This window comes from Sorghum bicolor, chromosome 1 (genome assembly GCF_000003195.3).
Source record: "Sorghum bicolor cultivar BTx623 chromosome 1, Sorghum_bicolor_NCBIv3, whole genome shotgun sequence".
Taxonomy (NCBI): domain Eukaryota; kingdom Viridiplantae; phylum Streptophyta; class Magnoliopsida; order Poales; family Poaceae; genus Sorghum; species Sorghum bicolor.
Genome location: NC_012870.2, coordinates 55,204,256 through 55,275,262, shown reverse-complemented (window position 1 = coordinate 55,275,262; position 71,007 = coordinate 55,204,256). Strand labels below are relative to the sequence as shown.

The 71,007-nt window shown below is 47.2% G+C and overlaps 3 protein-coding genes across 3 annotated transcripts; 1 reads left to right on the top strand and 2 right to left on the bottom strand.

Annotated features, from left to right (window-relative positions):
• Positions 46,802-51,011, bottom strand: LOC8086278 (cyclin-dependent kinase E-1). The gene is made up of 15 exons (XM_002464811.2): positions 50,685-51,011; positions 50,452-50,562; positions 50,272-50,375; positions 50,132-50,174; positions 49,943-50,041; positions 49,701-49,770; positions 49,514-49,608; positions 49,218-49,251; positions 49,052-49,136; positions 48,884-48,961; positions 48,733-48,780; positions 47,802-47,834; positions 47,548-47,656; positions 47,198-47,410; positions 46,802-47,113 (listed from the first exon to the last, which is right to left on the bottom strand). Exons 1-15 carry the CDS (start codon positions 50,904-50,906, stop codon positions 47,042-47,044), a joined length of 1,416 nt encoding a protein of 471 aa, XP_002464856.1. The 5' UTR covers positions 50,907-51,011; the 3' UTR covers positions 46,802-47,041.
• Positions 51,170-54,397, top strand: LOC8055115 (ATP-dependent Clp protease proteolytic subunit 4, chloroplastic). Its single transcript, XM_002467371.2, has 2 exons — positions 51,170-51,663; positions 53,725-54,397. The coding sequence occupies exons 1-2, from the start codon at positions 51,278-51,280 to the stop codon at positions 54,206-54,208; spliced, it is 870 nt and encodes a 289-aa protein (XP_002467416.1). The 5' UTR covers positions 51,170-51,277; the 3' UTR covers positions 54,209-54,397.
• Positions 54,920-57,484, bottom strand: LOC8086277. The gene is made up of 4 exons (XM_002464810.2): positions 57,289-57,484; positions 56,376-56,545; positions 55,988-56,266; positions 54,920-55,728 (listed from the first exon to the last, which is right to left on the bottom strand). Exons 2-4 carry the CDS (start codon positions 56,520-56,522, stop codon positions 55,090-55,092), a joined length of 1,065 nt encoding a protein of 354 aa, XP_002464855.1. The 5' UTR covers positions 56,523-56,545; positions 57,289-57,484; the 3' UTR covers positions 54,920-55,089.

Below are 71,007 nucleotides of genomic sequence, written 5' to 3'. Positions count from 1 at the left end.
CAAGACCGTGGAACCTGTCCTCGAGTCGACGGACCTCCTTGCAGTACGCTTCCATTTTTGGGTCGTGGCAGCTCGAGGTTTTCATTACTTGGTCGATGACGAGTTGGGAGTCACCTCGGACGTCGAGGCGTCGGACTCCTAACTCGATAGCGATTTTGAGACCGTTGACGAGGGCCTCATATTCTGCGACATTGTTAGATGCGGCAAAATGAATCCTGATTACGTACCTCATGTGGACGCCCAAGGGTGAGATGAACAGCAGGCCGGCTCCGGCTCCAGTTTTCATGAGTGACCCATCGAAATACATCGTCCATAGTTCCGCCTGGACCTGGGTCGGGGGGAGCTGGGTGTCCGTCCATTCTGCGATGAAGTCTACCAGGGCCTGCGATTTGATGGCCTTGTGAGGCGCATAAGTGAGAGTCTCACTCATGAGCTCGACCGACCATTTTGCTATTCTTCCCGTGGCTTCTTTGCTCTGGATTATTTCGCCTAAAGGAAAAGACGAGACCACCGTGATGGGGTGGCCAAGGAAGTAATGCTGCAGCTTGCGACGGGCAAGGATTACGGCATAAATCAGCTTCTGGATTTGGGGATAACGTGCTTTGGTCTCCGAAAGCACCTCGCTGACGAAATACACTGGCCTCTGAACCGGTAGCGCATGTCCCTCCTCCTGCCTCTCGACCACCACCGCCGCGCTGACGACCTGGGTCGTCGACGCGACGTAGAGGAGCAGCGGCTCTGCAGGTTGAGGTGGAACCAGGACTGGTGCCGAGGTTAGCGTCTTCTTCAGCCTTTCGAGTGCTTCCTCGGCCTCGGGGGTCCAAGAAAAGCGCTCGACCTTCTTTAGGAGTCGATATAATGGTAATGCCTTTTCTCCTAGTCTCGAGATGAAACGGCTCAGAGCCGCCAGGCACCCCGTGACTCTCTGTACACCCTTGATGTCTCGGATCGGGCCCATTTTCGTGATAGCCGAGACTTTCTCGGGGTTGGCCTCGATGTCGCGCTGCGAAACGATGTATCCTAGGAGCATGCCTCGAGGCACACCGAAAACGCACTTCTCGGGATTGAGCTTGATCCGGCTGGTGCGTAGGCAGCTAAAGGCAATCTCGAGGTCCTAGATCAGGTCTCCTCGTCGCTTTGACTTGACGACAATGTCGTCGACGTAGGCCTCGACCGTTGACCCTATATGTTCGCCAAATACGTGGAGCATGCAACGTTGATACGTGGCTCCCGCGTTTCGAAGCCCAAATGGCATGGTCACGTAGCAATACATCCCAAAAGGCGTGATGAAAGAGGTCGCGAGCTGGTCGGACTCCTTCATTTTTATTTGGTGGTAACCAGAATATGCATCAAGGAAAGAAAGGGTTTCACATCCCGCGGTAGAATCGACAATCTGATCAATGCGTGGCAATGGAAAGGGAACTTTTGGACATGCTTTATTCAGGCTAGTATAATCGACACACATCCTCATTTTCCCATTCTTTTTCTTAACTAATACAGGGTTTGCTAACCAATCAGGATGATGAACCTCCTTGATGAATCCGGCCGTCAAAAGCTTGTGGACTTCCTCGCCAATGATCTTGCGCTTCTCCTCATCGAATCGGCGCAACCGCTGCTTCACTGGCTTGGAACCGGCTCGAATCTCCAAGGAGTGCTCGGCCACTTCCCTCGGTATGCCTGGCATGTCCGAGGGACTCCATGCAAACATATCAGCATTTGCACGGAGAAAGTCGACGAGCACGGCTTCCTATTTGGGGTCGAGGTCGGCGCTGATCGTCAGCACTTTGCCGTCGGAGTTGTTGGGGTCGAGCGGGATCTTCTTGGTTCCTTCCGCCGCCTCGAAGCTGCCCGCATGACGCTTAGGTTCTGGAGCCTCAGCGGCCATGGCCTCGAGCTTTGCAACGAGCTCGGTGGAGCTCTCGACCGCCTCCCCGTACTCGACGCACTCGACGTCGCACTCGTACGCGTGCTCGAAGGAGGAACTGACAGTGATGACGCCTTTGGGACCAGGCATCTTCAGCTTCAAGTAGGTGTAGTTGGGTATAGCCATGAACTTGGCGTAGCCCGGGCGCCCGATGATGGCGTGGTACGTGCCTCGGAACCCAACCACCTCAAAGGTGAGGGTCTCCTTCCTGAAGTTGGCCGCCGTGCCGAAGCAGACCGGTAGGTCAATTCGACCTACTGGCAGTGCCTTTTTCCCTGGCACGACGCCATGGAAACCGCCGGCGCTTGGCTGGAGGCGTCCTCTATCGATGCCGAGGAGGTCGAGGGTCTCGAGGTAGATGATGTTGAGGCTGCTGCCACCATCCATCAGCACTTTCGAGAGTCGGGTGTTGACGATGATGGGGTCGACGACGAGCGGGTAGACGCCTGGGGCGACTACCTTGTCGGGGTGGTCCTCTTAGTCGAAAGTGATAGGAGTGCTTGACCAGCTAAGGTATTGGGGCACCGCCATTCTTGCCGCGAAGACTTCGCGACGCTCCCTTTTGCGCTGCCTCATGGTTAATTGAGTCGAGGGCCCGCCATAGATCATGTAGCAGTCGTGGACGGCGGGGAAGCCGTCGTCATCTTTGTTGTCCTCCTTGCTGCCAGCCTTCTCTTTCTTGGAGTCATCACGCGTATCTTTTTTGAACCCCAGACCGTCGAAATGCTTTCTCAGCATACGACAGTCCTTGAGCTTGTGGTTGGCGCCTCCCTTATGGTAAGGGCACGGCTCCTCCAACATCTTGTCAAAGATGCCTCCATCCGGAGGGCCTCGAGGCTTCTTTCGATCCATGGCGGCAACAAGGTTGTCATCGGAATCTTCCCGGTGGAACTGCCGCACTTTCTGCTTCTTTTTATTCTTCTTGAGGCCTCGACTAGGGGTCCCATCTTCTTCGACGGGCTGCTTGCCTTTTCTTCCTTCTGAGCTGAAGAAGGCGCCGACTGCCTCCTCCCCTGCCGCGTAGTTGGCTACTACGTCCATCAGCTCGTCGACGGTCTGAGGTCGATTGCGACCTAATTCCCGCACCAAGTCTCAACTGGTGGTGCCCGAGACAAACGCCAAGATGACGTCGTGGTCAGGGATGTGCGGCAGCTCAGTGCGCTGCTTCGAGAAGCGTCGAGCATACTCCCGAAGAGTTTCTCCTGACTTCTGCTTGCACTTGCTGAGGTCCCACGAGTTCCCTGGCCGTATGTAGGTCCCTTTGAAGTTACCCTCGAAGACTCTGACCAGATCAACCCAGTTGTGGATCTGATTGGCAGGGAGTTCCTCGAGCCATCGACGGGCGGTGTCGGAGAGGAAAAGGGGTAGCTGTCTGATGATGGCTCGATCATCACCTCGAGCGCCACCTAGCTGATAGGCCAGCCTGAAGTCGGCCAGCCACAACTCTGGTTTGGTCTCTCCATTGTACTTCGCGATGCTGGTCGGAGGTCGAAATGGATTGGGCAGGGGCGTGCTGCGGATCGCCCTGCTGAACACCCGTGGGCCTGGTGGCTCGGGGGCCGCCCGGTCCTCGTCGCTGTCGTATCTCCCACCGCGATGCGCGCTATAACCGCGCTCTTCCGCGTCTCCGTGCCGGCGGCGTCGATTTTCTTTGATGTCGTGCCGCGCGTCGTGTCGACGTTGATTGTCGACGGGGAGGATGAGAGCGGTCTTTCTACCTCGAGGGGGAGGTTGTTGATGGACTGACACCTCCTCTTCGTTTAGAGGCTGTTCGTCGCGCTTCTCTGTGGCGGCTCCTCGTCGTCGAGATGCCGAACTTTCGGCTTGTTGAACCGCCGCCACCTGGAGCAATGTCTGTACCTCATCTCGAATGCGTCGGGCCTGGGAATTCGACGGCTCTGCATGTTACGTAGCAGCATCGTCGCTGCCACTACATTCTGGCCTGCTCGAGGGAAACGGCTGACAGGTTGCTCTGGCTCTGCGTCGCCGACGATCTGTCGATGTACCTCTCGAGCGCGTCTGCGGACACTTCCGCCCGGCGGGTAGGGCAGGTCTTGCTCGAGGATTTGCTCGAGCAGGACGAGGCGCTCGCGGTCTTCGTCGAGCTTCATCTTGAGCTCCCGCAGCTGCGCGAGCTGTGCGGTTCTGTCTTCCTGAGGAGGGGGGTCGACCTGTCCGTCGTTCCCAGGCGTCCTGGGGTCTTCTCGCGCCGCGGGGGCTCGACCACCCGCAGCAGCATCCCGTGTCTCGTCAGTAGTTTCTACCGCCTCGTCGATGTGATAGCATTCCCTCGTAGGGTCATAGCTATCTGTCTCGGAGTCGGAGTCCGGTTCGGCGGCGTAGAAACACCCACGTCCTTCCTCCAGCAATCGTTGCCTGAGGGAGGTGATCGAGTATCGTCCGGGGCCTAGACGACGGAGGCCTTGTACTCGGGAAAGGTCCGGCAGCTCGGACGCCGGCCGCCGCGCTTCAGAGCTACGTGGGAGGACCATCGCTCTTTCTACGTACGTCTGGGCGTTTGGGCATATCGCCCTGGCGAGCGACGCCGCGGCGTTGTCCAATCCGAACGGCAGTGCCGCTCTTGGAGAGAACGACCCGTGTGGAAGCAGCCTAGCTGCGGTGGGGGAGAGCGCGCGAGACGCGTCCCCTCCCGTCGTCGCGCGGTGCTGAGTCGTCGCGCTTGTTGCTCCGTCACACGGTGCTGCCGACTTGTGGCCTACGTCCTGCCTCGCACGAGTTGTTGGTCGTGCTGAAGCAGAGGGGCCGCGGTGGTGCTGTCCGCGCCTCTTCTTAGGCGGGGAGGCGTGGTGGTGAGGGCGTCTCGGGGCCTTCAACCGTGCTGGCGTAACGCGGGCTCCTCCTGGTCCTTTGACTGAGAGCAAGATCATGTCGTAGCCGGAGCCCGTAGACATGAACTCGAGGCTCCCAAACCAAATCACCGTGGAGCGCGGAAACGGCGAGGCGAGAGTAGCCATCCGGAAAGGAGTGGGAAATCGATGAAAAACACGCAGGACCCCTACCTGACGCGCCAACTGTCGGTGTTTTCCCCCGGGGGGTCACACCAACGAGTAAATTTGTATGCGTGCTCCCTTTCCCGGATGGTGATGCAAGAAGACAGAGAGATTTATCCTGGTTCGGGCAAGAGAAGGCCCTACGTCCAGCGGGGGGAGAGAGTTTGTATTATCTTGCACCAAAGTGCTTGTACAGGGGCGAATACAAGCGTGGTATGAAGTGTGGAGCTCTACTACGTATGAGCGTGGTCTTGTGTCGTGATCCTCCCCTGATCTATTCCTGAGTCTCTCCTTTTATAGCTTCAAGGAGAGACCTAGGGTACATGCGTAGATGTTAGAGTAGGGGTCGATAGCCGCATGGAGCGCTGACCTGCTCGAGGCTTCCGTACGACATGGCCTCGAGCCGTCCCATCTTGATAGCCCGGTGATGATTACGCGTGCTCCTGCGTTTTGCCCTGCCCGCCGCCTCGCGCTGGTTCTGAGGTCGCACGCTTGTACGGTATGGCGGCAGATCCGGCGGGGTAGTTGTGGTGTTGTCAGTCGACGCCCAACTTGTCCCTAGGAAGGGACCCTGTTCGGTCGAGGGTCGGACGCCGTGTAATGTGCTGATATCTGGAGCGCTGACCTTGGAGGTCTCGAGGGGGTCCCGATTAGACGTTCCATCCTTGTTTCCCGCGTCCTGACACGCCCTGGGTCGTTCGGTGGGAAGGCTGCAAAAAGAACGATGGGACAGAAGCCTGTTCCCTATCACGCCTTCCGTGACCCGTGTGTTAGGTGGGAAAGCGTCAGGTGCATTAAATGCCCTGGCTCTCGTGCGCGCGTCAGGCGGCGGACAGTGTCCTTGCGCTCGACGCCTCTCGGTTCGCTCGAGCCCGCTTCCGTATTCGACGGCAGCTGTCGCTCGAGCCCTGACCGATTCGCTCGACGCTATTTCCGTCTTCGAGGTTGTGGACGTCGAAGGCGGCGTATACGCATGGCCGTCGATGGCCGCGCGTGCGTACGGATGGCCTCGTTATACGCATTGGGGAGGGTACCCCTTGTTGATACCCTCGACACGTCGGCTGCGGACGGCGATAAGCGATCTTTCAACCTCTTGGGAGGTCGAGCCTATGGACGAATCGAGGGAGGAAGCTCGAGGCGACACACTGGTCGATCAGCTATGCTATCTAGGCGCGACACTGAGGGATCGAGTGCGGGACGCTCTTCATGTCGGCATGAAGCGGGCGATGGCGGTAGTCTGCTCGGGCTTTTCATACGACATGGAGGTGGTGTCCCACGGCTTCGTCACCGACATCTCCAAGACTGACATGGAGAATGAGGAGAGGCTCCACGCCTTGATCGACAACGCAGAGGTTCCTGGGGAGAGGCTGGCTAAGTTGTTCGAGCCAGAAGTACTTCCTCCTGAGATTAGCTCAGGCGCGGGCGAGGATGGTGCGGGTCGAGACGCGGACTGAGGCCTGCGAGCCTACTCTGGGTGCTGAGGCCCTCTGTATAGTACTTTGCCATTCTGTCTTGTGTAATATAGTGCTTTTAAGTGAGTTATAATATTCGTGAATGTTTGTCTGTCTTTCCGCTCGAGGCTCTTTTGTTTCTTTTTGCGCCTACGTTCGTATTCCTTGCTTAGTCATTTGTTTAAAGCGGTCTCGATCGCCTCAAGGGTGAGGAAGCGAGTAGAGTTTCCATAGCCCGGGGGCGTAGGAGTTCTCAGGCTCGTTGTCTCTCGGCCCTTAAGGGGCTCGAGGTGCCTCAACTACTCGACCGTGCAAGGTTTACTAAGTAGGGACGGAAAAATTGCTTAGTTTTTCGGTGCTTGGGGGGGATCCCCCTGCTAGCCCCCGAGGGAGTGTCGACTATGATGTGTCATAGTTGGTACTCCCTTGTAACGTCTAGGCTTTGACCCGTAAAAAAGTAAGTTACTCGAGGGAAAGATCTTATTTAAGCATTCATTCATAATTTTTTGATACAGAATGTACATGGGAACATAAAGCCTTGGAATTCTAGGGGTAGAATCGACGTAGCTGTTCGATGTTCCATGCGTTGCTGAAGATCGCGCCTTTTTCGTCCGCCAGCTTGTATGTTCCTGGCTTCAGGACCTCGGCCACCACGTATGGGCCTTCCCAGGGTGGAGTCAACTTGTGGCGTCCTTGATTGCTCTGCCGCCGTCGTAGGACAAGGTCGCCCACGTTTAGATCTCTCTTGTGCACGTGCTTGTTGTGGTAGCGTCGAAGCTTCTGCTGGTATCTGGCGGAGTTGAGGAGGGCCATGTCTCGAGCTTTCTCGAGTTGGTCGACCGCGTTCTCTTGAGTCTCTTTATTTGATTGCTCGTTGTATGCTTTGAGTCGAGGGGATCCATACTCGAGGTCCGTTGGGAGCACAGCCTCAGAGCCATAGACCATGAAGAATGGGGTATATTTTGTGGCTCTGCTCGGCGTCGTCCTCAAGCTCCATAGGACCGAGGAAAGCTCCTCGACCCATTTCTTGCCGAATTTCTTCAAGCGACTGTAGATCCTTGGTTTGAGCCCCTGTAAAATCATGCCGTTGGCACGCTCGACCTGGTTGTTAGTTCGAGGGTGGGCCACTGCAGACCAGTTCACACGGATGTGATGCTGATCGCAGATGTCCAAGAACTTTCTGCCGGTGAACTGAGTGCCGTTGTCGGTGATGATGACGTTGGGGATCCCAAACCGGTGGATGATGTCAGTGAAGAAAAGGATGGCTTGCTCGGAGCGGATGTTGGTGATGGGTCAAGCCTCGATCCATTTGGAGAATTTGTCGATGGCCACCAACAAGTGGGTGTACCCCCCTTTTGCCTTTTGTAGAGGCCCTACTAAGTCGAGCCCCCACACCGCAAATGGCCACGTGATGGGGATCATTTGGAGAGCGTGGGCGGGTAGATGCGTCTGCTTGGCGTAGAATTGACACCCATGGCACGAGCACACGAGCTCGATGGCGTCAGTTACGGCCGTTGGCCAGTAGAAGCCTTGTCGGAAAGCGTTCCCCACGAGGGTCCGTGGAGCGGCATGGTGACCACAAGCCCCCGAGTGTAGATCCTCGAGAAGTTTTCGGCCTTCTTCTATGGTGATGCAACGGTGCAAGATCTCCGTCGAGCTTTGTCGATATAGCTCATTGTCTTCGCCATAGATTACATATGACTTGGCCCGTCGAGCAATACGGCGAGCCTCAGATCGATCTTCTGGTAGTTCGCAGCAGATTAGGCAGTCGAGGAATGGCGTGCGCCAGTCAAATGGTCGACCGGGCCGTTGTTCCACCTCCATTACCTCAGCTGCCATTAGTAGTGCTTCGACGGTGTCGGTCTGCTGAGCAGGAGTGGCTTCGATACCAGCCCCCAAGCCCAAGTCGACGGACGGCTCGTGTAGATCTCTCGAGAACGCGTCGGGTGGGACCGTGCCTCGAGTCGACGCGATCTTAGCGAGCTCGTCGGCTGCCTCGTTGTAGCGTCAGGCGACGTGGACGAGCTCGAGGCCGTGGAACTTGTCCTCGAGTCAACGGACCTCCTTGCAGTATGCCTCCATTTTCGGGTCGTGGCAGTTCGAGGCTTTCATCACTTGGTCGATGACGAGCTGGGAGTCGCCTCGAACGCCGAGGCGTCGAACTCCAAGCTCGATGGCGATCTTTAGACCGTTGACAAGGGCCTCGTACTCTGCAACATTGTTAGACATGACAAAATGTATCCTGATGATGTACCTCATATGAACGCCCAGGGGCGAGATGAATAGCAGGCTCGCCCAAGCTCCTGTCTTCATGAGAGACCCGTCGTCCACAGTTCTGACTGAACCTGAGCCGGGGTGAGCTGGGAGTCTGTCCATTCCGCGATGAAATCCACCAGGGCTTGTGACTTGATAGCTTTACGGGGCGTATAAGTGAGGGTCTCACTCATGAGCTCGACCGACCACTTGGCGATTCTACCCGTGGCCTCCCGACTTTGGATGATCTCGCCCAAGGGGAAAGACGAGACCACCATGATAGGGTGGCCGAGGAAGTAGTGCTGCAGCTTGCGTCGGGCGAGGATTACAGCGTAGATTAGCTTCTGGATTTGCGGGTAACGCGCCTTGGTCTCCGAGAGCACCTCGCTGATGAAATAGACCGGCCTCTGGACTGGCAGCGCATGCCCCTCCTCCTGCCTCTCGACCACTACCGCTGCACTGACGACCTGGGTCGTCGAGGCGACGTATAGAAGCAGAGGTTCTGCGGGTTGCGGCGGGACTAGGACTGGTGCAGAGGTTAGTGTTTTCTTCAAGTTATCGAGGGCTTCCTCGGCCTCTGGGGTGCAAGAGAAACGCTCGACTTTCTTCAGAAGTCGATATAGTGTCAACGCCTTCTCTCCCAACCTCGAGATAAAACGACTCAGCGCCGCTAAGCATCCCGTGACTCTTTGCACGCCCTTGACGTCTCGGATTGGCCCCATTCTCGTGATGGCCGAGACTTTCTTTGGGTTGGCCTCGATGCCGCGCTGGGAAACGATGTAACCCAGGAGCATGCCTCGAGGTACGTCGAAAACGCACTTCTCTGGGTTGAGCTTGATCTGGTTGGCGCGCAAACAGCCAAAAGCAACCTCGAGGTCCTGGATCAGGTCTCCCCGTTGCTTTGACTTGATGACAATGTCGTCGACATAGGCCTCGACCGTCGACCCTATGTGCTTGCCAAAGACGTGGAGCATGCAGCGCTGGTATGTTGCTCCCGCATTTCGAAGCCCGAACGGCATGGTTACATAACAATACATCCCGAAAGGCGTAATGAAAGATGTCACGAGCTGGTCGGACTCTTTCATTTTTATTTGATGGTAACCAGAGTATGCATCAAGGAAAGAAAGGGTTTCACATCCCGCAGTAGAATCAACAATTTGATCAATACGTGGTAGTGGAAAAGGAACTTTTGGGCATGCTTTATTTAAACTCGTATAATCGACACACATCCTCATTTTCCCATTCTTTTTCTTAACTAGTACAGGATTTGCTAACCAGTCGGGATGGTGAACCTCCTTGATGAATCCGGCCGTCAAAAGCTTGTGGATTTCCTCGCCAATGATCTTGCGCTTCTCTTCGTCGAAACGGCGCAGCCGATGCTTCACTGGCTTGGAACCGGCTCAAATTTCTAAGGAGTGCTCGGCGACTTCCCTTGGTATGCCCGACATGTCCGAGGGACTCCATGCAAACATATCGGCGTTCGCACGGAGAAAGTCGATGAGCACAGCTTCCTATTTGGGGTCGAGGTCGGTGCTGATCGTCAGCACCTTGCCGTCGGAGTTGTTGGGGTCGAGGGGGATCTTCTTTGTTCCTTCTGCCGGCTCGAAGCTGCCCGCATGGCGCTTGGGCTCTGGAGCCTCTGCGGCCAGGGCCTCGAGCTTCGAGGCAAGCTCAGTGGAGTTATCGACGGCTTCCCCATACTCGAGGCATTCGACGTCGCACTCATATGCGTGCTCGAAAGAGGAGCTGACGGCGATGACGCCCTTGGGACCGGGCATCTTCAGCTTCAGGTAGGTGTAGTTGGGGATGGCCATGAATTTGGTGTAACCCGGGCGCTCGATGATGGCATGGTACGTGCCTCGAATCCCCACCACCTCAAAGGTGAGGGTCTCCTTTCTGAAGTTGGCCGCCGTGCCAAAGCAAACCGGTAGGTCGATTCGGCCTACCGGCAATGCCTTCTTTCCTCGTACGGCACCATGGAAACCACCGGCGCTTGGTTGGAGCTGCGCCCTGCTGATGCCCAGGAGGTCGAGGGTCTCGAGGTAGATGATGTTGAGGCTGCTGCCGCCGTCCATCAGCACCTTTGAGAGCGGGGTGTTGACGATGATGGGGTCGACGACGAGCGGGTAGACGCTAGGGGCGACCACCTTGTCAGGATCGTCCTCTCGATTGAAGGTGATGGGGGTGCTCGACCAGCTGAGGTACTGGGGCACCGCCATTCTTGCCGTGAAGACCTCACGGCGTTCCCTCTTGCGCTGCCTTGCGGTCAACTGCATCGAGGGTCCGCCATAGATCATGTAGTAGTCGTGGACGGCTGAGAAACCGTCATCATCTTTGTTGTCCTCCTTATCACCACTCTTCTCCTTCTTTGGGTCGTCGCGCTTGTCCTTCTTGAACCCCAGACTGTCAAAATGCTTTTTCAGCATACGACAGTCCTCGAGCTTGTGGTTGGCTCCTCCCTTATGATAAGGGCATGGCTCCTTTAGCATCTTATCGAAGATGCCTCCCTCCGGAGGGCCTCGAGGCCTTTTGCGCTCCATAGCGGCGACGAGATCGTCGTTGAGGTATTCCCGCTGGAATGGTCGATCTTTCTTCTTCTTTTTGTTCTTCTTGGGTCCTCGACTGGGGCCCTCGTCATCATCGGTGGGCGGCTTGCCTTTTCTTCCTTCACAACTGAAGAAGGCGCCGACCGCTTCTTCTCCTGCAGCGTAGTTGGCCACCACGTCCATCAGCTCGTCGACGGTCTGAGGGCGATTCCGACCTAATTCCCACACCAAGTCTCGACTGGTGGTACTAGAGACAAAGGCCAGGATGACGTCGTGGTCGGCAGCTCGGTGCGTTGCTTTGAGAAGCGTCGAGCGTACTCTTGAAGAGTTTCTCCTGTCTTCTGCTTGCACTTGCTGAGGTCCCACGAGTTTCCAGGCTGTATGTAGGTCCCTTTGAAGTTACCCTCGAATGCTCTAACCAAATCGACCTAGTCGTGGATCTGATCGGCTGGAAGCTCCTCGAGCCACCTGCAGGCGGTGTCAGAGAGGAAGAGCGGCAGTTGTCTGATGATGGCTCGATCGTCTCCTCGAGCGCCTCCCAGCTAACAGGCCAGCCTGAAGTCTGCCAGCCACAGCTCTGGTTTGGTTTCACCGTTGTACTTTGCGATGCTGGTCGGGGGTCGGAACGGACTGGGCAGTGGCGTGCTGCGGATTGCCCTGCTGAACACCCGTGGGCCTGGTGGCTCTGGGGCCATCCGGTCCTCATCGCTGTCGTACCTCCCGCCGCGATGGGCGCTGTAACCGCGTTCTTCCGCGTCCCCGTACCGACGGCGATGATTCTCTTCGATGTCGCGTCGTGCGTCGTGTCGACGTTGGTTGTCGACGGGGAGGACGAGCGTGGTCTTCTTTCCTCGAGGGGGTGGCTGCTGATGGACTGACACCTCCTTTTCGTTTTGGGCTGGCTCATCGCGCTTTTAAGTGGCCGCTCCTCGACGTCGAGAAGCCGAGCTTTCGGCCTGCTGAACTGCCGCCACCTGGAGCAGAGTCTGCACCTCGTCTCAGATGCGCCGTGCTTGGGAGTTTGACGGCTCTGGCATGTTTCGCAGCAGCATTGTTGCTGCCACAATGTTCTGACCTGCACGAGGGAAATGACTGACGGGCTGCTCAGGCTCTGCGTCTCCGACGATCTGCCGGTGTACCTCTCGAGCTCGTCTGTGGACACTTCCGCCAGGCGGGTAAGGCAGGTCCTGCTCGAGGATCTGTTCAAGCAGAAGAAGGCGCTCACGATCCTCGTCAAGCTTTGTCTTGAGCTCTCGGAGCTACACAAGTTGCGCGGCTCTGTCCTCCTGAGGAGGGGGGTCGACTTGACCGTTGTTCCCAGGCGTCCTGAGGTCTTCCCTTGCTGCCGGGGCTCGACCGCCAGCAGCAGCGTCTTGTGTTTCGTCGGTAGTTTCTACCACCCCGTCAATGTGATAGCATTCCCTAGTAGGGTCGTAGCTGTCGGATTCCGAGCCGGAGTCCGGCTCAGCGGCTTAGAAACATCCGCATCCTTCCTCCAGCAGCCGCTGCCTGAGGGAGGTAATCATGTACCGCCCTGGGCCTAAGCAGCGGAGGCCTCGTACCTGCAAGAAGTTTGGTAGCTCGGACGTCTGTGGCCGTGCTCCAGGGTCGCGTGGGAGGACCATTGGTCTCTCCACGTACGTTTGGGCGTTTGGACATATTGTCCTGGCGAGCGACGCCGCGGCATTATCCAGGCCGAACGGCAATGCTCTTCTTGGGGCGATCAGCCCATGTGGAAGTAACCTAGCGGTGGGGGAGAGTGCGCGGGGCGCGTCACCTCCTGTCGTCGTGTGATCCTCGTGGCGCTGAGCCGTCATGCCCACGGTTCCGGCGTGTGGGGCTGTCGACTCCTGTGTCACCTTCTGCCTGGCACGAACTGCCGGTCGAGATGAGGCAGATGGGCGACGGTATTGCTGTCCATGCCTCTTCTTGGGCGGGGAGGCATGGTGGCGAGGACGTCTTGGGGCCCTCAACCGTGCTGGCGCAACGCGGGCTCCTCCCGGTCATTTGATCGAGAGCAAGATCATGTCATAGCCGAAGCCAGTAGACATGAACTCAAGAGTCCCAAACCAAATCACCGTGGAGCGCGGGATCGGTGAAGCGAGAGTGGCCATCTGGAAAGGAATGGGAGATCGATGAAAAACACGCAGGACCCCTACCTGGCGCGCCAACTGTCGGTGTTTTTCCCCCGGGGGGTCACACCAACTAGTGAATTTGTATGCGTGCTCCCATTTCCAGATGGTGATGCAAAAAGACACAAAGATTTATCCTGGTTCGGGCAAGAGAAGGCCCTACGTCCAGCGGGGGAGGGAGAGTTTGTATTATTTTGCACCTAAGTGCTTGTACAGGGGCGAATACAAGCGTGGTATGAGGTGTGGTGGTGCGAGTTGCACTACTACGTATGGCTGGTGTGTTGTGTTGTGTTGTGGTGTATTGCGTGATCCTGTATCTCTTCCTGGGCCTCCCCTTTTATAGTTCCAAGGAGAAGCCTAGGGTACAAGTATAGGCGTCAGAGTAGGGGTCGATAGAGGTATGGCGCGCTGACCTACTCAAGGCCTCCGTACCGGCGTGGTCTCGAGCCGTCCCGTCCTGGTAGCTTGATGATGATTACGCATGCCCCTGTATCCTGCTCTGTGCGCCATCTTGGACTGGCTTATGTGTTGCATGCCTGTACGTCATGGCGGCAGATACGTCAGAGTGGTTGCAGAGTTGTCATTCGACGCCCAACCCTTCCATAGGAAGGAAACGCGTCTGGTCGAGGGTCTTGATTCGCTCGACACCCTTTCCGTCTTCGAGGCTGCAGTTGTTGATGACCGTACGCGTGACTGGGCAGAGCGTCGAGTAGGAGGCCCCGAATTGTGTATGGATAATCCCGACATGGACATCAGTTGGGGTACCCCTTACTGATATCCTCGACAGGTGTGCACCGGACGCGTCCGGTACCAACTCAACCGCATCCGGTGCTCTGCAGGTGACCGTTAGAGATCGACGCGCGGTGTTCATTTGGCTGACACGTGGCTGACTTTGGAGCACCAGACGCAGGTGTTGAGCGTCCGGTGCCTCCTGCTTGAGCGTCTGGTGACCCCGTGTTTTGCCCAGTGAAAGAGCCAACGGCTCTATTTGTTTGAGGGGCTTATAAATACGTGTTGGCCGGCTTGGGGCTCACCCTCTTGGCATTCTAGCATACTTGACATCCTTGTGAGCCTAAGCAAACTCCTCCCACTCATCTCCTTCATAGATTAGTCATCTTTGTGAGATTGGAGTTATTCCAAGTGCATTTGCTTGAGTGATTGCATCTAGTGGCACTTGGGATCGTTCTAGCTGTGGTTTTCTTGTTACTCTTGGTGGTTGCTGCCACCTAGATGGCTTGGAGCAGCGGAGGAGCATTGGCATGAGTTGGTGATTGTTCGTGGCCATCTCCCGGTGATTGTGAGGGGCCTTGTACCTTCCCCGGCGGAGAGCCGAAAGGTAACTCTAGTAAAGTGCTCGTGTCATTGAGTTACCTCACTTGTGGGTAGGTTCTTGTGGTGTCCTAGTGAGGACGATGTTTGTGCTACACCTCTTAGCCACCGAATCACCAAGTATTGGTCGACACAACAGGGACGTAGCGTGCCGGCAAGCACGTGAACCTCAGGAGAAAAATTGGTGTCTCAATTGTGTTTGATTGGCATTCTCCCGGTGCTTGATTGTTTATATTGGTGATTGGCTCATCCCCTACACGGTGGTATAAATATCTCATCATATCTTTACTTACCGCAAACTAGTGTAATTAGTTTAGTTGCTTACTTTGCCTTGTGTAGCATAGTTCACTAGTGTAACTTGTAGAGACTTAGTTCTTGTGTGCATAGTGATTGTAGTAACTAGAATTGTTGGGTAGATGGCTTGCAAACACCCCTTTCGAGCTAGAGCAAAAAGCTTCGCTTTGTTATTTACTAACCACTTGCTCTAGTGAGTTTGTAGAATTTTTAAATAGGCTATTCACCCCCTCTAGCCATATTAGGACCTTTCAGTTGTACCATAAGCAGGAGAGTGGGCGCTGTTCAGATATGGCTGACCCAAGTATTGTTGAGAAGACCTGTTGCCACGGTCGTCGTGGCCCGTCTTCTTGTAGACACCATGACAAACACCAATGGGCGACCTCCTCGACGCACTTTCCATCCAGCTATCAATCGGTCCAGAAGAACGTAGATTCGCCATTGCCAATCTGTAGAACTATGGCTGCACGGAAAAGGGCAAGCACTCATTGCTCCCTGCATGACGTTTGTTGCCCACGCTGCCTATCCTTCTAGACCCATCTCACTCTAAGAGCTATCCCTGAACGCCGAAGGTCAGAGATACCTAGGCCACCCAGTTCCTTGGGCATGCTGACTTTTGTCTAGGCCACCTAGCATTTTCCAACAGCAACAGAGTCTGCACATACCCAAATGAATTCTCGGCACAGTCGATCAATGGAGTCCAATGCCCATGGTGACAGTCCTAGGGCAATGGACGTGTGAATGACCACTAATGATAGAGTCAATTTCACCATAGCCGCTCTGCCCGCTTCATTGAGTAATCAGCCTTTCCAACCTAGAATTCTTGATGCAACTTTGTCAATGATTGGCTGCTCGTCTGATCTCTTGAGTTTATACACCGAAAGTGGAATCCCTAAGTAGCGGTAGGGGGAGTTCCTCGATCTTGCAGGACAGTAGCTGTTGGACAAGCAGGAGCTGGTCGGTAGATCAGTTGATGGGTGTGGCCACGCTTTTTCTAGGTTGGAGAAGAGCCCCAATGCTTGGCCAAAGATAGAGAGGGTAGCCTTCACTGCCTGCACGTCATGTTCTAGTGGTGCTACGAAGAGGACCAGGTCGTCCGCATACAAGGACACCTGTGCCGAGCCGATCCCACGTACAGGTGAAAGGAAGCCATCTCTCTCAATGAAAGCAAGGAGGTGGTTTAGAACTTCCATTCCTTGCCTTGGTCCTCGAGCATGGCAGATTCTCCTTCTTGGCTTCCCATTCAGCATGATTTTGGTGATTGCTGTGGATAGAATAGTAGCAATCCAATCTCTCCATCTGCTTCCAAAGCCCATGTGCTGAAGTAAATCAAGCAGGAACTCCCAGAAGACTAAGTCAAATGCCTTTGCAATATTGATCTTTAGTAGTACACAACTATGCTTGAGACGATGGATCATTTTGCAAGTGAGTTATACTTCTCTGAAGTTGTCATGTAGGCTTCTCCCTTTGATGAAAGCTCTTTGATTATGCATTACTAGCTTGTCAAGTCCTGGTGCCAACCTATTAGCCAGACATTTGGTGATTAGCTTAGCAAAGCTGTGGATGAAGCTAATTGGCTTGAAGTCCCTGATCTCATGTGGGTGGTCCTTCTTCCTCAATAGTATCATGAGGGCATTGTTAAGGTGGTAAAGTCTTCTAGAGTCCCGTGACCAGAAAGCATTGAAGGCATGCATGATATCTGTTTTGATGCACTCCCAAGCTAGCTTGTAGAATAGACCTGTGAAGCCATCGGGTCCCGATGCCTTGTCACACGGTATCATTCGGATCACTGCCCAGACTTCCTCCTTGGCGAAAAGGTGTTCTAGATGCCCCAACTCAAGGGAGGGGACTCCCACGGCCTAGAGATTTACACATCTTGATCGCGCGAAGCTAGTGCCCAGGACCCCATTATAAAATTCAAACAATGCTTCGCTCATGCCCTCCTCGGTTGCAACCTGTGCACCATGTACATGCAAATTTTCAAATCTATTTTGTCTTCTCCTGTGGCAAGCCTAGAGGTGGTAGAACTTAGTATTCGCATCCCCCTCAGCTAGGAAGCGGATCCTGGCTCGTTGATGTACGATCGTTCGCAAGAAGGATGATAGGCCAAGCACCCTAATCTTTAGAGTTTTACACAGATTGAGTTCCCAATCCATCAGAGACCTTGATTCCTGCACGATTTCTAGAACTAGAATCACCTCCCTGGACATCGCGAGTTGCATTGCAATACTACCAATCTTTGCTGCGCTCCAACGACGCAACAAAAGAGTAGTGGCCCGTATCCTCTGGTCCAGCACTCTAAATGGGTCTGAATCTGGCAGTGGTACCGACTCCTAGGCCTCCTGGACGACCTACATGAAACCTAGGATCTTGGGCCAGAAAGCATCAAACCGAAATCTTCTGTGCACCCCATCAAACACTTGAAGTTGCAGCAGTAGCGGGTAGTGATCAGAACAATCGTTTGAAAATGGCTTCAGAATGTGGTCGGCAAAGCTTCCAAACCATTCCACAGATGCAAACATCCGATCCAGCAGCACCAAAGTGAGGTTACCCCTCTCATTGGACCAAGTGAATTTTGCGCCCAATCATGTGGATCTCCTGCAATTGTACACTGTCTAGGAAGGTCCTGAAGCGGTGCATGCAACACCGATCTAGTCGCGACATATTGAAATCATTGTTCTTGTCTTGTACCCTATATATCATATTGAAATCACCACAGAGAAGCCATTTGCCAGGAGCCACATCTCTAAACTGGGTGAGTTCGTTGAGGAACGGAACCTTGTCAGCGTCCTGTTGCGGCCCGTAGACCCTAGTGAACCACCATGGTCCATTGGCGGTGCCGATAGGGGCGAAGTGGGCTGAAGTTGAAAATGCCCCTTTGCATAACTCCAGTGCAAGCAGTACACCACCCGCCACTTTGATAGCCGGGATGAAGTCATACTCATAATCAGAACCTAGGCATTCAATTGCTAGGGAGTTACAAATTGCGGAGAATTTTGTCTCCTGGATACAGACAATTTTGGGTTCATGCAGCAAGATTAGCCCCCTGAGCACCATTCTATGAGCTCGGTCATTAAGGCCCCAAGCATTCCAAACTAGACAATAGAAGCTTCCTGTCATTGATTAACTAGTTTGCCACAACACGTCTGAAAGAGCATCTAGGCCCCTAGTGATTTCGGTGATTAATGACAATGTTGATTACTATGACTAACGTGTGTTTTGCAGAGGCAAAGTCATTAGTGAGGTCATGGTAATAGGTACTCAATGGACAGGGACGTACATGCTTACTTAATGTGGAAATCGTTTCGGTTTTCAAAGGATGGATGGATATCGTCAAGACTAGACTAGGTCTAAGTGCCATATGGTGAAGAAGGGCACTTAGAGTAGTTTAGGACTTTGTTTTCCTTTGACCGTACTATTAAGAGGGGATTTGATCTAGTAGCTTGACTTAGGCAAGGCTTTAGGTTTAGGTGTGGTGCACACATGGTAAACCTAGCACTAGGCAGCTCAGAGATAGTCCTTAGATCGAGAGGAACCAACTTCGTTTTGGAGCAATCGCGTTTCGACGAAGGTAGGATGCCTAAGGAGGCACCTGACGCTCTGTGAGTGCGTCCGGTGAGGTCCTTAGCCATTGAGAGTTCGAGTGCCTTAGGGTTAGGCACCGGACGCTGGCACCGGACTCATCGGGCAGCGTCCGGTCCCACACCCAGGGAGGTTGTAAACTTCCCTTGTGCACCGGACGCTAGCACCGGTCGCACCGGGTAGCGTCCGGTCCCGTACTCAGGGAGTTTGTAAAACTCCCCGAAGCACCGGACGGTGCCACCGGACGCTAAGAGGTAGCGTCCGGTGACCTGTCAGACGCAGGTACAGTTAGCCGTTGTGTGTCACCGGACGCTCGGTGCAGAGCGTCCGGTGCAACATTAACAGCGTCCGGTGACCCCGTTTTCAGTGGAAAACGGTTGGCTGACCTTTGGACTTCGTGGGGAGTATTTATACTCCTCCACCTCATCCATGAGAGGTCTCTTGCCCATTTGAACATCTGAGAAACTTGTTGTGGAGCAAGAGAGTAGCAAGAGCCTAGAGAAGATTGAGATTTGAGTGATTTCTTGAGAGAATCCTTCTCTAGTGAATTCCAAGAGTCAAGTGTGCATCCACCACTCTCTAGAGCCTTGTTTGGGTCAAGTGAGAGTTCTTTGCTTGTTACTCTTGGTGATCGCCATCACCTAGATGGTTCGGTGGTGATTGGAGGCACGAAGACCGCCCAGAGTTCTTGTGGGTGGCTCGTGTCAAGCTTGTGAGCGGTTTTGGGCGATTCATCGCGACGGAGTGTCGAAGAATCTGCCCGTAGAGAGCACTTGGTCCTTGCGCGGACCAAGGGGGAGCAAGACCCTTGCGCGGGTGCTCCAACGAGGACTAGTGGAGAGTGGCGACTCTCCGATACCTCGGCAAAGCATCGCCGAGCACTTTCTTCCACCTCCTTTACATTCTAGCATTTACTTTGTGTTTTTACATTCTTAGAATTGCCTTGCTAGAATAGGATTGGAACTAGGTTGCAAAACTTTTATCCGGTAGCTCTCTAGTCACACTAGGCACAAGGGGTTGAATTGGAGCTTATAGGTTGCTTAAATTTTTAGAGAAGCCCAATTCACCCCCTCTCTTGGGCATCTTGATCCTTTCAATTGGTATCAGAGCCTAGTGCTCATTATTTAGGCTTCACCGCCTAGAGAAAGATGTCTAACGGGGATGGACCGCCACCCATGTTCGATGGGGATGACTTCCCGTATTGGAAAATACGGATGGAGCCATACCTTGAGGCATGCGATGTAAATTGCCTAAAAGCCATGACCGAAGGGTTTACCCCTCCGGAAAAAGACACCGCTCTTACTCCACAAGAGCAAGAAAACGAGAAGTGGAATGCGAAGGCCAAAAACCACATCTTTAGAGGCCTTTGCAAAGAGGTGTTCAACCGCATTCGGAGCCACAAAACCGCCAATGCTCTTTGGAAAGAACTTTGTGCGCTCCATGAGGGATCAAAGAGTGAACGCGAGGAATGCTATCACTTGGTGATGAACAAGCTTAATACATTTGAGATGCTTCCCAAAGAAAATGCTAATGAAATGTATTCTCGCTTGAATGTTATTGTAGAGGAGCTTAATGGACTTGGGCTCACTCAAATGAGTGCGGCGGATGTCGCAAGGAAGATACTATGTGTGCTTCCCATTGAGAAATATGGGCACATAGTAACGGTGCTTCACCAAGGCGATCTCTCCACCGCTACTCCAACCGCCATATTGGGGAAGATCAATGCTCATGAGATGTATATGCACATGAACCCCCAAGATGGCTCCTCATCGGCCAAGAAGGAGAAGAAGGACTTGGCCCTCAAAGCTTCTCACAAGGGCAAAGCCAAGAAGATTGAAGTTGAGTCATCAACTTCAAGTGATGAGGATGCATCCATTGCCCTCATGGTGAGAAGAACCACCAAGATGTTGAAGAAGCTCAACAAGAATGGAGTAAACTTTGACTCCAAGAAGAAGAAGTTCTTCACAAGTAGCAAGAGAAAGCCCATCTCCGAGATGGATTGCTACAATTGTGGTGAGCTTGGCCATCTTGCTCATCAATGTCCTAAGCCTAAGAAGGACAAATACAAGAAGAAGAACAAAGAGCAAGATGACTCAAGTGATGATGAGAAGAATGACAAGAAGCAATACAAAAAGAAAGGTGGCAAGAAGAAGGAGCACTACAAGAAGAAGAATGGCAAGGCTTACATTGTTGGTGATTGGCTCACCGACATTGAGAGCTGTAGTGGTGACTCCTCCGACAATCAGAGTGATGATGAGAAGGTTGCCGCTGTTGACACTAGCTAACACCACTTAGATACTAGGTTGTCATCCCCAGCATGGTGCCAGAGTGTACAAAGGTATTTATAAATGCAAAGGCTCTCTAGAAAATAATCTATTCTATCTGCAAGCGCACATAAAACACCTCATTGTAGCATTTCACCAGGATAAGTATTCCAGGTATCGTTATTTATAATTTTGCTCAAGGGATGAAATTAAAGTAAAGGGGGCAAAATCTATCAAGGCATAGACTAGAGATAAACTTGCAAGAACATGATTACTAATGAGAAACTCGTCACATAGTCACTTACTTTAGCAGGGGGTAAACCATAAAGATAATGATAATAAAGTATAAATTCATGGGTAGATAACACAGCGATTAGAAAATAGACTACTCCTCATATATGTAGGTGATGTCGGATTAGCTAGAGAATGGATTCTAAGTTATCTACTAACTACTAAGTCATAATCTACTCTAGTTATCTACAAGATCATATATAGCATAAAAGACTCTTCATTCATGTATAAGGAACATTGATAAAGTAAATCAGAGCATCGCATGACTTACTCCATAATACCGGTTCTGCCTGTCCTATCAACAGAGGGTGGACTATATAAGAATCAACGAAGCTGTCACTATCGCGAACTACCACACGACCCGGCCAATAGGATACATTTGCAGATAAATAACATCTAAGCACCACGCTCACATGTGATCTATCACCTAACTCCCTCGCGTCAAGAGCTAAGCGCTTTGCAAACTTATACATAAACTCATTATCAATTAGAACTATATCAAATATAGAACTAGAACAAACTAAGAACATAATAATTAGAGACATAATGCAATTAGAACGAAGAATTAGAGAAAGATATGAATAATACCAATCTTTATTACTGAAGATCCGAATCCAGAGCGTAGTGCTCTACTTCTCTAATTGCTATCTAATCAAACCTCTAAACTTGAAGGATTAGGGAGTAGCTAATTCTAATTCTCTGTGGGAGAGAAGCTCTAAACCCTAACTTTGATGGCTACCTCTGAATAATGATTTCTTCTCTTCTCCTCCAGGGGCCAGGGGGTCTGGTTTTATAGTCCCCTCAAGTGAACGTGAGCCATTGGAATAAACCGACATAGATTGTATGGTTTAGATTGATCCTTTAGGTCGGTGGAGCATAGTCCCGAAGCAGAGTCCTGATCCAACTCCAACCCTGGGCGGGCGCCCTGCCCCCGAGCCCGATTCCCTTCTCGTTCGTTCCCGTGGCTTCTAGATTCTTCTAGATTGAGGAAAATTGCGCGGCACGTAATTATCTCGTTGTAAACATGACATGTGGGCCTTCTCTCCATATTCTCTGATAACCCCCTGCAGAAATAGATAAACACCAAAGCTCGTGGAATTCTGTCAGATAAAACCCTAATTCTAGATGTTTGTTTCATATTGATCTTTTTTTATGTTTATTTGATTATTAATTTTAGTACTTAAGGACCGTCAACAAACTCCCCCAAGCTTACCCTTTGCTCGTCCCTGAGCAAAAAGCTAAACTTAGATGAATCAGAAGTTGCTTCGATGTTTTCTTTCCTGACAGGCACACATGCTTTTACATAAAATTCTTCCAGATTAGAGTGAAGTGTTATGGAGTTTAGTACCTGCACTTAAATCTTAAGTAATCGAAAGACAAAATAGTTAAGTCAAGCACTATCCCTCCTGTTTATACTTCACCTTTGTTCCAGAGTTTTTCATAAGTTTTCAAAATAAAACTCAGAGTTCCCAGCAATGATTCTCTCAAGTCTCTCTATATGTGGTATTTGTGGATCCTTACCATAATGTCACTTACCTATAGCTAATGGAATATTTAAGTGGAGCTCATAGGAGTGAAAAACATCTCATACATATGTTGTCTAATCGAGCCATGGATCCTAAGGAACTCAGCATATAATTAAATCAAGATGTGCATGTGTGATGGAGTAAATGATAGTGATGGTAAAAAATGTATAAGTGATAATAAAGCTTAGTTCTCATTGCTCCTCATATTGCTATCTCTTCTCTTCTTTGATCTTTGCTTTGGGAGAACATGGGCTATCTTTTTCTCTCTTTTTTTTTCAGGTGGGTAGTAGATACCCCTAATTCTACTGTCGGACACTTGTCCATTTTTTCCTCTCAAGTGGGCATCTTTGTACCCCTAATTCTACTTCGGACACTTGTCCATTTTTACCTCTCGTCTCACTCTTTTTCTTTCTTTATCGAGGTTCCGGGCACTTGCCCCTTTTTATTTCCTCGTATATTTTTGCATAACCCATGCCTCTTCTGCATTGAATCTTTTTAGAGAGAGAGAATAACAATATTCGGGATAGTGAGTGATAATATTTTTAGCAATTTTAATGAATGGTGATGGATAGTGTAGTAGATGTGTGCAAGTGAATATCTTAATTTAACCACATAAAAAGCTCCTAAGGGTCTACACAGCTCGATCAAACTCAATGTAAATATAGTAAAAGATGTTATAACAAGTATGGCTGTGGTAGGTATTTTTGTATGCTAGGAACTCATCATGTGATTTGTAAGTTTTCAAAATAAATCTCTAGAACTTAGTGTGGTAGGAACAAGATAAACAGTAGCTCAACTTTATATTATGCCTTTCTCTTACCTAGACTTTAGTTTTATGCTTCCCAAAGATAGTAATTTCAGTTTTAATAATTCCTGGAAGAACTCTAATATAGAAGCTAGGTACTTGTAAGTAAGCAAACAGAGAAACTGTTTATTATTTCCATCATGTATCTTTTTGGTATTTTTATTTTTCTAGAGATTAAACTTAGCAGATTAATAAAGCACACGTATCTACACACACTCTTTTTATTCTGTTTTATAAAGTGCAGTAAATTAAAGCAAGAAAATATTTATTTGGTTTTCTAAGTTTTTTTCCTTTTAAGATAAATAAAACACTAAGACAAAATAGAATAAATAAGAAAATAAAAAACTTACTTGATAAATTGGGGAGGAACTCCCCCAAGCTGGATGTTGACGTCGGTCTTACCCGATGTTCCAGAACCGCATCATAGTTGTGATGTTGTCATTCATTGTTGTTGTATCTTGTCTCAGCTCTTGTACTGCAGCAGCATGGTCCTGGTTCCATTTTTGTTGTTCTTCTAGGAGTCTTCCATGTTCTCCTTGCGTGTTCTGGATGTCGAGGAGGGTGTTGTCGGTACGTGTGAAGAAAGCACCGGCCTCTTGATAGTAGTCATTCGTGAAAGCGTAGGAGGCATCGGAGTATCGTCTTGCATCAAATTGGGGCGGAGGTCTGGATCCTGAAGCTCCATATGGATCAGTGGAGTACCTGCCCGTATGAAAAGGCGGGTTTGTCCACTGGTGATCTTGGCTCTCCGGCCATGTCTCTTCTGTTGGCTCTTGTGGTTGGGCATGACGAACCCATGGGTCTCGAAGGACTCGAGGGTTGTAATCGCAATAATGCAGGTGCGCTGCTTCTTCTGGTCCAGGGTCAGCTCCATACCAGGTGCGTTCTCGGTGAGTAGTCATCCTTTCAGATGCCACTCGCTGTGGAGTTCTCTGGTTTACTGGTGTTACTGCAATCTCAATCAAAAAGTTTTGAACAACGTAGAGGCCAAGGTTCGGGTTAGGTAACCGAATCTTGCCTTTATCATAATGTATCATATATATTACATTCCCCTCTTTCTTAATCATCCGAGCCTGTCTAAATGTGTCATAGCCATGATAAATTCTTAACTCATCTATGAAGTCCAACGATGAGTTTTCTAGTAAGTGAAGATTAGTGGCTAGACGAGTGATAAGTGAAGTACATCCTACTGGTCCCTGAAGACTAGGTATACTAAGCCAATGTGAAACTAATAGTGTAACAGGTGAAGTGGGTACTTTACTAATAGTAGCATATAAAAGTTGTAAATCTCCTACTCTTACTTTCCTAATATCGTCACGATAGAAAAGATTGTACCCAAGCCATTTGTGGAACATCCTAAGAGTGGGGTGTTCCATGTCACTGGTTCGGGCTTGACTATAAAAATTATCTCTAGATATTTCCCTCCAAAACTGGTGTCTCTCAAAGTTGGGTAAATCGGAGTCAATGTTCAGGATGCATCTTGAAGAGAAACCAAGATGGTCGCTTAGCTCTCTCCAAGACAACATAATTTCCTGTTTGAACATCCGAAAAACAATTCCCCCTCATAGTATTGTAAAGTGCAAAGAAATTCGAGGGTGAGAAGACGAGAACCTAGCTTAGTTATATTCCAAAAATTTGTCCAACCCATCATCTCAAAAATTAAGTCAAATTCAGTGTCCATACCTGTTTCTTGTAGTAGGATTGGATCGAGAGTAGGGGTATGAATGAAATCTTTATTCTTCAATTGCTGATAGACTTCCTTCTCTCTTCGGGTCTTCAGTCCTAGGTCTCCTATCTTGAGAAGGACCTTAACTTGCTGACCTGATGAAGATGATGGAGCTTGTGTGGGTGTCGGGTCGACGCTCATCTCTGATGGCTGTGAGGAGTGTTGGGATGAACTCCTTGTACCAATGTTCTTAAGAGCCTTCCCTGCATTCTTCACCTTCTTAAACATCCTGCAAACAAAAGTTGGCAAAAACACCACTAGTGGAAAATGTGAGAGAAAATTTTAGTGGTCAGCTGTCCGGAATGTTAGTAGTCCAGGGGTTAATCGTTCAAGACAAATTTCTATTTTGGTAGAACTCCCTAAACAACTTTTACTTCCGCTTGGACAGCGGGATCACTACTTGCTAGGTGATAAACACTCTCCCAACCTTCTCTTCCACTCTTCTCTTTCTCTCTACTCTCTTCTCTTCACTACAAGAGCTCCTTCTCGGGAAACTGAAACTTGTGTGGTTTTCTGGAGTGTTTGTGTGAAGAAGATGGAGGTAGAATGTGGCTATTTATAGGAGGAAAAGGGACAGGGCGGGCGCCCTTGGTAGGTGGGCGGGCGCCCACTTATGATGCCCATCCTGGCTGTCCTCTCTCCACTATCTCCTTTGCTTAATCTTTAAGCAAAATAATGCATCATGGGTAGTGGATGGCCGGTGGAAAAGTGCTGGTTAGTGGAGACATGTTGGTGGATGAAATAATGTGATGGGATGTATGTGAGGTGAAGTGTATGACATGTGAGACCCAAAGAGTGTGGGTCATGCTTCTAGAAGGTTAATATAATTAATTATAATGCAGGAAAAATCTATGAAAATTGAAACTTAATTAAAATGATAATGGAAAATATTTTTGTGACTCCACAATAATTAATAAATATGGGTTGTTACACACCATGAATATTATTTATATGGGGCTTTTTGATTATTATAATTATGCTATGAATGTATGACTAATGCAAGAATTAATTATGCAAGAATTTAAATATGAGAAAATTAATAATGCGGATAAATACCGATTTACCTCCCGGTGAGGGTTTGGGATTTTTAGGTCCCCCAAGCTAGACCTCCAAATCTTTTAATCTTCTGAGTTACCTTCCTCCGGAGATGGTGTCTCCAGTGGTTCTTCATGAACTTCCTTCACTGTAGAGTCTCTCTCTGGTCTGGGTTTGAATGTGAAGTGTTCTTCTTGACCGTTTATGTTAAACTTGATTTCTCCTTTTCCGACATCAATGTGGGCATTGGCAGTGCTTAGAAATGGCCTTCCAAGGATGATGGACACTTTTGAGTCAGGACTCATGTCCAGTACTACGAAATCTACTAGCACCAGGAAATCTCTGATCTTGACTGGAATGTTCTCGGCGATGCCCAACGGGTGTCGAACCGATTGATCCGCTAGTTGTAGGCACATTGATGTTGGTTCTAAGGTTGCATGCTTAAGCTTTTTGTAGACTGATGCTGGCATCACACTGACACTTGCTCCGAGATCACAAAGTGAATTGTTGAAGTGTTGGTTTCCGATCGAGCAGTCAATAGTGGGACATCCGGGATCTTCCTTCTTCTTTGGTGATTTGTTGAGGATGGCCGCACTACATTCTTCCGTCAGCTTGATAACCTCAGTGGTGGGCAGTGGTCTCTTCTTGTTAAGAATATCTCTGATGTACTTTGCATATGTAGGCACCTGTATGGCATCGAGTAGAGGTATGTTAACATATAATTTCTGAATGACCTCTACAAACTTACCAAACTGCTCATCCGACTGCAGTCCTCTGTTTCTTCTAGGAAATGGCAAATAGTTAGTGTCGTAAAAATCTTTCCTCATTTCTCCAGTTCTTGGTGGTTGTAGCAGATCTTCTGCTTCAACTGGGCTTTCTTCTTCTATCACTGCTGGTTGCACTGGTGCTGATGTTCTTTGTTTCTCTTTTGGGTATGGGGGATCTGTGGTAGCTTTGCCTCCTCTAGTAGTTATGTTCTTTACCTGCTCAATGTTAGTAGCAACAGGCAGTGCAGCAGCTATCTTTATTAATTTAAGCTCTACCCTTTTATTAAGAGTGTTCTGCTCATCAAAGGCAGTTAGTAGAAAATCCATTTTATTGTGTATATCTTTTAGAGATGATTCATTTGTATCTAGCCTTTGTTTAACTTCATCATTAATTTTGGTTTGTTGAGCAATTATCTCTTTTAATGAAAGATGCTTGAAAGTATTACCTGAATTCATACCTTTGCTATTGGGTTGACTCGAAGTTGGTTGATATTTGTATGCTGTCTCAATGGCCCTTTGATCTTCTTTGAACTTGGCCCTCTGGTCAATCCAATGGAGCAAATTTTCCATCTTAGTTAATAATGCATTTACTTCTTCTGGTATTTCTTCAGTTTGATGACATTGTTGAGCTTTATCTTGGAACCAGCTTTGGTTTTCTGCTATCTTATCCAAAAGTATCTCTGCTTTTCTAGTTGTAAGCTCCAAGAATGATCCTTTAGCAGATGCATCTAGGCACTCACGAGCCTTCTGGGTTAATCCATGGTAGAAGGTCTGCATAAGTAACCATGTGGCCATTCCATGGTGAGGACAGTCTAAAATGTATCCTTGAAAACGCTCCCATGCTTCTGAAATGGCTTCTGTCTTCTGCTGTTGGAAACTGACAATATTTCCTCTTAAGGCAGTTGTTTTGCCTATAGGGAAAAACTTTGATAGAAAGGCATTTGACAAGTTTGTCCAGTTGTTGATGTTATCTTGATGAGTGTAGAACCACTTCCTCGCTTTTCCTTCTAGTGAGAATGGAAAAAGGCGAAGCAGTATGACGTCTTTGTCAACTCCGTTGATGTGGATTGTGCTTCCAATCTCTAAGAAATTCTGCAAGTGTGCACTAGCATCTTCATGTGCCTTTCCACTGAATTGTGTAGCTTGCACCAGATTGATGAGGCTTGACTTGAGCTCAAACTCAGGTATTCCTTCTTCTACTGCAAATCTTGGACCAGTTGGAATGTTCTCAAGGCTTGGAGCAGAGAATTCTTGTAGGGTCTTCTGTGCCATAGCTTCAGCAATTGGTAGCTAGCTTCTTCTTCTCTTGATTGCTTTGGTTCTGATGATGAAGAGTTGAATGTACCCAAAGTCAATCCTGATATACCCTGTATAAAAATGTAAACATAGAAAAACAACAGGGTGAACCTGCCAAAGCAGAGGTGCCTTGTTATGATTTCTCACTTAGTAGCTGTTTTTATGCAATTATTTCTCTATAGTCTAGTCTAATGTTTTATGTGAATAACCTTGATTGATTTTCTGGCTTCCCTTACCGTTCCTCTTTATGACTTATTCCTGAGACTCGTATAATTCCCCGGCAACGGCGCCAGAAATGCTTGTTGACACTAGCTAACACCACTTAGATACTAGGTTGTCATCCCCAGCATGGTGCCAGAGTGTACAAAGGTATTTATAAATGTAAAAGCTCTCTAGAAAATAATCTATTCTATCCGCAAGCGCACAGATAAAACACCTCATTGTAGCATTTCACCTGGATAAGTATTCCAGATATCGTTATTTATAATTTTGCTCAAGGGATGAAATTAAAGTAAAGGGGGCAAAATCTATCAAAGCATAGACTAGAGATAAACTTGCAAGAACATGATTACTAATGAGAAACTCGTCACACAGTCACTTACTTTAGCAGGGGGTAAACCATAAAGATAATGATAATAAAGTATAAGTTCATGGGTAGATAACACAGCAATTAGAAAATAGACTACTCCCATATATGTAGGTGATGTTGGATTAGCTAGAGAATGGATTCTAAGTTATCTACTAACTACTAAGTCATAATCTACTCTAGTTATCTACAAGATCATATATAGCATAAAAGACTCTTCATTCATGTATAAGGAACATTGATAAAGTAAATCAGAGCATCGCATGACTTACTCCACAATACCGGTTCTGCCTGTCCTATCAACGGACGGTGGACTATATAAGAATCAACGAAGCTGTCACTATCGTGAACTACCACACGACCCAGCCAATAGGATACATTTGCAGATAAATAACATCTAAGCACCACGCTCACATGTGATCTATCACCTAACTCCCTCGCGTCAAGAGCTAAGCCCTTTGCAAACTTATACATAAACTCAGTATCAATTAGAACTATATCAAATATAGAACTAGAACAAACTAAGAACATAATAATTAGAGACATAATGCAATTAGAACAAAGAATTAGAGAAAGATATGAATAATACCATTCTTTATTACCGAAGATCCGAATCCAGAGCGTAGTGCTCTACTTCTCTAATTGCTATCTAATCAAACCTCTAAACTTGAAGGATTAGGGAGTAGCTAATTCTAATTCTCTATGGGAGAGAAGCTCTAAACCCTAACTTTGATGGCTACCTCTGAATAATGATTTCTTCTCTTCTCCTCCAGGGGCCAGGGGGTCTGGTTTTATAGTCCCCTCAAGTGAACCTGAGCCATTGGATCAAACCGACATAGATTGTATGGTTTAGATTGATCCTTTAGGTCGGTGGAGCGTAGTCCCGAAGCAGAGTCCTGATCCAACTCCAACCCTGGGCGGGCGCCCTGCCCCCGAGCCTGATTCCCTTCTCGTTCGTTCCCGTGGCTTCTAGATTCTTCTAGATTGAGGAAAATTGCGCGGCACGTAATTATCTCGTTGTAAACATGACATGTGGGCCTTCTCTCCATATTCTCTGAACCCTGCAAAAATAGATAAACACCAAAGCTCGTGGAATTCTGTCAGATAAAACCCTAATTCTATATGTTTGTTTCATATTGATCCTTTTTCATGTTTATTTGATTATTAATTTTAGTACTTAAGGACCGTCAACAGCCGCCATTGCCATCGATGCTCCATCACCATCATCTTCACCACCATCTACATCCTCTACACACCTATGCCTCATGGCTAAGGGTGACCGGAAGGTACAAAGTGAGGATGAGAGTAGTGAGAGTGATAGTGAATACGAATCACCCTCTTATGACGAACTTGTAAAATTGCTAAACAAATATACAAAAGTCATAAGAAAGACTAGAAGTGAAAATGAAAAGCTTGAACTTGAAAATGAAACACTTCTAGCAAAGCTTAAGTCTAGTGATGAGCTTAGAAATCAAAATGAGATCATGACCAGTAAGCTCAAGGACCTCAAACTCTCATTAAAAGAGCTCAAAGAAAAACATGATAAACTTGAGAGTGTTCATGATGAGCTTATCACTAGATATAGAGCAATGAAAGAAGAGCTAACAACTCTAAAAGCAAACTATGACAACCTTGAAATTGCTTATGAACTTGCAATTGATGAAACACATGTTGCTACTAACCATGTTGCTAAGCTTGATGTAGCCACATCTTGTGATGACTTACTTGTGGAGAGCACAAGCAAATGTGTTGATTGCAAGGGCAAGAAAGTGGTAGTGGTCGAGAGCTATGAGGACACTATCAAACACAAGACCATTGTGATTGAGTCACTTGATCAAGACAAGAAGCTTGCATATGAGAACAAGTTGCTCAAAGAAGAAAACTAATATCTCAAGCTTGGTTTGATGTATGACAAGCAAGAAGAAGATGAGACATTCATCTTAGATGAGTTAGCTAGCAACTATGACCCAATCATCAAGAAGCTAACTCAAGAGAATAGCAAGCTCAAGAAAGAGAAGGAACATCTAACCATGGGGTTAGCAAAGTTCACAAAAGGGAAGGACCTTCAAAGTGAGCTTTTCATGAACACTGTCATGAAGATGGATAAGAGTGGGATTGGCTACAAGGCACATCAAACAAAGCTCATCAAGTCACTAGCCACTCATGATCAGCTAAGCAAGCCAAAGCCAAAGAGATGCTTTGAGTGTGGTGAAGAAGGGCACTTTGCTCATGAGTGTAAGGCAACACTACCACCACCCTTGCCCAAGCATGCAAGACCATTTGCCTTCAATGCTCACTACATTGTAAGGAAAGACAAGAGTGACAAGATCAAGGTTAGCTTCATGGGGCCGCCCAACAAGCAAAGGCCAAAGAAGATTTGGGTGCCAAAGCAACTAGTAGAGAAGGTCAAGGGCCCTAAGCAAATGTGGGTCCCTAAATCTCAAGCTTGATCTCTTGTGTGTAGGTGAACTACAAGACCGGTGGATCACATTGGGTAATTGATAGTGGTTGCACTCAACATATGACCGGAGATCCCCGGATGTTCACCTCTCTTGATGAAGATGTTGACAACCAAGAGAAGATCACATTTGGTGACAATTCAAAAGGCAAGGTCAAGGGACTAGGAAAGGTTGCTATATCAAATGACAACTCCATCACCAATGTGCTCTATGTGCAATCATTGAGTTTCAACTTGCTCTCGGTTCGACAACTTTGTGATCTTGGATTTGAATGCTTATTCAAGAAGAAGGAAGTAATTGTGACCAAGGAAGATGACAATGAAGTGATATTCAAAGGCTTCCGGCACAACAACTTATATGTAGTTGATTTCTCATCCGATGAAGTTGATGTCAAGACTTGCTTATTCACTAAGATTTCACTTGGGTGGTTGTGGCATAGAAGGTTAGCACATGTTGGAATGGGCACACTCAAGAAGTTGATGAAGAAAGAATTGATTAGAGGCTTGAAGGATGTGACATTTGAAAAGGACAAGCTTTGTAGTGCATGTCAAGCCGGCAAGCAAGTTGCAAACACTCATCCAACCAAGGCCTATCTCTCTACTTTAATAGTGCTTGAGCTACTTCACATGGATCTATTTGGACCAACCACATATGCTAGTCTTGGAGGCAACAAATATTGCTTGGTCATAGTTGATGACTTTTCCCGGTACACTTGGACATTCTTCTTGCAAGACAAGGCCGAAGTTGCATCTATATTCAAGAAGTTTGCAAAGAATGCCCAAAATCAATTTGAAGTCAAGATCAAGAAAATTAGACGTGACAATGGCAAATAGTTTGACAACAGCAACATTCAAGAGTATTGTGATGAAGTGGGAATCAAACATGAGTTCTCATCAACATACACACCACAACAAAATGGGGTTGTAGAAAGAAAGAACCGGACATTGATCACCTTGGCAAGAACAATGCTAGATGAGTACAACACTTCGGAGAAGATGTGGGCCGAGGCAATCAACACCGCATGCTATGCTTCAAACCGGCTCTTTCCTCACAAGTTCCTAGAGAAGACACCATATGAGTTGCTCAATGGGAAGAAGCCCGATGTCTCATTCTTTAGAGTGTTTGGATGCAAATGCTACATCTACAAGAAGCGCCAACACTTGGGCAAGTTCCAAAGAAGATGTGACATTGGCTACTTGGTTGGCTATTCATCAAAGTCTAAAGCATATAGGGTCTTTAACCATGCCACAAACATGGTTGAAGAAACATTTGATGTTGAATTTGAGGAAACTAATGGCTCCCAAGGAGCAAGTGATAATCTTGATGATGTAGGTGGTGAACCATTGAGGGATGCCATGAAGAACATGCCGGTGGGAGACATCAAGCCAAAAGAAGATGATGATGATGTGCAAGTAATTGAGCCACCATCCACCTCACATGTACCACAAGATGAAGACAAGGATGTGAGAGATGCTCATGAAGACACCCAAATCACTCATGAGAAAGTGGTGACACAAGAACAAGATGTTGATGCTCCCCAACCAATCCCTCAAGTGGCGCCAAGAAGAACATCACATCTCCTCCAAGATCACTCTCAAGATCTCATCATCGGGAGTCCATCACGTGGTGTAACTACACGATCTAGACATGCTTTATTTATTGAACATCACGCTTTTGTGTCTCTTGAAGATGAACCAAAGACCATAGAGGAAGCTCTTAGTGATGCCGACTGGATCATGGCCATGCAAGAGGAGTTGAACAACTTCTCTCGCAACCAAGTATGGACACTTGAAGAGTGACCCAAAGATGCAAGAGTGATTAGAACAAAGTGGGTCTTCCGGAACAAGAAGGATGATCAAGGCAAAGTGGTGCGCAACAAGGCAAGGCTCGTGGCAAAAGACATTTCACAAGTGGAAGGTCTTGACTTCGGTGAAACCTTTGCACCGGTGGCAAGACTTGAAGCAATCCGTATCCTACTTGCATCTGCATCTAGTCATGATATCAAGTTATTTCAAATGGATGTGAAAAGTGCTTTTTTGAATGGCTATATTAACGAGCTTGTCTATGTTGAGCAACCCCCCGGTTTTGAAGACCCTAGGTACCCCAAGCATGTCTACCGGTTATCCAAAGCTCTCTATGGTCTCAAGCAAGCTCCTAGAGCTTGGTATGAGAGGCTTAGAGACTTCCTCATTGAGAAAGGCTTCAAGATTGGGAAAGTTGACACAACACTCTTCACCAAGAAAATGAATGGGGAAATCTTCATTTGCCAAGTTTATGTTGATGATATTATTTTTGGCTCTACTAATGAAGATTTTTGCAAGGAATTTGGTGATTTGATGTCCAAGGAGTTTGAGATGTCCATGATTGGCGAACTATCCTTCTTCCTAGGATTTCAAGTCAAGCAAATGAAGGAAGGAGTCTTCATTTCTCAAGAGAAGTACACACAAGATCTTCTCAAGAGATTCAAGATGATGGATTGCAAGCCAATCAAGACTCCCATGGCATCAAATGGGCATCTCTACTTGGATGAGGGAGGTAACCCAATTGACAAGACTCTCTATCGCTCCATGATAGGAAGTCTACTCTACCTCACCGCATCTAGGCCCGATATCATGTTTAGTGTGTGTATGTGTGCTAGATATCAAGCAATGCCTATGGAATCTCACTTGATTGCCGTCAAGAGAATTCTTAGGTATCTAAAATACACACCTTGCCTAGGTTTGTGGTATCCCAAAGGTGCAAGATTCCAACTTGTAGGCTATTCTGATTCGGATTATGTTGGGTGCCGCATTGATAGAAAAAGCGCATCCGGAGGGTGCCACTTCCTAGGTAGATCTCTTGTCTCTTGGATGTCAAAGAAACAAAATAGTGTTGCCTTGTCAACGGCCGAGGCGGAATACATTGCCGCCGGTGCTTGTGGTGCACAAATACTCTACATGAAACAAACTTTGCTAGACTATGAAGTAGTACTAGACAAAGTACCTTTGTTGTGTGACAACGAAAGTGCCGTAAAACTTGCTAACAACCCAGTTCAACACACCCGCACAAAACATATTGACATCCACCACCACTTCCTTAGGGATCATGTTGCTAAAGGTGACATATCTCTAGAGAATGTGGGAACAGAAAATCAATTGGCGGACATCTTCACAAAACCCCTAGATGAAGCTAGGTTTTGTATGTTGAGAAATGAACTTAATGTGCTTGATCTCTCTAACTTCACTAAAAGATAAAGTTGTGTGTTGAAATTTGTAAATAACTTTTGCTTTGCATATCATGTGTACCAAAACTAAAATTGAAAAAGGATTGTGTGTAGGGCTTGTCTAACATGGTTAAGATAACCCCCTTGTGTGTGTGAAAAAGCTTAACCTTGGATCAAACTTGACAAGCATTAGTTTACTTTCAAGTATTGCATCTCACCTCATATCATATGCATGCTTGTTAGTTGACCGTTTCTTTTCGGTTATTATTTGAGCATCCGCTGTGTTCGTCCATAGATAGGGGGAGCATTCAAAGCTCATTATGATCTAAACCCCTAGCTTTATGGCCATAAGATGCTCCTTGGTGATTTCTCGAACTATTTTCATAAAAACTACTAAGCCTAAGGCTAAATATTTGTGTAAATTTGAGGGTTTGAGAGAGGTCACTCATACCAGTTCCACTTGTGTTTACTTGTGTGCCTTTGAAGTTGGAACTTGGTTGGGTCAAAGTCGGACGTAGTGCTAAGTTGAAAAAAGACTCAGAGGGGCACCAGACGATGCACCGGACGCTGTCTCAGTGCCTTCGGTGCGGTGAGTATGCAGGATTGCACTCACCGGACGCAGGAACAGTATCCCAGGAGCGTCCGGTGATGTGCGTCCGGTGCTCACCAGGCGTGCTCTAGAGCACCGGACGCTAAGGCCAGCGTCCGGTGACATGCCAAATTGCAAAACTCTCTGCGCATGAGTCTGGTGGTCACCGGACGTGTCCGGTGATACATAAAGAGCGTTCGGGGACCCCAATTCAGGCGCATATAACCCGCGCCCCCGGGTCTATCTCAGCTAGTTTTTCTTCTTCCCTGCGACCTCACCCGATAGGAGCCGACGCGCTCGTGCCCTAATCGCCACCGCCTTCGAAAGTTCTTCAGTTTTTCTCGGCAAATCTTCCTCTCCCGCGTCAGATCTGGTTCAAGAACCTCTCCTCCATCCTTCTCTCGCGCAGGAGCTGTCTTCTCGCAAAAATCTAGGGTTCAGGGTGAGTTCTTTGAACTGCGCACTTAAGGTGTTTGGTTTAATGCCTAAACAGATTTGGATGTTGTTTTTAACGATATTCTCCTTCGTTTACCCTTCATAGCACCTTGAGGAGTGGTTTTGCGTTCTTCGGCGGATTCCGATCGCGATATTTCATCCAGAACGCGTCTCGATTTCGGATCGTAAGCAGTTCGCGCCCGTTCTTTATCTCTTCTTGCGATCTATAGGGTTCTCTCATCTCTAGCTATTATGTTTGCTTATATATGCCCTATCTATTCTATCTCTTGCAGTTCGTTGCTCTCTCGTGCCAGATTGTCAGTTGTCAGCAGTTGTTCAGGCAGTCTATTCTTGCGATGGCTCGTTGCAAGAACGTCAGTGGTCCGGCAGCTGGCTCAGGAGGTTCTCCAGGAGGTGATGGTGGAGGTGATCCTCCCCGTCACCTTTCAGCGGCAGAGAAGGGCAAGGGCAAGAAGCTAGCCACCAAGAAGAGGCAGGCTAGCGATAGAGAGGCAGAGATAGCAGAGGCAGTTGCAGCAGCAGCAGAGGCAGCTGAGAGGGGTGGACGGTCAGGTGCCCTGAGGATTGGGGCCGATCTCACGCCACGTTAGAGGCGTGCCGTTCTTGAGGCAGAGGCTATGCTAGGAGGACGGCGTGTCAGGATTACGGTCAGAGATCCAGCCCAGGAGGACCCGGACACAGAGACAGACACAGAGGCCCAGGCAGAGGGTCCGGCAGAGGCACAGCAGCACGAGCAGCCCCTTAGGAGGTCTACTCGCACTCGTACTCTGGCCACTTCTCGGTCTCGTACACAGGGACAGTCTACCTCCGCTGCTCGCACCACTCTAGCTCCTCGTCAAACACCAGTGAGGATTCACAGGGACTACACTCAGGTCTCAGCTCGGGAGATCCAGCAGCTGCGGTTCGTTTCGTTTCCTACCTAGTTTCCAGCTGCTAGGGATCCGCGAGCCAGTGCCAGGTTCTATATAGTAGTCCAGTAGGACATCTACAAGGCACTAGTTCGCTCACAGGCTCAGTTCAGATAGCACAGAGTGGTCGACCTTGAGATTCTAGGGAACGTGGTTGGTGCAGACATCAGACAGTACTTCACATACCTCCACGGTCTCCCAGAGTTGCTCGCTTTGCCTGGTACCTACTGTGAGCAGTGGGTCAGAGAGTTCTATGCGTCAGTGTGGGTTCCTCCGGATCATAGATACATCCACTACGCACTGGCAGGCATAGATTACAGAGTCACAGCTCAGGCTGCCAGAGAGGTCCTTGGTTTGAGAGCGTACCCTACTAGGATTCACCAGCTATGCTACGGGAACTTCGAGCCCCCTTGTCGTCCTCACGGTGCTGAGATACCACCGGTAGACTTTGTGGCTCCCTGTTTCCGTCCGCCTTTTGGAGAGGGCTCCAGCCGGACAGTGGAAGATTTGACACGCCCAGCCAGGATCCTCGACTTTGTGTTGAGGAAGACACTTCTTCCCAGGACAGGCTATAGGGACGGCTTCACCAGGATACAGCAGTGGTTAGTGGCTCACCTCATCTCGAAGACTCCTTTTGACCTATGGGATCTGATAGTCTCAGAGATTGATGATACCATCTCAGAGAGCTTCAGAGGACGGCGTCAGTTGCCATATGCACATTGGATTACCATGACCATTCTTCGTGCTAGACCCGTACCCCTGCCAGCTCACCTGCAGAGAGAGTTGACAGACTCCGACATGGTGTTCCCTCACTATGACCCCAGGCAGATGTTGAGAGCACACCCCACCTCCTCGTGCACCACGTGGCCTGGTGCCCCCTCCTTCTCCTAGGGGCACTCACAGTTCAGGAGTAGTACCAGAGACCGAGAAGCAGCAGGACATAGCCATTGGGGCTTTTGCAGATGCTGAGGCTGAGGGGGAGTTTGACTTTGCTTCGGACAGTTCAGACGATGATTATCATCCTCCAGTCTCAGATCTTCCTCTGAGGACGCACGACCACGAGGCAGGAGGCTCCTCGAGTGCTTCAGACCCCGCTCTACTTGCTATTCTAGAGGGGATGAGAGCCGATCAGCGGCGGGCAACTGAGGAGCAGGCGAGGAGGGATAGGGACCAGGCTGCCATCAATGCAGCCATGCAGGCTAGGTAGGATGAGCTCCAGCGACAGCTTATGACCTTCCAGGAGCAGCAGCTTGCGTTCCAGGCCCAGCAGACAGCGATGATGGCCGCTCTTATGGCTGCCTCAGGGATTCAAATTCTGCAGATTCAGCTCCCAGGCACTTCGTTGGTCAGGCCTCCCACTCCAGCACCTCAGAGTCAGAGTCAGCAGTCGCTACAGCTCCCTGGTCAGAGTCAGCCGTTCTCGACGCCTCAGCACCAGGTCTCCCAGGGTGCTATCTCGTCTGGCTTTGAACAGGTACCGTAGTTCACGCCTCTCCGCTCTAGATTCACTCCACAGTCAGCGACAGCATCACAGCTTGTGTTGGACTCGTCGATAGGCTAGCACCTCAGTTTCTCTTACAGTGCTCTGACTGGTGACCCTACGCCTCCACCCCTGCAGGCTCCTGTAGCCTTTACCGTCCCAGTCACCACTACAGAGCGTCTGTCGTCGTCCGTAGCTTCGTCTGAGCAGCTAGCACCTTCTTCTACCGTGCTAGAGACGTCTGCTACAGCGACCGAGTCCGTGCCAGCCTCGTCATCCGGACTTGAGCAGCCCGCACAGCCTGCGACCACTTCAGCGCCTCCAGAGCAGACCCAGACCACTTCTCCAGCACCTGCAGCTTCCGAGGGTCACTCCACCTCCTCCGACTCGACGGCCGATGGTTCAGACGATGCAGCTCGTTTTGAGGCCGTGCCGAGGGACTCTACTGCTTCGCCTCCACCTCCGTCTTCTTAGGTTTTTGGCGCTTGATGCCAAAGGGGGAGAGAGCTGTGAGTATGAGAGTTAGGGGGAGCTAGGCTAGAGAGAGGCTTTGATAGTTATTTTGATATACTCTTTTGTGTGCTACTCCATGCATCACGTTTACCTTTATGCATTGCACTTGTGTGAGATACTCTATGGCTATGAGACTTGACTTATGCTTACATTTGATATCTCTATGTCATGTGTTTTGGCTCATACTATCTTTGCTTCCGCATTTTACTCTGATGTACTCTTGAGCCATTTGTGTTTATATCCTGTTGTATACATCTCACATATTTGGATGCAGGATGTTAGACTTGGTTGATATAAGCATGCCTAATCCCCTTGTTCTTATTGTATCATGCTTATTGAAACCAAGTCATTTGAAAACCTCTACTCTTTTCATACTCGAGGTTATTGTCATCAATCACCAAAAAGGGGGAGATTGAAAGAGCATCTAGGCCCCTAGTGATTTCGGTGATTAATGACAATGTTGATTACTATGACTAACGTGTGTTTTGCAGAGGCAAAGTCATTAGTGAGGTCATGGTAATAGGTACTCGATGGATAGGGATGTACATGCCTATTTAATAGTGGAAATCGTTTCGGTTTTCAAAGGATGGATGGACATCGTCAAGACTAGACTAGGTCTAAGTGCCATATGGTGAAGAAGGGCACTTAGAGTAGTTTAGGACTTTGTTTTCCTTTGACCGTACTATTAAGAGGGGCTTTGATCTAGTAGCTTGACTTAGGCAAGGCTTTAGGTTTAGGTGTGGTGCACACTTAGTAAACCTAGCACTAGGCAGCTCAGAGATAGTCCTTAGATCGAGAGGAACCAACTTCATTTTGGAGCAATCGCGTTTCGACGAAGGTAGGGTGCCTAAGGAGGCACCGAACGCTGCACCGGACGCTCTGTGGGTGTGTCCGGTGAGGTCCTTAGCCGTTGAGAGTTCGGGTGCCTTAGGGTTAGGCACCAGACGCTGGCACCGGACTCACCGGGCAGCATCCGGTCCCACACCCAGGGAGGTTGTAAACTTCCCTTGTGCACCGGACGCTAGCACCGGTCGCACTGGGTAGCGTCCGGTCCCGTACTCAGGGAGTTTGTAAAACTCCCCGGAGCACCGGACGGTGCCACCGGACGCTAAGAGGTAGCGTCCGGTGACCTGTCAGACGCAGGTATAGTTAGCCGTTGTGTGTCACCGGACGCTCGGTGCAGAGCGTCCGGTGCAACATTAACAGCGTCCGGTGACCCCGTTTTCAGTGGAAAACGGTTGGCTGACCTTTGGACATCATGGGGAGTATTTATACTCCTCCACCTCGTCCATGAGAGGTCTCTTGCCCATTTGAACATCTGAGAAACTTGTTGTGGAGCAAGAGAGTAGCAAGAGCCTAGAGAAGATTGAGATTTGAGTGATCTCTTGAGAGAATCCTTCTCTAGTGAATTCCAAGAGTCAAGTGTGCATCCACCACTCTCTAGAGCCTTGTTTGGGTCAAGTGAGAGTTCTTTGCTTGTTACTCTTGGTGATCGCCATCACCTAGATGGTTCGGTGGTGATTGGAGGCACGAAGACCGCCTGGAGTTCTTGTGGGTGGCTCGTGTCAAGCTTGTGAGCGGTTTTGGGCGATTCACCGTGACGGAGTGTCGAAGAATCTGCCCGTAGAGAGCACTTGGTCCTTGCGCGGACCAAGGGGGAGCAAGACCCTTGCGTGGGTGCTCCAACGAGGACTAGTGGAGAGTGGCGACTCTCCGATACCTCGGCAAAACATCACCGAACACTTTCTTCCACTACTGCTTTACATTCTAGCATTTACTTTGTGTTTTTAAATTCTTAGAATTGCCTTGCTAGAATAGGATTGGAACTAGGTTGCAAAACTTTTATCCGGTAGCTCTCTAGTCACACTAGGCACAAGGGGTTGAATTGGAGCTTATAGGTTCCTTAAATTTTTAGAGAAGCCCAATTCACCCCCCCTCTTGGGCATCTTGATCCTTTCAACGTCCACCCACGTGGATCAGAGCCTGTTGCCCGCTGGCCAGTCAGTCGTGAGCCTAGAGAGGTCTAGATCAAGGGCTATAACATCGAAGCCCCCGGCTAGCAGCAGCCCCTACTGTTCTTGTTTGGCACTTGACATGTTGCCACTGAAAGCCTGCCGGAATTTCTTGTCAATGTCAGCGTTAGCCGTGTCCTTCGGCATCAGTGTTCCAAGCTTCTTCAGCAGCAGACGTTGAGCCTGCACGGTGGCGTTGACCGCCCGCGGCCATGAAACAAGCCTGCCACTCCTTTGTAGGATCTGTACCGAGGCTGGTGTGCGAGCTCGTCGAAACCTCGGTCCAAGTTGGATGAGTGGTGACTCTACGGGAATGCAGGCATCTGCCTCAATCACATCTTGAACGGCCATTGTCCCAGCGTCAGCAGCCTGCATAGGCACTGGTCCAACATCATGCAACAATTCTAGCTGTGTGTTAACCGAGCTCGTAGCCTCCGCAAGCACCAGAGCGGAGGTGTTGGGGCAGAGCTCGCTCGTTGGTGCCCAGGGAGCATTCACCCGGGTAAGGGTAGGGGTCTGGAATTCAGCCGCCACCAAGGAGGACCACCAGTTTACCAGAGGGGACGCAGGAGGGGTGGCAGTGCCTCGACCATCCTACAGGAGGTGTGTTGCAATCCACAAAAATCTTCCCACAATGCCCGATGTGATGACATCCAGTAAGTGCAATCAAGCCCTATTGTGGGTTTTGGTGTTAATGACAATCAAATTAGAGGACTAATAGGATTTATCTAGTTAATGAGCAGAGATTCAAATATTAGAAATGATGAACATGTTGCAGGTATTCAAAAGTGTGAAGTGAGCTGATCCAAACTCAAGGAAGCTTCGATTTATTTTATTTCTTTTTATTGAGTATAGGAAAAGCCGTACTATAAAGGGGAATTCTAAGATAGTTGGTCAACTGTGCAACCAGATGCTCTTCTTCTTGGAATAACATCCTCTTTCCTAGCCAAAGCAGCCTGCAAAAGAGTTTCTCTTTTCAACTGCTCTGGCTAGGGTGGCAGTGCCGCCCACTTCTAATCGTTGGGACCTAGGGGGTGTCTATACCTCTGTACACACCCCACAACGGTCATCACCCCACCTCAGTCGAAACATCTCGTGCTCAGACAGACCAAAGCTCTCTCTCTCTCTCTCTCCCTCCATTATTGCTCCTTCATACCTCAAGCAAATCCTTGATTCCCACCATCAATCCTTGAGAGAAAAGACAACAAAACTCTATTGAAGAGTAGATCCATTGATTCCCAAAGTCTAAGAGCATTTGGTTCACGTTTGCCCGATGGTTCTAGGGTTTGTTACTCTTAGAGCTTGCTCCTAGCCGGCTAGGCGTCGCCCTTGAGCTTGTCCCCTTTGTGTGGCAGCCTTGGGAGGTTTGTAATCTTGTTTTGTAGCTAAAAAATTACCCCTCACTTCAAGAGTTCAGTCTCTTGATTTGAGAACAAGGGTAGGGCAAGCCTTTGTGGCAAGCCTAAGCCTTTTGTGGCTTCCTCAACAACGTGGACATAGGCAAGCCTTTGTGGTGAGCTGAACCACGGGATAAATCACTAAGTCTTGTGTGCTTCTTGCATATTATTTCTTAAGTTTCACTCCTTTTAGGGTTTGGTGGTCCGATCTAGTCTTGTGTGACTTTTCTGTGGTATCAAGTCTTCGCACGGGGTCTTGGCTTCTTATTGCAGGATTGTGTAATTCATAGTATCAGTTTAATTCCTGCAAAGTCTCTCTACCATCTGTGTTTTCATTGAAGGCCGGCAGTGCCGCCCTATAAGGCCGACAGTGCCACCCTCTGTTCTAACAGAGTTTCGAGTTAAATTTTTACAGGCCTATTCACCTCCTCTAGGCCTCCTTTATCTTCCAGGAGATCTTACACATCTCTGAACACCGTCGGCGAGGGGGTCGGTTGCAGAACCCTTTGACTAGTCCACTGTAGTCGTGAGACTGATTTGCTGCCCAATTAAAATGAATAAGGCCTTAGTTTTTAGGGCCTGTTTGGTAGGGCTCATAACAAGGGGCTCCTTTTCGCTAAAACAGCTTCGACTCCTTTTTTTTTACTTAAAAACAACTTTTTTAAAAAAAAATATTTAGCAGAGCTCCTGCCAAATGGACCCTAAGTTTTAAACCGAGAAAACTAAGTTGTCCATTCACTGGAGAAGCACGACGCTCCTCGCGCAATAACGGCTCGATATGCCACCGCAGTTGACATTGCAGCTCGCATCGCCGCCAGCTCCGCCACTGGGCGCTGCTCACAAGGCAGCGATTTGGGCCTTGATTAGTTTAAAAAAAATTTACAAAATTTTTCACATTTCATATTATATCGAATCTTTAGACATATGTATGGAGCATTAAATATAGACAAAAATAAAAACTATTACACAGTTCACCTGTATTTTGCGAGACGAGTCTTTTTAGCCTAGTTAGTCTATGATTGGACTATATTTGTCAAATACAAATAAAAATGTTACAGTGTCTATTGAAAAAAAAATTGGAACTAAACAAGGACCACCACCACCTGCCCTGAAGCTAGGAATTGGATTTGGGGCGCGAATGAATGACAAAGTGCAGGCACTAAGGACCTGTTTAGTTCTCCATAAAATGTAAAATGCAAAATACAAACTACTTTGAAATGATGAAATACAAAATACCAAAATTTTAGGGTTATGTTTAGTTCTATCCAAAATACAAAATTTATTATCTTTATTGTGGCCTCTTGATGCTCTTTTGGACCTTTTTTTGTCTATTGAAGCTAAAATTCAAAATAGAGAATAGCCATCTTTTTACCAAAAAATCACATGGTGTTTAATTTCACTATGTAAAATGATAAATCAAAATCTATATTTTTTTTGGAGAAAAGAGGAACTAAACACCCCCTAATCGGGAGTTAAAACAGGGAGCGGGAGACAGGGATGAGGTGGGGGAGGCTAGGAGGGGATGTTAGTGGGGCAGTCAACTTATGCTGCTGTCGCGATTATTGGACGACTGGTTGAGGTTGGTTATTGGCCTGGCCTTGTTTAGTTTCAATTTTTTTTGCAAAATAGATACGGTAGTATTTTTGTTTGTATTTGATAAATATTGTCCAATCATGTACTAACTAGGCTCAAAAGATTCGTCTCGCAAATTACAGGTAAACTGTACAATTAGTTATTTTTTATCTATATATAATATTTCATATATGTGCCGCATAATTCGATGTGACGAAGAATCTGAAAATTTTACAATTTTTTTGAACTAAACAAGGCCCTATTGTTTACATTCGCTCCTAGCTTGTCTTTGGTTGTTTGGCTGCTCGGTTCCATCCGAGTTCAAAGTAAGAGCATGTTCAGCAGACTACCTAAACAGACTATCTATTCTATATTTAGGTAGTGGAGGTTAAAAACTGCACTCCAACAGGCTAAGCGCCTACCTATTTTTCATTCCTCTCTCTCCTCCCCACGTGCTCGGAATCACCCGACATCACTCGTGCCTGTGCCTCGCCCTCCCCGGCGGTGGCCCTCCCTAGCGTTGCTCCTCCCTAGTGGCACTCCTTACTACATGAGCTTCCTCTCTCTCCATGGTGGCAGTCAATCCTCGAGCCGACGGAAGAGATGGCGCTCTAGCCGATTGACGAACAGGAGGCAACGTTGCCCTTCTTCCCATCTACGACTGGCGGCAGGCCATCCGACACTCTCACCGGCCGCCCTGTTGACGCCCATCCCCTCACCCGCTACGCTACTGCTTTGCCCCGTCGGTGCCCAATCAAACACCCCGTTGTAGCACTAAATATAAATTATTTATGGAACTAAAAACAGAATTAGAGAATAATTTGCGAGGCGAATCTTTTGAGCCTAATTAGTCCATGATTAGATACTAATTATCAAATAAAACGAAAATACTACGGTACTGTTAAACTTTAACACTTCCAACCAAACACCCCCTAAACCATCAGCTGCAACCGGCATGCGACTTCTTAGGGGGCATTTGGTTGCCTGCATGCTCCAACCTGCATCGCACCACCCGAGACAAACCCTCCATCGCTAGGCTACTGCCATGCAATTGCTCAGCATTTGGTTGCCTAGGGGTGCGTTTGTGAGGGTGGCCCAGCAGCCCGGTTGCGCTCCCGGGCTGCAACTCCCGTGTTTGTTGCTTTTAGCCCGCTCGCGAGCCAGGCTCATCCGGTGCAAAAGGCCTTCTCTCTCGTGGCTCTAGGGAAACGACTTTTTCTTCCGTTTTTCTACAGCTCGCCAATTGTAGCGCTCACGCGGCTCATGACAGTCCTTGGCAAGGATGGAATCACCTTCGCTACTTCCCCTTACCCTATGCGCGCCTTGGCTCCTCCACGGCCGGCGACGACGACGTCCATGGAGTTGCCCCACCCCCCTTCCCACACCCCCTCCATGAACCGCAACATGCCGTTGTCGCCGGCGGCGTTGCCCGGCGAGTGACGCGCGCTGTGGTTCCGCTCTAGAGCCACTGCGCAGTACTCCTCATGTCGCCGTTCACGTGGTTGTGTGCGTGGGCGTTGGCCACGTAGCTGCACCTCGAGCTGGCCAGCCCCCGCCGCTGCTATTGCTGCTGAACGAGCTCGCCTTGCTGTTGCACTGCTGCCGCATTCACCTCTGTCTCCATCTTCCCAGAGGTGTCCACCACCAAGACGGGCTCCACCACCAGAACAATCTCGTCAGAATCCTCCTCGGCCACAACAACAATCTCCTCCTCCAAGAACAGCGCGTCCTGGCCGACAATGGCGCTGGAGATGGGCGGCGCCGACAACTTCTAGGCTGTGGTGGGTGAGTTCGTATATCCAGGCCGGCCAGATATAGGTCCACAAACACGCCCTAGGTGAATGTAGCATGGCCAAGCAGAGGTGATTGGTTGCCAGGATGCATGAGCAGGCCTTGCACCGGCTGCTCTCTCATCTCATGTAGCTTGCGCGCCCAGCCTGGCCCAACAGATACGCTCAATTCCTTTGAGTGTGTTTGGTTCGTTTTCTATACGAGCCTGACTAGTAAAACTAAGCCAGGCTAGCTTTAGCCTATTCTAACTAGGCTAATTCGTAGTTGTTTGGTTGTGTACATTGTACTAGCCTGGTTAGCATTGGGTATATTTTGTTGTCTATCTTGGTTTTACATAAAATTACTTCTTCTCTCTTCTGGTAAGGTTACCGGCTCTCACATATTTTATCGAACACCACCACAGCTCACTAGTCACCACCGATGAAGAGGACTACTAGCAAAAGAGAAAGGATGTGAAGACCAAGGCCTTGTTTAGTTCCGAAAATTTTTTGGATTTCGCTACTGTAGCATTTTCGTTTTTATTTGACAAATATTATCTAATCATGAACTAATTAGAATCAAAAGATTCGTCTCATGATTTACAGACAAACTGTGTAATTAGTTTTTATTTTTATCTATATTTAATGCTTCATGCATGTGCCACAAGATTCGATGTGATGGAGAATCTTGAAAATTTTTTGGATTTGAGGGTGAACTAAACAAGGCCCAAGAGACGACGGGAATAAATCACGGAGCCAGCCGGAGCTTGGCTCCGAAAGAAACACTAACCTGCTATTTCTGCCTGGCACGGCAGGTCACTGTGTTTGTCTGTGATCGCTTCCTCATTCGTGGTTGCCACTGCATGCACCAGGAACGCATGGTCAACTCGGGACGCCGAACTTTTTGGACCTGCAAAAAATCGGGATTGCCACTCCTGCCCCCCTTTAGAAAAATATTTACTGCCGCTAGATTTTAATGGAGCTCGTGTCAGTTTCGAAAATGAAATGAAATGAAATAGTCCGGTCATAAATTTTTGGACAATGGCCAAAATTTGTCTCAAATCAAATAGATGCTAAATTTCCAACGCATGTGCATAACTTGCTTGATTCACTGGGCCACTTACATGGCCTTGTTCAGTTCCCAAGAAATTTTGCAAAATTTTTCAAATTCTCCGTCACATCGAATCTTTAGACACATGCATGAAGTATTAAATATAGACAAAAATAAAAACTAATTGCACAGTTTGGTCGGAATTGACGAAACGAATCTTTTGAGCCTAGTTAGTCCATGATTGGACAATATTTGTCAAATACAAACGAAAGAGCTACAGTATCGATTTTGCAAAATATTTTGAAACTAAACAAGGCCATAAGTAACACCTTTCCGTTGCAAACCAAAGCAGCCAAATTCAAGCAGCTTAGGGCCTTGTTTAGTTCCGAAAATATTTTGCAAAATGTGAATAGTACCAATTTCGTTTGTATTTGACAAATATTGTCCAATCATGGACTAACTAGACTTAAAAGGTTCGTCTCGTCAATTCCGACCAAACTGTGTAATTAGTTTTTATTTTCGTCTATATTTAATACTTCATGCATACGTCTAAAGATTCGATGTGACGAAAAATCTGAAAAATTTTGCAAATTTTTTTTGAAACTAAACAAGGCCAGGTATCTCGAGTCTGAAGTCTAAACTGATTAATGTGTTTTACATGTACCAGCATTCGCATTCGGAAGCTGATAACAAAATTACAACACTGCGGCAGCAGCCAGCTTTTACACAGGCAACGTGTTTCAAACACCTGATATACGTCACAACAGACAGTACTACACATCAGTCAGATGCCAGATGGCTCCCTCTTGTCAGGGTCAGAACCGTCTCTTCTGCTGAGGATACCCAGGGTTCTGCATCCCCATCCCTTGATCCGCCTTCCTTCTCAACTGTTTGTCACACACATCAGGCTTAAGTGCTTCCACAATCACAAGCCTTCTTCAAAAACAAATCACAATTAAGGCCAAAATTACCTGGTGCGGATGAGACTGACCACCTGCGCCTCTCTGCATAGGGATGTTTCCAGGATTGAGCCCAGCCATGCCAGCCTGTGATGCAGCATTGAAGGCAGCCATGTTTGCTCCAGCTGCCACTCTTGGCATTCCCCCAACCATAGGTTGCTGCGGCATTTGTCTTGGCATGGGTCTTGCTACAGATTGACCTCCAGGAGGAGCATTCCCTGATGGCTGAAATACAGAAATGCATCACAGGACAACTCGGGCACAATTTCACATCTATGCTGCAGATGGGTAATTGGAACTAACAAGAAGTTGGGTTCCTAAACCAGGTATGGAAAATGAAGTGTTAGGAAGAGGTGTGTTACCGGTTGAGTTGGTTGAAGGCTTGTTGTTCCTTCAAAATCTGTTGTTGTATCTACTGGACGAACAGGATACGGTACAATTTTCTCCCCTGGTTGGGATGGTAAAAGCGCGCTAAGCAGAAAACAAGTTCAGTCAGGAGTATAGGAAATACCTTTCATTTCTAAATGAAATCTTATGCCAAACATCTTGAGAATTTTTCAGCATGAAGCCATTCAAACTAACAGGTATTTCTTTGGAATTTGCTCACATAACTTACTTTCGTCCAGGTAGTGGTTCCATCCGAAAGTATCTAAGCAAAGAAAAGAGCATATTCAGAAACATTTATGTACAAAAAAGTAGTCACGGAGACCACAGCATCAAGTACAGCTGCATTGTCAACTTTTCAGGATGGAAAAATGTACATCTTTGTTTAAGATAAACAAATATCATTAAAGCTTCTAAAAACGAGAAACAGATATTAGAATCCAGAAACCATTATATTCTCATGTTATTATAAGATTCATGAAGCATAAATATTTACAAGGGTATTGATGAGTCCAATTAGCCTTCAATCCTAGCAGTTAATGCTCAATCATGTCTAGAAAGGAACATATCAGTACTAATGGAAAAAAATAAAATAGATTTAAACACGAAATATAGGTATAGAGATTTTACTTCATACATGTTCATTTATAATTTTTACATCATACCTGAATAAATGAAAATAAGGAAACAAACCTATAATCAAAATGAAAATAATGGTAGGCAATAAATAAGCAAAGAGGCATGATTGCATGACTAAATCATTGCGTAATGACTACTTAAGCCTGAGTATAATGATTTTTAATATGAGCCTGAATAAATGGGAAAAAAAGGAAATAAACCTAGAATTCAAACCGGAAATAACTTCAAGCAATCCATCAGAAAGAAGTATGGCTAATTCATTGAACAGTGACTACTTAAAGTCTATTGAGTATAAATGAAAGCTAACACATGATTCTTAGTTTGACAAGAACAGGTCAGAATGGTCCAAAAGATGGCTCCAGCATATTACTGCAATGCTGTTTTATAACATTGCTAACTAGATTCAGGCCACAATGAAATAGAACAGTAATGGACTAATTATAGGTATTTTGGAAATGATCAAAACAACCAGGCCACAAGGAAATGAAAGAGCAATGAATATGTGAAAGTATTTAGTTATTTACTCATGCTCCAAAGCTTGTGCAGCTGTTATCCGCTTTCGGGGATCATACCTAGAACAGGAGAATACCATGGTGATGAATCAAAACAAGAAATCATTAATATATAATATGTCCAATTGCTAACAAGCTAGAGAGCAATGAGCGAGTGACATACTCAAGCATTTTTGAGAGAAGATCAAATGCAGGACTCTTCGGTGGCAAATGAACAATGTTATGGAGACCGGGGTTGTCACTGAAAGGAAGAAAGGATTATCTGAACAGATGAGTGATGAAAAAGTAATGATTTATGTATCTTAGAGCAATTAAAAAATGTCAAACATACTACTTATGGCCTTGAATATGTTGCTGGTCGTTTTGCCACCATGGAAGATTGGCAAGGGTAGGCCACTTTTCAACTGTAGGGTGGCCTGCAGAAGATTGGATTATATATAACAAAGACAATAATACAAAAGCCAAACAGGACAGAAGAGGAAGCGGGCCATCCATACCTAAGACCTTAAAAATCTTGTCAAGTTGATCAAGCTACAAGACATGCGAAATCAACTGTGAGATTTAAGGTGCAAATGAATGGCATACAGAGAGGAAAAATTGTATAAAATGTAACACAACAGATCATACAAGACAACAATATATAAGTATCTGCCTACTTGATTTTATTAAGATGAAGGATTGGATCACACAAGACAGTTATTTTGCTTGGCATGTAAATTTGGCAGTTTTGGTCTAATAATGTAATCTGGTAGCAAGATAACAACAATAATTACTTGAGTGAAAGTGCCCATACCTGGAATGGGTTCGGAGTATTTTTCGCTTCCACACCTTGGAACAGGGGTTTCAGTGTGAGCAGTTCAGCAAAAATGCAACCAACTGCCCACATATCTATAAATAATTTAAGGAAATAACTAAACTGAATCGAACGAGATGAGATACAAGGTAAAAGAGAGATGTTTTTGCTCTCAAGGCAAGGATACCAACAGCACTCGTGTAGTGTTTTCCCCCAAGTAACAGCTCAGGAGCACGATACCAGATAGTTACAACAACCTGAAAATCATTGATAAACCATACATATACACAGCAGATATTGGTAACAAACCACATGCTCCCATGAATAAAAGAGAAATCAATGACTACCAAAAGGTTCAGAAAATGTAAAGAAGGGCAGAGGACAGCAGCATGCGTGCTAGCTAAAAGGAATGCATGTGGAGGTGCTCACCCCATTGTCACATAATGGTTTCAGTGGAGCTTGATATATCCTAGCAAGTCCAAAATCAGCTATCTTTATAATTCCATGTTCGTCTCCTTCTCCCATGACCTGTAGTGGCACATATGGAAGCACCATAAGCAAGAGGACGAGTTTGCACAAATTGCAGTTATATTTGTATATCTGCAGGTGGCACCATACCAGTATGTTGGAAGGCTTTAGATCTCGATGTATAATCCAGTTACTGCAGGAGGGAAAGCGGGGGGGAAAGTTGAGATGAGCCACTGGATTTTCACGAGGGATTTCCATCAATCAAAAGCAGCACATAATACTCCAGTTACCTGTGAAGATAGTTGAGGCCATTGAGCAGTTGCCACAGCAAGGATTTGACAGTGTATGGGTTAATAGAGGAGCTCAGCTTCTCCCTGTGATGCCTGATAATCTCCTGCAGTTTGTTTGTTTGGTTTGGTTAATCAATTACGGGAACGAAGAGAAAATGAATTGAAAACACCATCACTTACATAAAGGTCGTGCTCTGCGTAATCGAATGCGAGGTATAGGGACATGTCAGCGTGGTTGATGTGCACATTGACGAGCTTGACGACATTCTCGTGGTTGATTTCGCGCAGGAGCTGGCAAGCAACCAAGTAATTAGGCTAGGGTTTGGTGCTCCAGCCGCAGCTAAGGCCGAGGTTCGATAGTAGGATGGAAAGCGTACAGGAGCAAGAAGCAAAGCAAAGGGGGGAAAACAGACCATGATCTCTCTAATTGCGGTGGGTGATACTCCGTCCCCCTCCTTGGACTGCTTGAACTTCTTGATGGCGATAGGGGGGCCCCGGCGGCCGGGCGCCGGGTGGGACGGCTTGAGGCGCGCAAGGAAGACGAGTCCATAGGTCCCCTCGCCGATCTTGCCAATCAGCTCATACTGCTGCAGCCACGCCGGACGGTTGGCGCCGCCCGCGCGCCCGTCCCCCATCCCCGTCGCAGCGCCGGCCAGTCGCCGCAGCTGAAAGTCCTCGTCGTCCTCTTCTCCGACGCCGTGATGGCGCTCGGCCCGCTTTCCTTGGCTTGTTGGACCAACGGCAACGAACGCCGCTAACATATCTGCTCGCGGTTATGTGGACCAAGATTATAGTTAGGCCCAAAGAGAATGACGGCCCAAGTCGCAAGAAAAAGAGAATGACGGCCCAGACCACATAGGACTAGGCCCACGCAACGCAAGGTCGTCTTCTCCTGCAGTGCTGCTGTGCCAAGAGGAGAGTGTGCTGTGTGTTATCCATTTCTTCTCCTCTGCTCTGCTCGCCGCCGCCGCTCCCGCTGCCGCTGCTGCAGTCCAGTTCGGTAGTTATGGCGGCCGGGAGTGCCAGTGCCACGGCGTCTCTCTCCGTGGCGGCGGCAGCGGCTGCTGCTCTGCGCGTCAGGCGGCCATGCGCTCGCGCTCGCGCTTGGGCCCCCTCGCAGCGGCCGCAGCAAGGGGCACTCCTCAGCCTCAAGCCTTGCGCCTCACTGGCACCACACGCGCCTCTGTGGCGGGCGGAGTCGGATGCCGCGGGCGGTGGTGCCGGCGCCGGCGACGTCATGGGCCTCCTTCTCCGGGAGCGCATAGTCTTCCTCGGCAACGAGATCGAGGACTTCCTCGCGGACGCCGTCGTCAGCCAGCTCCTCCTCCTCGACGCCATCGATCCGGACTCTGACATCCGCCTCTTCGTCAACTCACCAGGGGGGTCCCTCAGGTAAAGGTCCTATCTTCATTCCCTTATTACAGACTTCATTTCAATCCTCCTTATCTTTAAACCATTCATTCGTCACCATGGACTACTCTTAATTTGTGTGCCTGCTTCACTTCGAAATCTAACTCAAGGACTGCACTTGTGACCGCTCTTGCTGCCTTTGAGCGTACTAATGTTACCTCAATCGTCAAATTTATCTTTGCAATGCACAAACTTTAACTGAATTGGTGAATCGTGAAATTTATTATCTAACCCAATCCAGTAATCCTGAACTTTCCATTCCTTTAATAACAACTGAAAAAGGGATAACATGTAGGCATCCTCAATCCTATATGTGATAGCACAAATCCCAGTCAAATTCGTTTCCACGGGCTGACTTTGGGTCTTCGGATTCTCATGTATAGGATATAGGCACAATGGATTGACAACTTTTGTTAGTCACGAACTCACCATTCATGTTGTGGACTAATTGATCCAAGCCTATACAAACCTATAACCCTATCAGGGTTGACAATTCTTCTGATGTCTGCAGTCACCTCTGTTTTTGGTGCATCCTTGCAGCACCGAGTGGCTAATTGATCCTGTTGCTGAGAATTCTTCAATTCCTACAAATACTATTTGTTCACTATATGTTTCTTTCCTTCAGATATATCCAATCATAGATGAAAATCTTGTCCGCAACTGCATGTGGATTGCTATGAATCAGTTTAATTAGTCTTTTCCTTAAGTTATAAATTCCTGAAGCAGCAATCCCTTTTACTGGAATTCCAAGGGAGAAGACTACTTGTTTTTATCATTGAACTATTGTCGGAGTTTGATTTTGGCCATCAGCGACCAGAAATCTTTGACCATCCAACTATCAAAACCATTCACATGTGGACATCCAGCGGTTTTGAGGGTGGTTTTCTCTTCCGTCGACGACACGCTCCCCTCTCCATGCTCTCGCTTAAGGCCACAGTTGTCCCCTTCTTCTCTATCTCTCCACCATGACATTGACCCTCTCTCTCGACGCTGCTGCGTCGAGTTGACCCATCCACCACAGCCCAAGCGCGCCCACCGCATGCTCGTCCACGCGTTCGGACATGGCGCACACTAGCACCTTCACCACCTCCAATGCCAACGACCACGCTATAGTGGCTGCCCTTGGCTTGGTATAGCCGCTCCACGGCCACCATTGCATTCTCAGGCTCCCCTGCACCACCCTCCACTAGGCACTGGGCCAGTGCTGTCCCCAAACCACGATTGGGGGCAGGTCCAACCCGACATGGCTAGGCTCAGAAGAGGGGTCGAAAGGATCTTTGGGGCACAAGTAAGCTCATCCTAGGCTCAAATTCAACGGAGAAGCAGCAGAGGTGGCTGGCCATGGTGATGCCTAGTGGCAGCGCAGCACCGAGTATAGGAACAGCGAGGTCAGCCATGCCTAGGCTTAAAGAAGCGGTTGGGAGGAACCACGGCCTTTCACCAGACACAGTTCATCATGGGGTCAGCGGGGGAAGAAGAACACCCGAGATGGCAGCGGAGAGAGAAGAGGAGAGAACTGTGGTGTGGAGAGAGAAACAACATGTAGAGGAGGGAGAGATGGAGAGGGGTCTAACATGTGGGCCCCACTTTGGCATGTCATCCATGTAAGCGAAAACAACCTTCAAAAATCCTAGATGGCTAGACATGAGTGCTTTTGATAGTTGGATGGTTAAGATTTATGGTTTTGTAGTTTCATGGCCAAACTCAAACTCTGATGATAATTCGATGGTGAAAATGGACTTCCGAATTCCAAAACCTATACTACTCGAGACCTTCACTACCAAAGTCTAGTTATAACTGCTGCAGAACTTTTTAAAGGAACTAGTAATTTAGGCTGCAACACCTGTGTTCTGAGTTATCTAACTAGTATCATGCCTCATTGGTGACTGCTTATTCTGTCACATTATTTGCCTAAATGGGATCATGTTCTACTTGTCCATCATGAATTATAATTTTCTGAGCAGATCATCAAGCCTTATGCTCATCATAGAAATGTTAATACAAAATCTCATTTGCTGACTGACTGTTTTGTTACTCTTTCAGTGCAACAATGGCCATCTATGATGTAATGCAGCTTGTGAGGGCGGATGTCTCCACTATTGGAATGGGCATAGCTGGATCAACAGCTTCTATAATCCTTGGTGGTGGCACGAAGGGCAAGCGATTTGCCATGCCCAACACCAGGATTATGATCCATCAGCCTGTCGGAGGTGCAAGTGGGCAGGCCCTAGATGTAGAGGTCCAAGCGAAGGAGATATTGACGAACAAGAGGAATGTCATTCGGATCGTGTCAGGCTTCACGGGCCGCACTCTGGAGCAGGTAGAGAAAGATATTGACAGAGATCGTTACATGGGCCCTCTTGAGGCTGTTGATTATGGACTTATTGATGGTGTGATCGATGGAGACAGTATCATCCCACTTGAGCCTGTCCCAGAGAGGGTGAAGCCTAAGTATAACTATGAAGAGCTGTACAAGGACCCACAGAAGTTTCTTACACCAGATGTCCCAGATGATGAGATATACTAGTCTAAAAGTTGTATTTTCTACGAATCTTAAGTCTGTTGTTCTGCAAACAGTTGCTTTTGATCGCTTGTAGCTGTCAAACAAATTTAGCACTAGCAGTAGCTTATTGATCTGGTTTACTGCCTATTTTACTGACTGAATGTTGATTCGAGCTGGCAACTAGAACCAGTTGGTTGTGTTTGTGTTTGCCATCGCATATTGTGTCTGGTGTTACTGTGGCTGTGGGGTTAGAATGATCTGGCTCAGGCCTTGTTTAGTTCACCCTAAAATTTAAAAACTTTTTAAGCTGTCACATTGAATCTTGTGGCATGTATGGAGTAATAACTAATTGCACAGTTTGTTTATAATTTAAGAGTCGAATCTTTTGAGCCTAGTTAGTCTATATTTAGACAATAATTACTAAATACAAACGAAAGTGCTACTGTATCAAAATCCAAAAAGATTTCAGATCTAAACAAGGCCTCACTGGCTGTTTCGTTTTGAGTTCTGACCATTTCAGGTGTGGCACGTTGAGATCAGTCAACTGTTTGATTTTTTTTTTACCACCAGCAAAAGCTTCTACATTCCATTTCAAAACATTGTCTCTATGAAGATAAGTCTTATCAAATACAACGAATACGTAACTCTAAAGTTAGTATGGCATGCAATGATGACAAACTCATTGGCTTAGGAAATATGTGTTCCAATAGACAGATTTCAAAGGAGAGTAAAAAGTTTTCAGCTCTGAAAATGTTCTCGAATTTATTCACTGCCATGTGCCTCCAAAACGGAATGAAAAGTTTGACGTAACAAGTATTTCTTTCTTAAACTCAAAGGTACAGTAATTAATACAACAATACAATCAGCGATGCTGATATAATCGGAATAAGCCATTCCTGTCATCATCAATTGAAAGCAGCAACGGCAGGGACAAGAACTGCTGGGGCACCTGCAACCACAGTGCTTTCAACTCTGAGCGAATGGTTCCCGCTTTTCACACTCATTGGTGCTTTGATGCAGTCAGCAGCAGCATCATGGCCCTCTCTTGCTAATTTTGCTGCCGCGGTCCTCTTCAATCTGATACGTTCAGCTCTTGACCCGATTGTCTGACCCAGTATTGAGGCAGCTATAGTAAGGGCCATGGCTGCCTTCGGCATCAGCACAGACTTCCTGAGCATCCCTATGAAAGGCACTGCTGCATGCACTGCAGCAAACCACTGCGGTGAAAACTTCTGTGTGTGCTCCCTCCAGATGCCGAGAGGAACATTTACTGCCATACCAAGCAATGCGATCACCAGTACTTTTGTTGGCAGGGGCTGAGGACGAAGGCCCTTTGCAAATGCTGTGCGGGATATTGCTGCTCGGGCAGCAACCACTGCAGGTGGGCACTTCAGTTTCATACCAGCTGGGGGTGTCATCATCTTTGCTACAAGTGGCACAACACCGCTTAATGCCCTATAAGACCTTGCAAGTGGACATTGGCCCGTTTCCAGCCACTCGTTACTCAGTGCTTCATGATTGTTAGACTTAGACTGGCCTTTATTCTGAAATTCCAGGGAAAGCAAAATCAGACAACTGAATGGCGTGCTTCACAGAAAAACACAGTTATGTTTTTATCATGTACCAATTTAGTGTTTACCACTGTGAAAGACGGTTTAGATACGTTGCAAGAAATGTGTCTGTCTAATTCTACCAATAAGTTGTGTTCTGTGGTGATGAAAAAGATCGACTGTACTAGACAATACTGGAATATTGTGACAATGGAGACAAGAAATATTGAGACGTATAGTTAGCACAAATTACCTGGGGGAGGTTGTTGGGGTTCTTTTTGTTGGAGTTTTTCTTATTGTGCTTATTTGAGAAGTCACCAAAGCTGAAAAACCCTCCAAATGCAGATAGACTGATGGTTGCAGCTTTGGCCGCCAATGGGTTGAACTCAGGATTGGGCTTTGGCAGTGGCTTCTCAATCTGGGCCAATGATCCTTCTGAAAGTGGGACAACACCATCTCTACCATGGAAAACTCGAAATGCCATGTCAAAATTAGGTCCATCTTCGAAAATTGGTCCCTTGGCTCCTCTTGCCTTCACAAGCAGCAAACAATAGAATTCAGTGATTGCATCCAAAACATCAATGATCTTCAGAAATGGATGGTGCGGTAATGTAAAGAGGAGCGGGAAGTAAAGGGCATACCGGAACAGGGAAGTTGACAGACGAGAAGGAAAAACTTGTAGGCTCATTGATGTTCCTCAGGAATGGGCATCTTTCAATTCCTTGTTGGACGACAGTTTCTTCCAAGCACATAGGCTCATTGAGAGCTCTTCTAAATGCTGAATCCATATGGAGACCACCGGCTAGTTGACCTGCAAGTGTGGAAATGTTGAGATAGCAATTTGAGCAAAGAAATTATATGTGTCATAACAAATCATAGAACCAACTGTCTCCTATCATCATGTGTAAAGTCAACTCTAGACTAGATTAATGGTATGCTCGAATAGAAAAGATGGTGTGAACTCTGAAGCCGAATGCAGACAGGCAAGCCTAATCGTGACAGCCTTTTGTTTTGTGGCTCCATTTCAAGTGTGAACCAGTTGAGTATTAGTTGTATTCCAGCAAACAACTTGGTAGCCCATGTCCCCATGTCAATTGTTGACCTGGCTGCCTACCTAACAGCACTAGAGCAGTTGGTTAGCACATGAGGCGCAGGCCGACCTGACCTGCTTTGCAATTGTGCAAAAGCACCCAAATTTACCTCCCAGACCGATTGTTTGTTATCAAAATATTTGAAAGAAGGCTGTGATCGCCGCGCCGCTGCCGACGACGTAGACAAAGAAAAAATTGGCTACAAAATCAGGAGGAGATAATACTCATGATTCGATCAGATCGGAGATCGGCCCTATAATTGCAATTAGAATGCAAAATACTTGGAGGCATGAGTCGAATCCTTCGTGAAGGGTCCTAACGAATTCCTTAATTGCAAGCATCCCTCTTGCATCGAATCCTCCCCCGAGAGAGGAGCGATCCGTCCACATGTGCATCCTAATTCCTAACGATCCAGTAACCCTAGCAGACGGGAAGCCCAGGAGGAAAAAAAGAGAAGTCTCACCTCCGATTCGAAGCGGAAGCGAAGAGCAGGCGACGGAGATCTTCTTGTCCTGGCTGGCTGGGTGGGGGGTTGTGCCGCGTGTGGCGAGCACAGGGACAGGCAACAGGCGAGAAGAAGAGAAGAGAGAGATGCGGCCGGAGATGAGGAAAGGAGGCCGAGACCGAGACGACTTGTTTGCGGGGTGGGTGGGTGGGTGGTGGCTCGTTGCGTTGCGTTGCCGTAGCAGTTGTTGGTTTGACTCTGACCCGGCCTGCGCCCTGAACCTGCGTAGCACTAACGCGCACGCTTTCCACGCGCCCCGCCTCGCACTCGAACATGGGCTTTTCTGGAAGCACTACTTCTTCCGTCATTCCGTGCGTGGACACGATCAAGAAACCGAGAGAGATGGGATATTTAATTTATTATTAATAACGTCCTATTAAATGGCCTATAAAACACCACTCATATATTTCTACAAATTTGCCATATGAAAACGGAAACTTTTTACATTCTATCCTATCAAATGGCCCATAAAAAGCTACTCATATTTCTACAAACTTGCCACGGAGAAAAGAAACTTCTTACATTTTTGTAAATTTAGTCTAGTTTTTCGTACGTGGTTTGACGTCGCACCGCGGAAGAGCTCATACGAACAGATTGTGATAACCTCTCTTTTTATCCATTTATTCGTGTGTCTCTCTTTTTCCTTCCATAACTAACAAAGATAAGCTTGAGAGTACGAACACTACTTTCCGAATGGGCCATAAAAGGTTGTTCATGGACTGATCGAGGAACCGAATCTATTCTTTTTTGAAATGGATTTCGAAAAAGAACTGCTAGGTCGGCTAGAGTGTTGGGACTGGCCGGTGGCACTGTCACCACCAAAAGCCTATTCAAGGGTGTCATGCATTGCGTTGCAGGCCATGGAGAAGTAGTGTAGCGTTGGTGATAGTGGCTGAAGCGCACATGGGCATTTTGGGTGAGGTCAACGTATTTGGAACAACCCAAGTCTATGAGGTGAAGGTGACAAGAGGCCCATGCTGAGGCGAATGGAATGGGGCCGACACACAACTAGTCCCGAGGTTGGCGAGGCTCATGTCGAGGATGAGCACTCGAACATGGGCTTCAGAAAGCACCACTTCTTTCGTCATTCCGTGCATTGACACGATCGAGAAACCCAAAGGTGGAATATTTAATTTATTAATAACATCTTATCAAATCTACCCTACTAATTCACTAACTTTTTCTTTGCAAGATCCACACTAAAAAATATCTCTCACTAAGATGTCCCTCATCTATCCACCCACAAAAGTATACCTAGAAAATAACATCTTTAAAATGGATTGTCCAGATGTTTCTCATCTCTTCTCTCTCCTTACTCACATCCAACAGTGCAAATTGAGTGTATCAACCTCATCCTCCCACACGTAGAGAACCATCCATGCGACTTTGTCCATGCGCCCGAGCTTGGTTCGATTCCCACCTCCACATTATTTTCCCCTTTTCCCAAAGAAACAAAAGCTCAACGCGCGAGATGGGTTCAGGAGACAATGACGCGCTTCCACGCACACAAGAGGCACCCATGCCTAGGGTTTGGGCAAAGGGCACGGCGACTGCACATCGTAGTGACCACTGCGGCAACCAGATCGACGCCAAGTTCTCAGAGGTGATCTATGGGGCTGCACCACCGACCCCAACCTCTTCCTCCTCATCGGTCCCCCATCTCACACTCTGTCTCGGCGGCCAGGCTTCGAGTCCACCGACCACAGCTGGGACTACTGCGAGGACACCGCAGTCATGAACTATCCAAGTGGTAGGTGAGCTTTTTTATTGCTTCAACAAAATGGTTGCCCAATTCATGGCGACGACCATGAATTATGCCTTAGCACTGTGACTATGGAAACCAATTAAGTATGTATTTTCTTTTTGCAATGATGGTTTCAATGTTCTAATAACTAAATCCATTCAGTTCCATGATTAGGTCCCCATCCTGATTTGGAGTATTGGAGTGGATGAAGTCTTTTGCATCAAACCAACTTCCTTCTACAAATTATAATATATAAATATGCTTCTGGTTGTACTGGGTTAGACTCACTACAAGAAATCCTACTTTTTATGACAAAATTCTTCAGGACGGTGACCGATTTCGTCATATATTGTACCATAATATGACAGAAAAATTTGTGTCGTCACAAATAGAGGAGAGCAAGTTTTTTTGTGACAACTTAAATTTTTCGTCACATAAAGGCAGCATTTTTTGTCATAAATTATGTATCTCCGGTTGACGGTTGTGGATTTGTTTTTTTGTGACGCAACGCAAGGACGTGTTTTTTATGACAATTTAGCGTTGTCACATTTAGGAAACTAAAAAATTGACCAGTCCAAAACCCTGCGGGTGGACCAAGCATTGACCATTGTGATGTGTGTGCACTTGGTATGAAATGTGGGCAACAAATTTCATAGCATATATTCTCTAAAATCATAATCATTGACTATGGACAACAAATTTCACATTAGAAACTCAAGAAGTGCATAGAAGAGATAATATACTATATAAACAAAAGTGCATGTTAAAAGGTACCACATATAGTTTCATTCCCACATCCCCACATCGATATATAGCCTAGCAGGTGTCATTCATCTTACACATAAACGATGCCCACTTGGGCTACTGTTAACGGTTCTTAAGTATCAATTTTAATTATCGAATAAACATAAGAAAGGACCAATATGCAACCATCACCTAGAATTAGGGTTTGATCTGACAGAATTCCACGAGTTTTGTTGTTTATCTATTTCTGCAGGGGGTTATCAGAAAATAAGGAAGAAAGGCCCACATGTCAGGATTACATAGAGATATCAACGCACCGCGCAATTTTACATCATCTAGAAGACTCCAGAAGCCACGAGACCGAAGCGGAGGCGAAGCTGGGCCAGGCCCAGGGCGCCCGCCCTGGAAGCCTGGGCGCCCGCCCCCCTTCTGGAGCCAATTCAGGACTCCTTCGCTCGGGATATTCCACCGACCTATTGGATCAAGAAAAACATAGTACCACCTCGGCTATCGACCCAAAAACGCATAGAAGGGGAGGACTATATAAGCGAGGCCCCCCTGGCCCCTGGAAGACATGAAGAAATTATCATAGAGACTGAGGGGTGCCCTCGAAGAAAAACCTCTTCTCTAATTAATATTTCTTTTTAGGCTTAGCAATCAATGTAAGGTAGAAATAGATCTTCTAGTTTCTACTAGATTGAGAGAGATAGAGTGGAGGTGTAGAGTGGAGGAAGCCCGGCCTGTCGGTGTCTACTCCAAGCTTGTACCTGCGGGATCAAGTTCTCCTAACCCGAAGCTTGCTCCTAGGATTCTTCAGTAATTCGACTTCTAAATTCTAGTAAGTTCTTGTTTTATTGTTCTTATGGTTTATGAGTTTACTTTAATCTCTTCGCGTAGAGTTTAGAGTAATCATTGCTGGCGTAAACGTGGTGTTTAGGCTGGGGTACTCATAGATATTCCCTGACTAGCTGGATCGTGGTAGTAGTGAGGAACGTGACATTTCCGAGCTACCTTTGTAGATCACATCTCGTTAGCAGGAAGGATAGGGTTTATAGGTGCGGGTCGAACATCCTTTGTGGTGTCTAGATTCCGTTAGCCTCCCCATTAGAACAGTAGATCATCCTTACCAAGGTTAGAAGGAGACTACAGTTGCAGTCTTCTCTATTTATCACTCACATCGAAAGATATTCTTTGTGCCTGAAGGTTAGTAGTAATAGACCAGTTAGTCAGATGCACTCTTTCTCCTAGTGGTAAAAAATAAATACGATACTCTGGATAACCTCCCGGGTGAAATGCTCACCGATATCCGTGCGCTTGCGGATCAATTCCTTATTGCGTTCCCAAATATCAACAAGCATTTCTGGCGCCGTTGCCGGGGAGAAAGACGGTTGCTGAGATAACCTGTGTCTTGCTATTAGCTTGTATCTATACTTTTATCTTTTCGTATCTTTTATATTCTTTATTTATTTTCTTTATTCTTACCTTATGGAAAACCAAAATTCTAAATCGATCCATGAGTCTGCAATCCCTTTAGCAACTGACCTTTTACCATGGGAATCATCACAGCCTATCCAAACATCCCAGTATAAGTTAAGTTCTAGGTTGATTGCCATGATTCAAAACCTATCTTTTTCGGGAAAGGAAGACGAAAACCCTTACCTTCATATTAGAGATTTTGAGCAAACATGTGATTGTCTTCGCATTGAAGGCATTTCTGATAAGACTTTACGTTGGAAGCTTTTTCCTTTTTCTCTAAGGGGAGAAGCTAGACAATGGTACAGTCAGAAGGTAAGTCAACAACAAGGTGAATGGGGAGTTTTACGAGCCAACTTTTGTCTAGATTTCTATTCCCTTGACCGTATAGCCGACCTTAGACTCAAAGTCCTATCTTTTAAACAAAAAGATAATGAAACTTTGGGAAAATCCTGGAAACGTTTTTCTGATCTTTTAGAATCTGGTCCAAACCTTAATCTTGAAGACCCTGTTCTTTTATTTCACTTTTTTCGAGGTCTTCATAAAAATCACAAACAAATGCTACACACAATGTCTAGAGGTTCTTTCTTTCGCATCCCTGCTGATGAAGCTAGAGTGATCCTAGATAGAATCCTAGAAGCTGAGATGGATAATACCCTTCATGATGAAACCTACGAAGCCGAAGTAGACACTCTGCCAAATTTTTCATCTACTTTAGCTATCCCAAGTTCTGAGCCACAAGAGGAAGAAATTCCACTACCGGACTTCATGCTGGATATAGAATCCGATCTTTTTGCCGATTTTGGAAATATTTCAAACTACCATTCTATTGACAAACCCCAAAACGGCCAGTCTAGCATTTATTTACCAAGTGAATATCAATTGAGAGAGCTTATCTCAGTGATGAGTAGCGAATGGTTGGAGGAATCAGAGCTTTCCTCTGATGTGATCCGTTTGGACACACCCTCTATAACTATACGCTGTGCTTATAACTCTGATCGATTTAATGCTCTTTATAATCCTGTTGTGGGGATCAACATTATGTCTGAATCTTTTGCACTTAAACTATTTAAAAATCTTGTCTTAACCCCCACAACAAAGGTCATAAAGGAATCTTCGGGACGATTAGTCCCCAGTCTTGGAATTATTAATGTCCTACCTCTTACGGTAGAAGGCTCCATGGTTCATTTGAACTTCTATATCTTTGATACATGGGACTTCGACTTATTGATAGGACAACCTTTTAGAAGACTCCTTTATGAAGGTCATACTGGAAAGCTACACATTTCTTTTGGAAAAACTTTTCAATTCCTAATGATAATTTCACACTCCTTAAATAATAAGGTCGAGTCATATCTTTTGCCTGATCCTATGGAGGAGGTAAAGGCTGCGTCTCTAGAGCTTTTAGATGAACCAGACTTAGAAGACGAAACTCCTTTCTTCACAGAAGAAGAAGACGAACCTTCCGAGCCTGAACCCTTAGATGAGTTTGCAGAAACACCTAGACCCCCTATAGAGCTTAAAACTTTACCATCCGGTCTTACCTATGCTTTCCTAAACAATAATCCAGAGTTCCCTGTGATCATTAGCGATAAACTCACTCAGGATCAAACTCTGCGATTAATGACCATTCTTGAGAAACATCACTCAGTTTTTGGCTACTCACTTCAAGACCTTACAGGAATCAGTCCTATGATTTGTACCCATCGTATTCCAACAGATCCTTCTGTTACACCCTCTCGAGAACCCCAACGTAGACTTAACAACACTATGAGAGAGGTAGTTAAAAAGGAAGTTATAAAGTTGCTGCATGCAGGGATTATATATCCTGTGCCGCACAGTGAGTGGGTAAGCCCAGTACAAGTTGTGCCTAAAAAGGGAGGCATGACAGTTATTATGAATGAAAAGAATGAGCTAATTCCGCAACGCACCGTCACAGGATGGCGGATGTGCATAGACTATAGAAAATTAAACAAAGCCACGAGAAAGGATCACTTTCCTTTACCTTTTATAGATGAGATGCTAGAGCGGTTAGCAAACCATTCATTCTTTTGTTTCTTAGATGGATATTCAGGATATCACCAAATCCCGATCCATCCCGATGATCAAAGCAAAACCACCTTTACATGCCCATATGGAACTTATGCTTACCGTAGAATGTCTTTTGGGTTATGTAATGCACCAGCTTCTTTTCAAAGATGCATGATGTCTATATTTTCTGATATGATTGAAGAGATTATGGAAGTTTTCATGGATGATTTCTCTGTTTATGGAAAAACTTTTGATAGTTGTCTTGAAAACTTAGACAAGGTTTTGCAAAGATGTGAAGAAAAGCACTTAATCCTTAATTGGGAAAAATGTCATTTTATGGTTAGAGAAGGAATAGTGCTAGGACACTTAGTGTCTGAAAGAGGGATCGAGGTAGACAAAGCTAAAATTGAAGTAATTGAACAACTACCTCCACCTGTGAATATAAAAGGAATTCGAAGTTTTCTTGGCCATGCTGGTTTTTATCGTAGATTCATAAAAGATTTTTCATTTATTGCTAGACCACTTACTCTTTTGCTAGCCAAGGATGCTCCTTTCGAATTTGATGATGCATGTCTAACATCTTTCAATTTATTAAAGAAAGCACTCATCTCTGCACCAATCATTCAACCCCCTGATTGGTCGTTGCCTTTTGAAATTATGTGTGATGCTAGTGATTATGCTGTGGGGGCAGTATTGGGACAAACTAAAGATAAGAAGCATCATGCAATTGCTTATGCCAGTAAAACTTTGACAGGAGCTCAACTTAATTATGCAACCACTGAAAAAGAGCTTCTGGCTGTTGTCTTTGCCATTGATAAATTTAGATCTTATTTAGTTGGAGCTAAAATAATTGTTTACACTGATCATGCTGCATTAAAATATTTGCTCACTAAAAAAGATGCTAAACCTCGCCTGATTAGATGGATCTTATTACTCCAAGAATTTGACTTAGAAATAAAAGATAAAAAAGGAGTAGAAAATTCTGTTGCTGATCACTTGTCTAGAATGTATTTTAAGAGTCCACAGGAAACCCCCATCAATGATTCACTCTGGGACGACATGCTCTACGGGATTAACAGGTCTGACCCTTGGTATGCAGATATTGTTAATTTTATGGTTTCAGGGTATGTACCACCAGGAGCAAACAAGAAGAAGCTTACTCAAGAAAGTCGTTCACATATATGGGATGAGCCATACCTCTTCCGAGTATGCTCTGATGGCTTACTCAGGAGATGTGTGACCACTGAGGAAGGATGGAAGATCATCGACAGATGTCATTCATCACCATATGGAGGTCATTATGGAGCATTCCGTACACATTCAAAGATCTGGCAGTGTGGATTCTATTGGCCTACAATGTATGAAGACACGAAGCAATATATCAGAAGATGTGGGCCATGTCAAAGGCACGGAAACATAAATACAAGGGATGCAATGCCACTCACCAACAACCTTCAGATTGAGCTCTTTGATGTCTGGGGAATAGACTACATGGGTCCATTTCCTCCATCAAAGAAGTGCGAGTACATCTTGGTGGCGGTTGACTATGTCTCCAAGTGGGTAGAAGCATTACCTTGCAAGCATGCCGACAACGTCAGTTCAAAGAGGATGTTTGAAGAAATTATATTTCCAAGATTTGGAGTTCCCAGAGTAGTGATAAGTGATGGAGGAGCACACTTCATCGACAAACGCTTCAAGCAATATCTATCAAGACATGGAATCCGTCACAACGTCGCTACCCCCTATCATCCTCAGACAAGTGGCCAAGCAGAGACTTCCAACAAACAAATCAAGAATATTCTTCAGAAGACAGTAAATGAAATGGGAACGGCGTGGAAAGACAAGTTACCCGATGCACTCTGGGCATACCGGACAGCATATAAGACCCCAATCGGAATGTCTCCATACCAATTGGTGTACGGGAAGACTTGCCATCTACCTGTTGAACTAGAGTTCAAAGCACACTGGGCCATAAAGAGATGGAATATGGACCTAGATGTTGCTGGAGATTATAGAAGAATGCAATTATCAGAATTGGAAGAATGGCGAGAGAAGGCATATCACAATTCAAAGATCTACAAAGAAAGAGTCAAACGGTGGCATGACAAGAGAATCAAGAAGAAGGAGTTCACACCCGGAGATAAGGTATTACTTTTTAATTCCAGGGTGAAGCTTTTCGGGCATGGAAAACTCCAGAGCAAATGGGAAGGACCATTCAAGGTAATCAATTCATCATCCCACGGAGCTATCACACTTCAAAATAACGAAGGTACGTTATTCAAGGTAAATGGTCAACGTCTTAAATTATTTTTAGAGCCCAATGAGGAATTTGAAGAAATAGACGTAGTCCATTTTTACCTTCCCATAGAGAATTAGAGCCCGACACTTTTGGTCTGATGGTTTTGGGTCATATATATATTTTTCTAAATAATTTCGCATCCAGAAACACGCTCGGAAAAGTGGGCCCACAGAGGGGCCAGAGAGAGGGCGGGCGCCCAGGTCAAGTGGGCGGGCGCCCTGCCCCTGTTCCCCCTCGGTCCCGACTTTCTTTGTTATGGAAAATGCACTTATGGTAATTCGGATAATCCCTCGGACGGAAAGTTTCCCACGCAAGTCGACGGGAGTAACCCGAACAACCCATAGAGGCACCCTTTTGACCCCTATATAAACAGACCCCTGACCTCAGTTTTCAAACACTAAGCCATCAAGCTTTCTCTCCTTCAATTAGAGCTTGATTAGCTCGTCTTTAATTAAAATTTTATTTCCTTGCTACTCCAATGGCCGAGAAGTACCACGATGATTGGGAAGTCGTCCCCTTCAACCTCAACATGGAGCCAGTGGGAGACCCCGATGCCCGTGCTCTCGTCCCGGCCAACACAGAGCGTCAGCTAGAAGCCATACCATTACGCCAACGCAGCTCCGCCCAATCTTACCATGCTCAACCAGTTCTCACCGCACCACCACAACCCCTACTCCTCAAAGGATCATCATCTAAGACGAAGACCACTATCAAGGTGCCAATCGGCACAAGAGTCCTTCCACCTAGACCTAATGAGAGGGTCGTTGGAGTCAAGACCAACCGAAGCGGTGAGATCAGCAGTGTTCGCTACACTACGGAGGAGGAAAGGCAGCCAAAGTCCGTTTCATCCCTCCAAAGGCAGCCCCGAAGCACGCTCTCAATGCTTTTGAGACACCTCCCAAGCGTCGCAAGACTATAATGGATATTGATGAGGAAGTTCGCAGGCTAGATAGAATTATCATAGACCTCCAGTCCTCGATTAATTCCCTCACTAGGCAGCTCTCTAGCCACAACACCGTTATACTAGGCCTTAGGCAGGATCTTGCCAGTGCCAACAAGAAGATCAAGGAATTAGAGCGCCGCTAAGTTATCTAGATTAGACCTTGAGGCAATACATCTTATCTATCTTTAAATTCGGTTTAAGTTTGCTATTATCAGTTTGTTATTATCAGTTTGTTATCAGTTTGCTATCAGTCTTTTTGTCATAAATGCCTCAAGATCAATAAAGAGTATTACTATTATTATTATGTCTTGTGTGTCTCTACTTTACTTTTGTGCAAGAAAGCAGAAAACAAGTATGGGGGAGATCCCTCAACATGCCAAACACACTCCGACTACACCACTCCACGATTCAGGTACACACTCTGCACACTTTACTTTACACATATTTTGGATTATGCAGATTACTGTTTCCGACATGATAAATTAAAAAGATTAAAATATTTCTAATCATGATTAATCTCAATCTGTGATATTTCCTGAAAACTTGCAATTAGTATAAAATCATTTTAAAACCCTGTGTTACTTAAGTCAATATGGAATATGTGATGGTAGAGTATGAGTTTCTTATTCTTGATATCATTGTTGCTTGGAGAACTTATTTCAAAATATTCAAATTTCTAGCTACCATCCTTAGTGTTTTATATGCCTGATAAAACTGAAATATTAATTATGATTATAAAAGCTATCTGCTCTGTATTGAGTTTGTTCAAAATGAGTTAGACCCTTGTTGAGAGATTTATCATGCTCCCAAGATCAAGACATTATTTCAGAAAGATTCACTCTTCCGAAGTATTATTGCATTAGAGGCATGGGCTATGCAAAAATAGAAGATATTTCGAGGAAATAAAAAGGAGCAAGTGCTCGACAACCTCGCAGAAAAAATGGACAAGTGTCCGGCAGTAGAATTAGGGGTACCTCGGTATCCACTTAAAAAAAAATATGATAGCCCATGGTCCCTCTAATAAGCAATATGCCAGCAAGAGTTGACAAAGTTTTTAAAGTCTTTGATCTAAGAGTATGACATTCCCCTCCTCGGATCCCGTTTTGATCAGGCAATAAATGCAAAGTGAGTATGCTTAAGAATTTTTGCAAAATAAAACAACCTCAGTGAGATATATATACAAAAGATAATGAGTGATCTGAGAGAACCTATGAGGATAAAAATGTATGCTAACTTTCTTTTAAAAATATACAAAAACTCCAAGTGACAGGATTGAGAAGAAAGGATCTTTACTCTTAATCATATACTTCCCTGACTATGGTACACAGTGGAATTTTTAACACCCTGCAATTATAAAGATAATGTTTTAAATGTTTACCCCAGATATTATTCTTAACCATCCTTTTCTCGAGGACGAGTAAAAGCCTAAGTATGGGGGTATTTGTTGACGGTTCTTAAGTATCAATTTTAATTATCGAATAAACATAAGAAAGGACCAATATGCAACCATCACCTAGAATTAGGGTTTGATCTGACAGAATTCCACGAGTTTTGTTGTTTATCTATTTCTGCAGGGGGTTATCAGGAAATAAGGAAGAAAGGCCCACATGTCAGGATTACATAGAGATATCAACGCACCGTGCAATTTTACATCATCTAGAAGACTCCAGAAGCCACGAGACCGAAGCGGAGGCGAAGCTGGGCCAGGCCCAGGGCGCCCGCCCTGGAAGCCTGGGCGCCCGCCCCCCTTCTGGAGCCAATTCAGGACTCCTTCGCTCGGGATATTCCACCGACCTATTGGATCAAGAAAAATATAGTACCACCTCGGCTATCGACCCAAAAACGCATAGAAGGGGAGGACTATATAAGCGAGGCCCCCTGGCCCCTGGAAGACATGAAGAAATTATCATAGAGACTGAGGGGTGCCCTCGAAGGAAAACCTCTTCTCTAATTAATATTTCTTTTTAGGCTTAGCAATCAATGTAAGGTAGAAATAGATCTTCTAGTTTCTACTAGATTGAGAGAGATAGAGTGGAGGTGTAGAGTGGAGGAAGCCCGGCCTGTCGGTGTCTACTCCAAGCTTGTACCTGCGGGATCAAGTTCTCCTAACCCGAAGCTTGCTCCTAGGATTCTTCAGTAATTCGACTTCTAAATTCTAGTAAGTTCTTGTTTTATTGTTCTTATGGTTTATGAGTTTACTTTAATCTCTTCGCGTAGAGTTTAGAGTAATCATTGCTGGCGTAAACGTGGTGTTTAGGCTGGGGTACTCATAGATATTCCCTGACTAGCTGGACCGTGGTAGTAGTGAGGAACGTGACATTTCCGAGCTACCTTTGTAGATCACATCTCGTTAGCAGGAAGGATAGTGTCGAGGTTACCAACAAGGGGTACCCTCACCAATGCGTATAACGAAACCCTCCATACACACGGGCGACCATCGACGGCCGCAGCCTCGAAGACGGAAGTACCGTCGAGCGAGTCGGCCAGGGCTCGAGCAGCAACTGCCGTCGAATACGGAAGCAGGCTCGAGCGAACCGAGGGGAGTCGAGCGCAAGGACACTGCCCGCCGCCTGACGCGCGCACGCGGGTCGGAGCATTTAATGCACCTGACGCTTCCCCACCTAACTCATGGGCCACGGGAGGCTTCCGTCCCATCGTTCCTTTTTGCAGCCTTCCCACCGAACGGCCCAGGGGGTGCCAGGACACGGGAAACAAGGATGGAACGTCTAATCGGGACCCCCTCGACACACCCAAGGTCAGCGCTCCAGATATCAGCATATTACACGGCGTCCGACCCTCGACCGAACAGGGTTCCTTCCTAGGGACAAGTTGGGCGTCGACTGACAACACCACAGCTACCCCGCCGGATCCGCCGCCATACCGTACAAGCATGCGACCTCAGAACCAGCGCGACGCGGCGGGCAGGGCCGAACGCAGGAGCACGCGTAATCATCACCGGGCTGTCAAGATGGGACGGCTCGAGGCCACGCCGTACGGAAGCCTCGAGTAGGTCAGCGCTCCATGCGGCTATCGACCCCTACTCTAACATCTACGCATGTACCCTGGGTCTCTCCTTGGAGCTATAAAAGGAGGGACTCAGGAATAGAACGAGATCACGACACAAGACCACATTCATACGTAGTAGAGCCCCACACTCCATTCCACGCTTGTATTCGCCCCTGTACAAGCACTTAGGTGCAAGATAATACAAACTCTCTCCCCCCGCTGGACGTAGGGCCTTCTCTTGCCCGAACCAGGTTAAATCTCTGTGTCTTCTTGCATCACCATCCGGGAAAGGGAGCACGCATACAAATTTACTCGTGGGTGTGACCCCCCGGGGGAAAAACACCGACAGTTGGCGCGCCAGGTAGGGGTCCTGCGTGTTTTTCATCGATTTCCCACTCCTTTCCGGATGGCTACTCTTGCCTCGCCGTTTCCGCGCTCCACGGTGATTTGGTTTGGGAGTCTCGAGTTCATGTCTACGGGCTCCGGCTACGACATGATCTTGCTCTCAGTCAAACGACCAGGAGGAGCCCGCGTTACGCCAGCACGGTCGAAGGCCCCGAGACGCCCTCATCATCACGCCTCCCCGCCTAAGAAGAGGCGCGGACAGCACCACCGCGGCCCCTCGGCTTCAGCACGACCAACAACTCGTGCGAGGCAGGACGTGGGCCATAAGTCGGCAGCGCCGTGTGACGGAGCAACAAGTGCCACGACTCAGCACCGCGCGACGACGGGAGGGGACGCGTCTCGCGCCCTCTCCCCCACCGCAGCTAGGCTACTTCCACACGGGTTGTTCTCTCCAAGGGCGGCATTGCCGTTCGGAATGGACAACGCCGCGGCGTCGCTCGCCAGGACGATATGCCCAAACGCCCAGACGTACGTGGAAAGACCCATGGTCCTCCCACATAGCTCTGAAGCACGGCGGTCGGCGCCCGAGCTGCCAGACCTTTCCCGAGTACGAGGCCTCCGTCGTCTAGGCCCTGGACGATACTCGATCACCTCCCTCAGGCAACGATTGCTGGAGGAAGGACGTGGGCGCTTCTACACCGCCGAACCGGACTCCGACTCTGAGACAGACAGCTATGACCCTACGAGGGAATGTTATCACATCGACGGGGCGGTAGAAACTACTGACGAGACACGGGATGCTGCTGCGGGTGGTCGAGCCCCCGCGGCGCGAGAAGACCCCAGGACGCCTGGGAACGACGGACAAGTCGACCCCCCACCTCAGGAAGACAGAACCGCGCAGCTCGCGCAGCTGCGGGAGCTCAAAATGAAGCTCGACGAAGACCGCGAGCGCCTCGTCTTGCTCGAGCAAATCCTCGAACAAGACCTGCCCTACCCGCCGGGCGGAAGTGTCCGCAGACGCGCTCGAGAGGTACATCGACAAATCGTCGGTGACGCAGAGGCGGAGCAACCTGTCAGCCGTTTCCCTCGAGC

What these genes read in the sequence shown, in the direction of transcription:
- LOC8086278 (XM_002464811.2), bottom strand. Translation starts at nt 50,906, where the DNA reads ATGGGGGACGGGCGCGCGGGCGGCGCCAACCGTCCGGCGTGGCTGCAG. An exon ending in ACGCAGAGCACGACCTTTAT is followed by an intron (nt 50,376 to 50,451) that starts GTAAGTGATGGT and finishes AACAAACTGCAG; the next exon opens with GAGATTATCAGGCATCACAG. An exon ending in CAAGATTTTTAAGGTCTTAG is followed by an intron (nt 49,137 to 49,217) that starts GTATGGATGGCC and finishes AATCTTCTGCAG; the next exon opens with GCCACCCTACAGTTGAAAAG.
- LOC8086277 (XM_002464810.2), bottom strand. Translation starts at nt 56,522, where the DNA reads ATGGATTCAGCATTTAGAAGAGCTCTCAATGAGCCTATGTGCTTGGAA. An exon ending in CTGTCAACTTCCCTGTTCCG is followed by an intron (nt 56,267 to 56,375) that starts GTATGCCCTTTA and finishes CTGCTTGTGAAG; the next exon opens with GCAAGAGGAGCCAAGGGACC. An exon ending in ACCCCAACAACCTCCCCCAG is followed by an intron (nt 55,729 to 55,987) that starts GTAATTTGTGCT and finishes CTGGAATTTCAG; the next exon opens with AATAAAGGCCAGTCTAAGTC.
- LOC8055115 (XM_002467371.2), top strand. Translation starts at nt 51,278, where the DNA reads ATGGCGGCCGGGAGTGCCAGTGCCACGGCGTCTCTCTCCGTGGCGGCG. An exon ending in TCACCAGGGGGGTCCCTCAG is followed by an intron (nt 51,664 to 53,724) that starts GTAAAGGTCCTA and finishes TTACTCTTTCAG; the next exon opens with TGCAACAATGGCCATCTATG.